We start from the raw sequence: 70396 nt of genomic DNA, 5'->3' as shown, positions 1-70396 counted from the left end.
GGTACCTTTTAACCCCCTTCACCCATTTCACCCACCTCTGCCAACCACAGATGAGCCCCATCGATGCGCTTGGGGTCTTTGTTTGCTTCAGATTCCATGGAAAGTGGGATCATAAGGTATTTGCCTTTCTCTGCCTGATGTTTGGATGTATTTCATCAGCACAGTGCCCTCCAGGTCCATCCGTGTTGTAGCAAATGGCAAGATTCTGTTTTTATGGCTGCGTCATGTTTCTGTGTGTGTGTGTGTGTGTGTGTGTGTGTGTGTGTGTGTGTGGTGGGTCTTCCCCACCCATGCGTCCATCGGTGGACCCTTAGGTTGTGTCTGTATCTTGCCTACTGCAAATGACGCTGCGACGAACATGGGGGTACNTGGGATCATAAGGTATTTGCCTTTCTCTGCCTGATGTTTGGATGTATTTCATCAGCACAGTGCCCTCCGGGTCCATCCGTGTTGTAGCAAATGGCAAGATTCTGTTTTTATGGCTGCATCATGTTTCTCTGTGTGTGTGTGTGTGTGTGTGTGTGTGTGGTGGGTCTTCCCCACCCATGCGTCCATCGGTGGACCCTTAGGTTGTGTCTGTATCTTGCCTACTGCAAATGACGCTGCGACGAACATGGGGGTACGGACATTTTTTCAGGTTAGTGCTTTTGCTTTCTGCAGACAACACCCGGGAGTGGAATTGCTGGACCTCATGGTAGTCAGATTTTAAATTTTTTTGAGGAATCTTCATAATAATTATTTGGTCCTTATACCAAAAAATACTTGAAGTGACCCAATGCTTACCAGAGGTAACTAATCAGATATAAAATACTTTTGAAAATTTCTGAACTGTGGTTCTTAACCAGGGTGATTTTGCCCACGGAGGGACAGTAGGCAAGGTCTGAGAAAGGACAGCACCGCCCCCTCCCCCCTCCACACACACGCAGTGAAGGTATATCTGTCCCAAATGTTCACTGTGCTGAGGTTGAGAAACCCTGTTACTAGGTAAAGAATACATCAGTGATGGAAGGCGTGCTATTTCTCCACCTTTTTAAAAATGTCCACTCACATAGGTATACAGTAAGATTTAACAACAACAACAACAACAACACACACACACACACACACACAAACATTATAAGGATTCCAACTTAGAACGTTCTGAAAAATGTGAAACTTTGGAGAAACAGATCAGTGGCTGCCAGGGGTTGGAGGGAAGAAAGGATGAACAGGTAAAACAAAGAATACTTAGGGCAGTGAAACTACTCTCTGAGAGGCTGCAGCAGTGGATACATTGCCGAGATGCATTGACGCAAACCCATAGAAAGTGCACCCTAATGCAAGTTACGCACCCTGGGTGATGCTGATGTGTCAATATCGGTTCCTCAACTGTAACAAATGTAACTCTCTGCTGGGAGAGTGGATGGGAGAGGCGCACAAGGTACATGGGTGTATGGGAACTCCTTGTACTTTCTGCTCAACTTTGTTGTGAGCCCCAAACTGGTCTAAAAATAGTTTGTTAAAGCTAAGTGGGAAACAAAACAAAGTTTAAGGAACTTGGTGAATTTCCCACTCTGACATGTTATTTGAGAAAAACATTTAAAAAATTCACAACTCTTTTTTTTTTTAAATTCACAACTCTTTATAACTGAAACCTCCCTGTCACTATGAAATTCTGAAAGATGTCATTACTGAAGACAAGAGTCAAAGCCTGGGCCAGACAGTGGTCCCCATTTTATGGTCGAGGGAACCCTAGTTCTGTAGGATGTTAAGAGGATGTTGAAGGAAAATGTTTGGAAAACCCTGAGTTAAAGGAAGTAAAGCAGTTTTTGGTTACTGGTCTCTTTCCCCTTACAAAGAATCCCTCAGAACCCTCCAGATGTTAATGCCACTGTGAACCCCTAAAGCAGTTTGCTATATGCTGTGTTCCCCAAACTGCTCTGACCACAGGACCCTGTTCTGAAGGAACATCCGAAGCCACTATTTTGGACACTAATGGAGAAGCTACAGGGGAGTCACCCTGGCTGGTTAGCAACGTGCGCTTTGCGGCTCCGGTTTGATTCTGTCCCCTTGCTCACTTGGTTTGGTTGCTTCTCTTCATTCCTCCAACTCCATCATCTCCAAACATCACCCATTCCCCTAGAACTCAGACTGCAGTGCCCACTGTGGGCTGTCCCCAACAGAGGGACAGCGCATTGCTCAGTAGTTTCATCGCCTGGCTGGCAAAGAGAGCCTCACTCAGTGGCCTCCTGGCCCCATGCTCCACGGCTGGCTAGTCTTGGCTGAGTCACTTGCGCACTTATCCACTTCCAGCAAGCCCGGGTAGCCACCTTCCAGCCCTGAGCAGGCCTCAATGAGTCTGAGAGGGAGAGGCATCAGATTTCACTCTCTTCCTCTTGTAGGGGAAATTCAAGTCCTTTTTATGGGCTCCGGTGCAGTTTCTCAAGTCAGCTTCCCCAGGTTCCCTCCTGACATTCCACTCTTGATGACAGTGCAGGGGAGTTCCTGTGTTTTCTCGAGTGGGAGTGCTGGTGCTATTCTGGGCCTTTCTTTCCTGCTTGCCAGCAGAACAGGTGTTTTTCGTGGACCTCGAACGCTGCCAGGAGCCACGCCGCCTCCGGTTTTGTGTTCAACACTTGGGTTTTCCGGTGCTGCCAGAACCGGAGTTTAATTTCTCCATCTTTCCTTTCCCGTTGCTTGAAGAGATGGAGCAATCTGTCAGAGCGAGCCACAGCCTTCCATCTGTCTTTATAGGGGAAGAAGAATTTCAGGTCTTCATTTTCTTAGTATTTAACCTGGAATAACCAGTTGACCTGCTCCCAGAAGGATTTCCCCCAAAGACTGAATCATATTTGGATATGGAAGACAATTGCTACACCCACTTCTTCAAGCATATGGGAGCCTCTGTGGGCCAGGCACTGTGCAGGGTGCTGGTGATAAAGAGATAGGGGAGGCACAAGCCACACCTGGAGGCTGAAACAGACAAGGAAACAAGCAATTGCGTTAGAGGGAGAGGCGCCCACGAGGGACCCGGTGCGGGGGCAGGGGGGAGGATGCAGCCCTCCACCTGTGGACCTTGGGTGGGGCCCTAGGAACAGATGCCTTGAGCCGTTTCTAAAGAACTTTTGCCAGAACTCCAAGAAGGGTGCATTTCCTTCAGGTAACGAATTTGTATTTATTTTCAACACATCATATATAACACATTAATTGGGAGCAGTTTATTAATTTTCATCTTGAGATTTTAAGGATTCTTGCGAGATGGACGGCGGCCATTGCTGAAGTGCTCATTTTGTCAAAAGGAGCGAGAGAGGGAAGTTACAACAGAAACATCCATCAAGGTGTCTTAGGAACCAAAAGGTACCAAGCATTTGCAAAGATCGTACTCACTTTTGCATAGATTATTCTATTGGGGACTGACAAAAATCTTACAAAGTTGGTAGAAAGACTGTCAATGAAAGTTAACACAAGTATTAATGATAAACGAACGATACAAGTATTCGTTTCCACTGCTTCCCGAAGGTCTGTGGAATGACCAAAAAAAAAAAAGAGCAGAAACCTATAGGGTCAAAGAGAACAGTGAATCAGAGGCAGCAATGCAGTTTCTGAATATGGAAATTGCTCGAAGCACAGGTGGAGGCTCGGCAGACCCGGAAAGGCTCAGGATTTCAGCACCTGCCGAGTGGAGCTGGGAACAGAGGAGAGACTCCAAAGCCTGTCTAAGCCTCCCCATCGTGCCCCCTGCGCTCCTCCACACCGCCAGGTGGAAACTCCTAGCCCATCCTGGTCCCAGGAGTCCAGAGGCCCAGACTCAGGATCAGCGGACGGACTGAAACGCAGGAGCGAGGCAATGGGCTGAGAGCAACAGGGAGTCATGGGAAAGTGCCTACAGGCCCTGTCCTCACCTGTCCCCAGAGTGCTGTTCCTCAGGTGTGTCACAGCCTCACCCCATCCGAGGAAGACGAATGCTTCTTCCTGGGAGAAAATGTTCAGCTGCGATACCGAATTGCTGGCTGGGAAAGGGTGGCCTTGTCACCCCACAGCAAAGCTCATTTCCAAGCTTCAGTCCTGTTTCCTTTCAGCACTTCAGTTTGTCACTGACTAATGAGAGTGGCCGTGCGAGAATTACTGGGCACTTGAATGAAGACTCCCAGATGAAAAACACGAACTAAACCAAATCAACACACAGGAAAAAATGGGAGAAAACAAAGGCCGTGCAAGAAACGGGAAGCAACCTTCAGAGAATAATTGGTATCCTTAGGTAAAGTGATGACAAATTTCTTAAAGATTTTATTTATTTATCTTTAGAGGGGAAGGGAAGGAGAGAGGGAGAGAAATATCAATGTATGGTTGCCTCTTGTGTGTCCGCTGCCGGGAACTGACCTGCAACCCAGGCATGTGCCCTGACTGGGAACTGAACCTCGATACTTTGGTTCACAGGCCTGAGCTCAATCCACTGAGCTACACCAGCCAGGCCTGATGACAAATTTTTTAATGAGGAGATTTCCCATACTTCAGAAATATGCAGCAATAAGGAAATATTTTTATAACTAAAGGATTAACCCAGGTATTCCAATAGCCAACTAATAAATTTAAGAAATGGAACATAGAGAGGAGAAAGTTATCAAAGAAGTAATAGATGTCCCAGCATAGGAGACTAGATTCCAAGGACTTATCCAGAAAAAATAAATGAAGAAAACGTCTGCACTACATCATATCTTCATAATGTTTCAGAACACTGAAGATAAAGAGCAAGCACTAAAAGTTTCTATAACAGAACAACAAAAACCTAAGTCTCGCATTAAAGATTCAGGATTCAGAACGGCACTGAAGACTAGAAGACAGTGAAGCAATGCCCTCAAATTTTTGACAAAGAGTGTTTTTCAACCTAGAATGCTCTGCCTCACCCAACTATGAATCAAGTGAGAGTATAGAATAAAGACATCTTCATCCATGCAAGATCTCAAAACTTTCGCTTCCAGCTTACCCCTACCTTAGAGGCCCCTAGAAAATGTGCTCCATGGAAATGAGGACGTAACCCAAGAAAGCCTCGGACACCAGAGTCAGGAATGAGGAATCCATCGCAGGAGGCGGACGTAAGGGGCACCTGGAGCGTGCCAGTCTCCGCAGGAACGGGGCCAGGAGGCTCTAGAAGGGTGACGTCCGGGGAGAAAAGGACACCGATAGGTAGCCTACGTGATGTTTGACCAGGTCAAATACATTTTTAAAGATTTTATTTATTTATTTTCAGAGAGAAGGGAAGGGAAGGAGAAAGAGAGGGAGAGAAACATCCATGTGGTCCCCACATCAATGTGGGGACCCGGCCCCTCTACCCAGGCATGTGCCCTGACTGGGAATCGAACTGGTGACCCTTTGGTTCTCAGCCCGAGCTCATGCCACTGCGCCACACCAGCCTGGGCCATGTTGAATATCTTATTCAGGGCTTTTGCAATTCAGTTGGAGTGTGGAAACCGGTAGTGATAGTGATATGGGAAACTGAGCAAATGAGAAATCAAGTCGTTTAAGAAAGGGAATGTAATGATTATGCATACATTGGCTCAACAGAAAATAAGGCTTATGTATCAGTAGTAATAATTATAAGGCAAAAATTAAGTATTGGCTTAGCCAACATTTGGATATAATTATGTCTGGGTGACTGAGGAAGTTAGCAGTGGGAAGGTAGGGTGACATAGGTGTATGATACCTTCATCTTCCAAAATAGGAAGTCAAATTGTAGATGTACGAGATGGATAGCAGTATGAGCATATTAATTCTTAGGGAAGAAAGAGCTAAATAGGAAAAGAAGCAGCTAACGGAATGGGAAGAGGTTGCTCTCAGAAGAACGAGCCTGGAAGATGAGTGAGGGCGAGAAGCGCTCAGGATCTGTTTTTGTGTAACAAATCGCCCCACATAGGATGGCTTTGAACAATGACAATCATTTCGTTGATTATCTCTCATGGTTTCTGTGGATCAGGATTTCAGGAAGGGCTCTGCTGGGCAGTTTGAGTGACGGTCTCTCAAGATGTTGCCCTCAGATGCAGGCAATGGAGCTGGACCTGGGCCAGGCATCTCTCTCCCTCTCTCTCTCTCTCTCTCTTCATGCAGTCTCAGGGCTTCTCTATAACATCTCTCCAGATAAATTAATTTGGCTTTTTTCATGGCATGGTGACATCGAGGTAGTTGGACTGCTAATGCGGCAGCTCACAGTTCCAAAGGCGAGTGTTCCAAAAGAATAAGAAGTCAAATAGCATCGTTGACAGTTAATTTTCTGTGTCAATTTGAATGGGTCATGGACTGTCCAGGTATTCAGTTGAACAAGGTTTCTGCGTGTGTCGGGGGTGCGGGTGTGAGGGGTTTCTGGAAGAGGTTAGGCTTTGCTTCGGTAGAGGGAGTGCTGTAGATTGACCCCTTGACGTGGGCGGGCGTCATGATGTTCACTCAGGGCCTGAGCAGGACCAAGAGGCAGAAGGAGGAGGACTTTGCCCTCTGCCTGACCTCTTGCACTGGGGCATCTATTTTCTCCTGCCCTCCGTGTTCCTGGTCCTCGGGCCTTTAAACTACACTCACAGCACCAGCCTTCCTGAATTCCCAGGTTGCAGAGGGCAGATGTGGAAATTCTCAGTTTCTGCAATTGGGTGAGCCAATGCCTTATAATAAATCTCTCTCTCCATATATGAGTTAAATACATATATACTTATCATATATATAACTTTTTTCGTATAATATATAGAGTAGTATGGAAAAGTTTATACATAACTTTCTCCATGCTACTCCGTCAGTCAAAGGCCAGCAGTCACGAAGGCCACGCGGGTTAGAGGGCAGGAAGTGCAGATGCCGCCACTCCCTGGGAGAATGTCAAGGTCTCCTTAGAAAGAGTATTATGGGATGGGAGAGATCACTGTGGCCATCTTTGGAAAATATAGTCTGTTATAGGTGGGGAATTGCTGTTTTTTCTGATAAGCCATCTCATTATTTGGCTAATTAAACAATGTGCATAGGTTATTTTTATAAAAACACAAATTAAGTGTTGAGGATACTCTCGTTGTCCTTTAGCAAGTGAGTGAAGGAAATGTCCTCAAAGAGGCGAAGAGGATGCTCCAGATGGGGCGGGGACATGAGCCAGAGCTCTTTGCTGCTAACCAGATGACGAAGGAGAGTCACTCTCGTTCATATTAACGACCATAGCCCACCGCAGTTGCAGCGGCTAACCAATGGGCTGGCTCTCCAACCTCAGCATTTATAGCCTGATCTCTTAGCCTGCATACTGGTATGGACGTTGAATGGAAATCATCAGAACTCAACTAAGCAAAATCAAAGCAATGACACCGTGCTGTCTAACATGATCGCGTCAGGCGCCCAAGAAATGATTGTGGTTTTTCAGTTGGTAGACCCTAGAATCAGTTACACTCAGTGTCCTTCGGGGTGGTCGGGCCTTGCACTTGGACTTTTCAATGCCCACCGAACACACACACACTCACACACACACACACACACACACACACACACACACACACACACCTGCCAGGCTAAAACACAGAATGAAAAACAAATTCTTTTAAATAAGGCTCTGCCTGGATTAGTAATGCTACCCTTGCTCATTTACTAAACATCTGCCCTGCACAAACCACCAAATTGTCCAGGACAAGACGTTGAACTTGGGCCTGTGATTGCTCAAGGAGTGAGTTATCAGTCCCCAAATCTGTTCCAGTTCAGGACATTGTGACACTTGATCACTGACTCACTCCTTCTGAGCACTTGCTGCTACTCCCAGACCACAACCAAGGATTAAGACATCACTGCTGGGTGGCCAAGTATATTGGTCAAACTTGAACCTGATCTATGAAACACGAAGTCCAGATGCAGAATATTTATATGGGAAAGCATGTGGATTATTCCAGAGATCCTCACAGTTATACACAGAAGCAGGTGATGTATTGAAAAGGGTGGGACTAGGAGGACAAAGCTGTCACAGGTCAAGTTTTCCGGCTTGGGTCCTGTTTTTGCTTCCCATGGCTGGGATAACAAATACAAACCTCGTGTCTTAACACAACTCCATTACCTTACATTTCTGGAGGTCAGAAACCTGACAGGGGCCCAGAGAGACTACAGTCAAAGTGTTGCAAGGTGGTGCAAGGTGAATCTTCTTTCTGGAGGCTCCAGGAAGGATCTCTTTCTTTCCCTTTTCCAGCTTTCAGAAGTTACCAGCATCACTTGGTTCAGGGCCACCCTCCTCCACGTTCAATGCCAGCAGTGGTAGACTGAGCCTTTCTCACTTACCTCTCTGACCCTTCCATTGCCACATCCCTTTCTCTGAACACAGTCAAGGAAGGTTCTCCAGTTTGTAAAGTCTCATGTGATTTCAGTGACCCACCTGGATAATCTGATACGCTCTTCCCATCCCAAAGTCTGTAACTTTAATCACATCTGCGAAATTCCTTTTGCCACCTAAGGTAACGTAGTCACAGGTTCCAGGAACGAGGGCTTGCTCTTATTCCACCTAAGAGCAGAGTTTATCCAACTGACCCATTGGTGGGCTGTGAAATTAATTTAGTGGAACACTGTCCGTGTTTTTCTTTAAAAGGGAATAGAGCCAGGCCACTGTGGCTCGGTGGTTGGGCATCAACCCATAAACCAAAAGATCGTGGGTTCGATCTCCAGTCGGGACACATACCGAGGCTGCTGGTTTTGTCCCAGTCAGGGCATGTGGGAGAGGCAACAGATCTATATTTCTCGGTCACATCGATGTTTCTCTTCCTTTTTGTCTCCCTCCCTTCCCTTCTCTCTAAAATCAATGAGCATGTCCTCGAGTGAAGATCAAATTAAAAAATTAAATGGAATAGAAATTAATAGAGTATGATGCATTTAGTAAGTATCAATGTTTCATAAAACCTCAATTTAGTTTTTATGCATTAGTGATATAAATATGGATTTTTATGAATTGCGATAGAAAATGTATTTCTTAGTGAAGGTCATGAGCAAAGCGTTTGAAAGCCATTGACTTAGACAAGAGGATGGTGAGAGTGTTAAGCAAAATGGAACACAATGTTAACAGCTAACATTTCCTGAACATTTGCCACAAGCGGTCCTGCTCTAAATGCATACCGTTCATTAACTTGTGGTGTCTTTCCAAGCACCCAACGCGGTGAACACTGCCATTATCTCCGTGTTGTGAATGAGGACATGATGAGGAACTTAAGTCATAGTCTTTCCTGTGTGAACTAAAGTCACACAGCTAGATCAACACCAGGCAGTCCAGCCCCCAGCCCCCGGGACTATATGCTGAACACCCCTCTGCAGTGTCTAGAAGCTCCCAGGGCCCGAGGAGGAAGGTGATCTCGCTATCCCGTTACCCTAAGAACCATTGCTTATGCAGAGTATACTGACTAAAATAGGAAACCCCAGCTACTGCAGAGCAGAAAACCAACTTCCTGCGTAACTCCAGGTGTGGGTGTGTGCTGGGAAAAGAAGGGGAAGGTCTCTCAGCCCGAAGTCTGCAGTGAGCTCCCCGCTACAGGCTGATAGCCCGAATGTCAGCCTGGGAGTTAGTGGGTAAATGGGACATACACCATTAAGACGAATATGCAGGAAAGTAAAGTGATTTCCTTAGAGGGGATGGGAGGGAGAAAGAGAGAGAGGGAGAAGCATGGGCCGGTTGCCTTTTGCATGCCCCCAATTGGGGACCTGGCCTGCAATCCAGCCATGTGCCCTGACTGGGAGTTGAAGCTGTGACCTTTCAGTTTGCAGGCCGATGCCCAATCCACTGAGCCACACCAGCCAGGGCCTAGACAGCCTCATATTTTTGATGTTCCCTTCTCTTTATAGTGCTTCCTAATGTTTTAGTGTACAGTACCTCTTTTTTTATCTGCCTCCATACATTATAAAAAGGCTGAAGTTTATTCCATGGAAAATGGAAGAAGAAGTGAGAAAACATGACCACCTTTCAAACTAGACAGTGGACAAACGGTGTGTGATTCCTTTTTGAAGTGAGGTGTGTAATCCCTATGCTCAAGATGCCCAGAAGGTTTCGAGACGGGCAGCGAGTCCTAGGGATTCTAGGGCACTAAGTGTCATGCATCTTCTGCGAAGCTGGCCTGTCCCCAGTGTCCCACCTCAGACTCAGGTGTAACTCTTTTCTGAGACTTGGATGTTGTCAAGATATAAACATAGCAAAATCCGCCTAGACGTGTGGGACCAAGAGCTAGAAACGAACAGCTGAAAATAGTTGGTAAAACCCAGAAAAGAAATGGAGGAAACTGTTGTCAATTCTGGTGACAGAAAATCGGGAAGAAATGGCTGTTGACAAGAGGAAAGAGAAGAGAGGGTGAGCGTGAAGGAGACTCTCCAATAATAGGAGGCACGGTTTGTGGATGTCTTGTGTAGCACATGGGGAAAGCCCTAAACAAACACTGTATTATTGTCGATGTCTTATTTCGAGTTAGCAAACGTTAACGGAGCACGTAAGTGCTAGCCGCCTGGGATATAGAGATCAGTAAGACCTATCTAGTTAAAGCACGTTTTACACACCAAGGGTAAGTGGGATTGAATATTGAGTGTGTTTCATGTTTTACAAATCCAAGGGCACACAGTTGTGTCTTACCCAGAGTAGGCACTCTATGAATACCTACTGAATTGGAATATTGGAGCTGGATAGGACCTGGTGCAAAAAGTGCTTAACTGTTTGTGCATTCAGCCAACAAAAATTTTTATTGTGCTGAAATATCCATGACATAAAGTTTACCATTGAACCATTTTACGTATGCAGTTCAGTGGCATTAAGTATGTTTACATTGTGTGACCAACCCCCCTCCATCTCCAGAAGTTTTTCATCGTCCCAAACTGCAACTCTGTCCCCATTAAACAGACACTCCCCCGTTCAGCAGATTTTTATGTATTCCTTCATTCAACAACTGTTTAACGAGCACCTACGACTCCGCGTGATCCTCCACGTTGTGGGAGGTCTGGGTTACAGAAGGAATGGACAGGACAGGTGCGCTCCACCCTCCCAAGGGTGCAGTCTGGGGAGGGAGGCTGGCAGACCAGGAGCCACAGGTAGAGAGCTAAGGTTTGCTCACCGATGCCCCGACAGCAGGCCCTTGGCACAGACAACGTTCCTGGAGGTAGGAAGACTCCGTCTGCGGGACAGAGCTGGGCCAGGGCACCACCAAGCTTACCTTGAGACCTGAAGCTTGAGTTGGGGGTGCTGGCCAAGAGTATTTCCAGCACATGGATGGACCCCGAGGCAGGCCCTGGGAACTGATGGGTCCCCCCGCCCCCCCAGCGGGGCTCACAAAGCACAGAGAAACCCGAGGTAAGCCTGCAGAGGCGGCAGGAGCCACCTCCTGGGAGGCCCAGGGTGGGTCTCTATCCCCATGGCAGTGGGAAGCTACTGACCAGCGTTTAGCGGGGCCTTTGAAGCTCTGTCACTCCAGTGTGAGTGTTAAGGACGACGCGCTTCTCGACCCTGATGAGTTTGCAACACTTCTGTTTAAGTGATCTTCCTAAAACTCAGACCTGATCATGCCATCTCTCAGCTTAAAATTCTTTGGTGCCCTAGTCCTCACTGTTTTAAATCAGTGGACGAAGCTCCAACTTCTTCACTCGCTGGGTTCTTTTTAATCTGCCTCTTGGCTTCCTAGAACCATTCTCTACGCTTACCCCAACCCTGGTCCTGCCCCCCAAACTTTATGCTTCAGCCACATTGAATTGCAGCCATGTGAGTAACTCTCATGAATATGCCTTCGCGGAGGCTGTTCCCACTGTCTGGATCGGGCTTCCCTCTCTCTCAGCCCTGCTCACTTGAAGACTCAGCCCAGTGCCTCTTCCCCACAAAGCCCATCGCTCTCTTCCCCACACTGAATATGTGCCTCTATCAAAGCACATATTACTCTGATAATAGAACTGTTGGTTTTCCTGTCTCTTTCTCCTGTGCTGTATTCTATAAAATCTTGCTGGAACAGAGCATGTCGGTTTTGACTTTGAAACTAACGATGCAAATTTATTGGTGCAGGAGAAGGAGCCTGGCAGGGGGGTCAGGCAGCTGTGGTCCGGGATCTCAGCTTTACAACATATTTAGCCTCGTCCAGCTCCTTCACCCCTCTGATCCTCAGTTTCTGTGTTTATAAATCGTGACTAATAACTCCTACATTGTGCGATTGCTATGCAGATTAGAGATGTTCGGTACAAAATGCCTAGCACAGTGGCAGGTCCTTAGCAGGCACTCAATCATTGGCAGTTAAGAGCACAAACAAATGAATCAGGACAAAACACAGCAGTCTTAAAAGACAGTTCATCAAAATGTGCTTGGCTAGAGCAAAGTGAGAGCAGGAAAGAGGAGAGTTCGTGTACACACAGAGCATGCACAGTGCCTAGGCCATTAGGACAACGCAGGAGGTACTTTGTTGGACTTTCTCCCCCTAAACCCCTAACAGCTTTTTAAAACACTGAGATGTAATTGACATATGCTATATTCATTTCAGGTATGTGAGGTAATGATTCGAGATTTGTGTACATTGTGAAATGGTCACCACAATAATTTTTTTTGTGATGAGAACCTTTAAGGTCTACGCTGTTAACAAGTTTCAGACATACAGTGCAGTATTATTTATTGTAGCCACCACGCTGTACGTTACACCCCTGTGATTTATATTCCTGGTGGCTTTTAATGAAGGGCTTGTCAGCTGGCAGAAGTATGCAAATGATTGGCGGTTCTGTATGTAGAATAATGAGTATGATACAAGATCGTCCTAGCTAATTACTGTTTACTGGCAAATGTCACATACTGGCTTCTTAAGTGCGTATGTGAGGCTTTGTTTTGTTCTCTTTTTTTTTTCTGTGTGAGTGTTTGTGGGTGGGCTAGCATGTGTACCAACCTGCACCGTGGGCCCCTACTGACAATGGCTGAGCAGGCGGTCAAAGCAGCCAAGTGGCCAGTTCCCCAGGCAGCTACGCTAATGCCTCAGCAGCCTCTTGGTGGTAGGTTGCTTTTCCTCCAAACTGCAAGCCCCTGCGTGTCTGGGACTGTCATTCATATCTTTTTTCCCTGCACATAGTATTAGTACTTGGTACCTAACAGGTGTTCAATCAAATATTTGTGAAGTAGAGAAATCGATGAATTGGGAATTGACTATGCATGTATATGTCTATAACACACAAATACACACTTTTACTCTCGTTCTTGGGACCAGCTTTCCATTTAATTTGACTAGCTACCTGTGGCTTAGGGGCTACTGTATTGGTCAGCACGGGCCACAGTCTGTTACCTATGTCATCACTATGCATTTTTCCAAATCAGTCAGCTAATAGGTCCTGCATGACACTTTTTGAGGGTGCTTATCTGGAGTTGGAAGACTTTCTTAACAGTTTAATACCACCTTCTAATTAAACTCAAAAGTGTTTATCAAGCATCTGGGACTTAGCAATATTGCTAGGAGTGATGAAGAATGTAAAGTCCCTACCTTTGTGTTCTAACTCTCCAGCAGGGAAATGGATTCGGAGACAAGGAATATGAGAGAAACAGACCATACAGCCTTGGGCATGGCTACTCGTAAGATGAGTATGAAGTTACTTGTTATGTATTTATGTATTTATTTTGCAGGTGTTAGGTCAAGAAGATTCTGGAAATTAAATTTTATTATCACGGCTTCTACTTGATTTTTGGAGTGCTCTCTCTTAGAATGAAGAATTATTCAGTGTGCATCAGGGTTGCGGCACACTTCTCAAGTTTTTAGAGGACCTTTTTCATTACTGAGCATCTTGTTTCCCACACACTGCTGCTGTCTCGGAGAACGTGGATCGAAGACACTGCGCAGGCGCTGGAAGTCTCACGTCTGCCTTGCTCCCTGCTCTCGAGGAACTTAGACCACCTATGAGAGGGCGTGTGGAAGGAGAGAGCTTAGGAGGCCGTGATCACTTCCACCTCATTCTTGTGCAGGATGGTCTTGTATTTTCTTCATGCTTTTCTACCAGGGTCTGGGATACTGGCCAGGCACTGGTAACACGTGATAGTGTAGACTTCATAAACTACTCATCGCTCAACCTGCCTTTGTGTAAGATAACTTTTGGTAAATGCCATCAGTGTTCACCTGGTAAATATTTCAGTTATCAGAAAAGCCTGCCCCGGCTGGTGAGACCCAGTGGATTGAGTGCCGGCCTGTGAACCGAAAGGTCACTGGTTCGATTCCCAGTCAGGGCACATGCCTGGATTGTAGGCCAGGTCTCCAATTGGGGCCGTGCAAGAGGCGACCGATTGATGTATCCCTCCCACATTGATTTTTCTCTCCCTCTCTTTTTCCATCCCTTACCCTCTCTCTAAAAATGAATAGATAAAATCTTTAAAAAAAAAGAAGGAAAGCCCTGATATCATACTATTAACCACAATTCTAGTTTCCCTGAAATTTTCTCATGGGTACATCTTATTCTACAGAAGTTACATAATTTATATGAAAACAGAGAATCATAACATCAAAGATAAGATGATTCAAATTGAAACCATTTACTTCAAAACTTTTAGCCCATTGTGGCACCCAATTTTCATGGAAGTTGGGAGCGTTTCATACCACTTAAAATTCAAAAAGTATGGCATACCGTTCAAATTTCAGGTCTGCTAATTAATTGTAAAATGCTTTGAGACTCTAATGCAAAGTTTTAAATATAACAAGTAAAATCTAAATATGAATAATGATTCTTTAAAATTTTAACAGTGCTCCCCCCTTACCCCCTCATTTACAGCTTGGAGTCATCAAAAAAGAAATTCACAGAAGGTTGTCAGTGAAGGGACCCCCACAAATCTGGTCTGTCAGTCAGTGAAGGGACCCCCCACAAATTGGGTCTGCTCTGCTGGATTTACAGATGTAGACACTGCCCTCCAGAGAGGGCATGCGGTTCACCAAAGGTCGCACAGCTGGCTCAGGAGGACAGCCCTGGGCCTAGAATTAAAAATCTGGACTCTCCTGTGTAGACTTCATATTCACTTTTCCCCCAGACTGGCATCTTACCGCAAACAACTCATTGATCTTACAAAATAGGTAACGATAATTTCCTAAATAAGCTTTTCCTAACAGAATCACAGATTTTCTTATGTTCATGAACTTGCTTCGTGTATCTAATGAAGACTACTATTTATTGAACTCTTCCTGTGTATCCAGCACTGTGCTCCGGTTTATATCCATTACCTGCCTGTATTTTCCCAATAACCTCATGAGGCAGGTTTTATATATACCGTTTTGTATATGTGTAAACTCAGGCAAAGAGAGGTAAGTAGCTCGTGCAAGATCACACAGCTGCTACGTGGTGTACTTGGGACTGCAAAGCAGGTCTGATTTTTAAACTTGTACTTTTAACCTGAACTTGATACATGCTCCCTTCCAACTGGGGCTTTCCTGGTTGTCTCTTTGAAAAGGTACTTTTAATACATAATAATTTGGAGGTTATCTGTACTTCTCGCCTCTTTGCAAGAAGTTTCAAAAATGTACCTCAGCACATTTCTTGCTTCTTTCATTAATTTCTGTTGGGCTTGGTTATATTACACTAAAAAATCTAGTTAAATGGAATAATATCTTGAGTCCTTTGAATTTCGCATTCCTATCAGTTCATGCCTCTTCACTGCTGCTGAGCTTGCTATGTCCCCCTTCTCACGGAGGCAAAGCTGAAGTCCTTACACAACCACCTGCAAGGTAGCTGGCAACCTGTACCTCCCCTCCTTTTGCTCGACACGGTGCTCTCACTTCCCATCTTTCCCCTCAGAATCTATGTTTACTATTCAACCCACTTAGAGATGTTTTGCTCAAATGTTACCTTTTTTCTCAGACTTCCCTGACCACCCCACTTATAGCTGAAAACTCACCCCCCGCCCCACTTCAGGACACCCTACCTCTCTCCTGATTCCCAGTACCCTGCGGTACCTGTTACCAATTCTTTCATTTGTTGACGAACTGCCCCTGCAGAGAGTGAAGGCTTCATTGCCCGTTTCACGGCTGCAGTCCCAACAGACCAGTGCCTGTCTTAAAGAAGGGGCTCAAGAAATATTTGCTGGGTTGGGTGACAAACAATAGCCTTGAGGTAGTGCCTTTGCTTCAGCTTCAAAGTGGAAGAAGCCACACATTCCGCGCACCCTCACTGGGTCATGGCCTCTCATAGACCTGTTACTCACAGGTCAATCCCTTTTTGCTACTGAAAATTAATTTGTCCCCTCTTCCACTCTGTATTTTTGGTAGTCTCTAGGATTTCAAAAAGGGGAAATTCCCAGTTCCTTAAAGGCCTGCTGGCGATGTAGAAGAAGTGATCTATACTCTTAACTGGTCTCTGTCAAACTTGATCCTATCGATAGCACTGGGAGCGTAAGAAGCAGAACAATTAGTAAAATGGTCATTGTATGTACTTTTGAGTGGTGAAATATTAAAATGGCAGATTTCACCCACTGGCAGGAAGAACAAACAGTGAGGCACAGTATTTACAAAAACTGTTTTTCTTTTAAACATCTAAGAGGGAGGAGCCCTGGGGTGGGAGGGAGGGTCTGAGTGCCCGGGGCTGTAAAATGAGCCGGCTGAGATCTCCAAGGCTTCATTAAAACTCAATGGCCGCCAAAGCTCTTGGAGATAAAGCCATGGAGCTTTCTGTATTTCGTGTTTTTTATTGCAACTGATCTAACCTACCAAGAAAGATTTTAAATACTGCATTTTTTGGGACCATAAGACACCACACCTAGGTTTTAAAGGAGGAAAATAGGAAAAAAGTTTTTGAAGCAAAAAATGTGGTAAAATATTTAATAACATAAATAACATAACATTTCACCAATGTAAGTGTACACAGAACTCAACAACAGCATTAACAGCCATTATTCCTCCCAAATTGGGGGGTGGGTGCATCTTATAGTCTGAAAAATACAGTAGTTTTTTTACATATATAAGCTTTATTTTTTTCATAGTTCTGTTTTTTTTCCAGTTAAATGGAAAGTGTTGTTATATAACTAAATATTTTAAAACGTACTTGTATTGCCCTGGCTGGTATAGCTCAGTGGATTGAGCTTGGGCTGTGAACCAAAGGGTTGCCAGTTTGCTTCCCAGTCAGGGCACATGCCTGGGTTGCAGGCCAGGTCCCCAGTGTGGGCCATGTGAGAGGTAACCACACATTGATGTTTCTCTCCCTCTCTTTCTCTCTCCCTTCCCCTCTCTCTAAATAAATAAATAAATAAAATCTTGAAAAAAGAAAATAAAAAATGTATGTAGTATTTAAGAACATAAAAATTTAGAGGACCATCATAATAACTATACTTAACTTTCATTCATTAAGGGGCTAATTACCCATTTTGTGAACATGTTAAGCCCCCTGTAGATCTCTTCCCATTTTTGAACAAGGGCAAAGGGTTTGAAAAATTCAAATTCTAGTTTGTGACTTTTTATAAGCTCCAGGACATTATAACCAAAGGCTAAAATGAGTTTTTGACACTATGTGAAATTTCTAATTTTGGGTGTTATACCACCCACCTCCATTAACTTGAACTGAAAATACTAGTACTGTACACAGTTCATTAATTTCAATTAAAACCACTTCATCTTTATACATGCCTGTATGGTAAAATATATGGTTCTCAAAAGCTATCAAAAAGAAACAGGTGTGTGTGTGTGTGTGTGTGTGTGAGTTAAATCATAATAGCTTATGGGAATAAGTTTACATGTGTATATTTCCAAATCTCAAATTAATATTGGGGCAGCCCTGGCTGATGTGGCTCAGTGGATTGAGTGCTGGCCTGTAAACCAAAGGGTAACTGGTTTGACTCCCAGTCAGGGCACATGCCTGGGTTGTGGGCCAGGTCCTCAGTAGGGGATGCGCCAGAGGCAACCACACATTGATGTTTCTCTCCCTCTCTTTCTCCCTCCCTTCCCCTTCCCTAAAAATAAATAAAATCTTAAAAAAATTAATACTGGGGCAGCATTATTGTGCCAGTTAAGCACCAGTGTACCCAGCATAAATGACCTCCTTAGAGATGGTAGAAGAACACAGGCAGATTCTCTGGGTTTGAAGATGTTCGCCTCTATCACAAATCTAAATTCTGGCACCCCTATCTCAAATCTCAAGACCATAACACACCTTAGTAAAGAGAAAAATTAGTAACTTCTAAGACACCAAAACAAACACAACCCCAAACAGATTTCTACAGCGAGTCTATTTGGTTTTTACAAAATCACAGCCCTTTATTTTTCATGAGCTTTTATTAGAATTTCAGCATGATTTGGTCAAGAATACTCCTATGCGAGTAGGAATAGAATCAAAGGGTAATGATTTAGCCTGTCCCATCCTTGTTAGCTACTGGGGCTTCCTCATAACCTGGATGGCCAGTCAAGGTCCTAAACTGGGCAGTGTGCGTCTTAGAGGAGGTCCGTCTTTTTGGTAGGTAGAGAAAACCCAGAAAGGCAATTGAGGCTTTAGTTTCTTTAGCTGTTAGTACCACTAGAAGGCAGCTGCCAAGACAAGGCCCGAGAAGTGGGCTTTGCAGTGTGGTTAGGGGATCGCGCTCCAGAGGCAAGCTTGTACCTCCCAAGCCCCACAGCAGGGGCTGTGGAAGAGACAAAAGAAAGACTCTGCCCTCGTCCTTCCCCAATTGAAAATCCAAATGGCAAGCAGGACTTAGAAAAATCAAACCGAATATTAATTATAAGAAAACGCCCTCCGTGTAGCAATTGTCCAAGTTGTATTGTGCAAGTCAAAACAGAAATAAAATTTTAATGAGGAATTGAAAAACAAATAGCTGGATGAAGCAAATCTAAGATGGAAGGCGGAGGATTCGAGCTGAAATTGGCAACTTGAGGACTGAAAGCATTTGGATAAAAGAAGCCTTGGGACAGCAAAAGACAACAGCAAAACGAGCATTGCCATCAAAAAACTAGAGAGGCCAATACATGTTGCAGTGGGTCGGTCTGAGCGAAAGGCGGTCTGCTTTTCCTCCATTTCATCGGTCCCAAATGGAAGCGCACTGCGCGGCCCGCGCCGTGCTCCCCGCCCGGAGTGGGGCGTGGGGGCGGGAAGGTAGGTACGGTAAGGGGCGGGGGCAGAGCGCGGGCGCGCTCCGGCTTCCCTACTGCGCAGAGCTCGCGTCACGCAAAGGGCGGGGCAGCTATATTACGTGCGCGGCACCGCCCCTGCGAGAGGACGTTGCGTGCTCGCTCGCGCCAGGCGAGTGTCCGCGTCTCCCTCGCGAACTCCGTGAAAGGAATTGGCGCCGTTCGACACCAGGCGGGTCTGCTCTGCAGCAGGAACCCTCCTCCACCCGCAGCCGCAGCCGCCGCCCGGGCCGAAAAGCAGTCGCAGCAGCCGCGGCCAGTGGCCGAGTGAGCGGAGCCGAGTTTGAGCAAGCGCCTAGCGGTGAACCGAGGCCCTCACCATGAGTTCCTCGCCTGTTAATGTAAAAAAGCTGAAGGTGTCGGAGCTGAAAGAGGAGCTCAAGAAGCGGCGCCTTTCCGACAAGGGCCTCAAGGCCGACCTCATGGAGCGGCTCCAGGCCGCGCTGGACAACGAGGAGGCCGGCCGGCCTGCCATGGAGCCCGGGAACGGCAGCCTAGACCTGGGCGGGGATTCCGCCGGGCGCTCGGGAGCAGGCCTCGAGCAGGAGGCCGCGACTGGCGGCGAGGAAGAGGAGGAGGAGGAAGAGGAGGAGGAAGGGATCGCCGCCCTGGATGGCGACCAGATGGAGTTAGGGGAGGAGAACGGGGCCGCGGGGGCGGCCGACTCGGGCCCGATGGAAGAGGAGGAGGCCGCCTCGGAGGACGAGAACGGCGACGACCAGGGTTTCCAGGAGGGGGAGGATGAGCTCGGAGAGGAGGAGGAAGGCGCGGGCGACGAGAACGGGCACGGGGAACAGCAGGCTCAACCGCCGGCGACGCCGCAGCAACAGCCCCAACAGCAGCGCGGGGCCGCCAAGGAGGCCGCGGGGAAGACCAGCGGCCCCACTTCGCTGCTCGCGGTGACGGTGGCGCCACCCGGGGCCAGCCAGGGCCAGCAGCAGTCGGGAGGTAAGAAGAAGGTGGAAGGTGGCGGAGGCGGCCGTCGCCCCGGGGCTCCGGCGGCGGGTGAGTGCTGCGTCGTACCGTTGCGCACGGCGGGAGGCCTGCGCGGGTGGAGCGGTGCCCTAGGCCTGCCGGAGCCCCGTGGGGGAGGGAGCCCCGGGCGGGGGCCGCGGCGAGGGGGGTTGGAGGAGGGGCGCGGGGAATCCCGGATTAGCCGTGAGGCCTCGGGATCGGTGTGTGTGTGTGCGTGTGTGTGTGACCGTGGTGGTAGCGCCTCCATTATGTGTCTCGAGAGCCAGGGGGAGCTGCAGCTGCCGCTGGAGGGGAGGAGTCGGGGGCGGGGGGGAGCCCCGTCGGCCCGCGGTGGCGCCGCCGCGCTGCGTGCGCGCGGTGCGGGCACATGTCTCGGAGGGGGGGAGGGGAGAAGCCCGAGGGCCCGGGCGGGCGCGCTTTGGCGGCCCCGGGCCGCGGTATTGTGCGAGGAGCTTGGGGGCTCGGTGTGACGTCACTTCCGGCGGGAGGGGCCGGCGCGGGGGAGAACGGGGCGGAAAATAAGTACAATGCGGCCTTCGGGAGCGCGGGCCTGGATGGGGGAGGGGAGGGCTTGGCGCGCGGGCCGAGCGTGTTCCCTCCCCCCTTCCTGAACTCTTTGGGCTGCACGTGGGCTCGGCCTGTGCGGCGCTATTTTTCACTGGGTTTCTCGAATCTTCGAACAGGGTGGTAATATTTGTGATGTCTGTAGACTGCGTCACTAATTCCAATACGATTTCAAGCTGATTGTCCTTTGAATTCGCGTTTGATTCGTCGTTGAAAACGCTTAGGAAAAGGGACAGGGAAATGTTGGGCTTTTTTGAGATTCAAAAGTGTTTTTCGTTGTGTTGTGGCTTGGCCTCTTAAATAGGGGTGTTGTTGTGTTGTAGGAGACGGCAAAACAGAGCAGAAAGGCGGAGATAAAAAGAGAGGTGTTAAACGACCTCGGGAAGACCATGGCCGTGGATATTTTGAGTACATTGAAGAGAACAAGTATAGCAGGTAGATGGTGTTCACCAAGTTTTCCTCGTCGCCCATTCTTTGTTCTTGGTGGGGAAAGCTGTATCAGGAGACACTCCTGTCTTTCAGAGCCAAATCTCCTCAGCCACCTGTGGAAGAAGAAGATGAACACTTCGATGACACAGTGGTTTGTCTTGACACTTGTAAGTGAAGCTGCTTCTTCCCCTTCATCCCTCCATTTCAAATGCGGGTTTCGTTCCAGTGTCAGGAAACTTTTGTAGTACGTTGAACTTAAATGCCGAAAAGTTAGCAGCGAGGAAACAAAAACAGTTTTTTAAAGGCAGGAAGATGATGGCTTATATTCAGATTCCGGTACCTTACTATTTAGTATAGCATCCGTTCGTTGTATTAGTAATTTTACAGGCTCTAGCAGTTTGGTAATGTTTTTATATGACTTGAAAATTCTTTGTAGGAATGTAAAATTAACGCCAATTTTTGACTAGCCAGCTAATTGAAACTTGTAAGGCTACTTATGACTTGTCCTATAGGTTTCTAAGATAAAGTAATTGCATCTTTTTATGGAATTGTGTTAAGTGAGCTATTTGGGTTAAATACTTATTAATGACTTTCCCATTAGCACACAAGTGTATTCCCTATTCTAAAAGATTGTAATATTACTTTCTCAATAACTGCTCTTCTGTTCTCAATTCCAGTTCAGTAGCTGCTGCTTTAACATAAGTTGATTTCTTCCAAAGACCTGGGGCAGCAGCAGTGGGCCATCACTGGGCCACTAGCTTTCTTCACCAGCGAATGGTATCAATGGCAGCGCTGTAAATACGGCTACTTACCCAGTTGGGTTGCAATTGAGTATGAGGAAGTATTGCAAGCCTCTAAACGGGCCGTCAGAGTTGTAGTTTTTACTTACAAAAAAGATCAGTCGGTTTAGTATTTGATTGGAATGCACAGTTCTTTCAGTGATGGAACAAGGTGTGGAAGCAATTGCTTGAGCACTGAGAGGTGCCCTGTAGAGCCTGGGGAGTTGGAACTCAGATTCTGGGTGATTTCAAATGCAAATTTGTTACCTAGGTGTGTAAAGGTGGTCATGTAAAACTCTTTGTCATTGAGTACTTTTTACAGGTAGTTGAGGTAGTGGAGTCTTAAAAAGGAAGAAAGAGTGGAAAATTAGGCAGTTGATTCGAAAGTTTTGTTAAATTTGGTTTTTTAAGTATAAACTATAGGTATTGATTGGCAAGATACTGAAGCAGTGATTCAAGGTAACACTACTATTATGGACAGGCCTGGAGCTCATCGCCTAGGAATATTAATTTGTGAAGTGCAATACTGGGTTTAAACATGATATTGAATTGAAAGCTCTATTCAATGATGGTCAGGAATTTTAAAAGCAAAGCTAATACAAGGGGAATTCCAAAGTACAGATTTAAATTTTTCTCATCCAAAAAACCCGTAAGAAAACAGCTTTATAACTTTTTAGTTTCCCTCTAAAACGCATGCTTATTAGCCACTGACCCAAAGGTAGCTAGGTGAGGACATTTTGGATTTGGATAATCCCGGAAGTGGATAATCCCCCTTGTTGAGTAAGAGCCCAGCCTGAGGAGAGGAGACCTAAAGTGTTGTGATGGTAACAGCATTCCACAGCCAGGTTTGTGTTTTGTAGATCAAGGCTGCCTTCTTCACGAGTTTTAGAAAAGAGTTTAGAATCTAGAGCCCCTGGTGTTCTAAAGTGAGAAAGGACAGGATGGGCAGCTCATACTAGTGTTAGAAACAATTTGGCCATGGCCTCCCTTCAGTGTCGTTGTGGCACTGGTCAGTTCTGCCTGGCTCTGGCCTGCTCCACTTTGATTTCCTGCTGTCCTCTACTGCTTGCCTCTAAGTCAAGGTAAAGAGCAGAGCAGGTATGTATTAATGTCACATTGTCTTTGATTATCTCATACTTAAAATATAGATTAGACNTTTGTGTTTTGTAGATCAAGGCTGCCTTCACGAGTTTTAGAAAAGAGTTTAGAATCTAGAGCCCCTGGTGTTCTAAAGTGAGCAAGGACAGGATGGGCAGCTCGTACTAGTGTTAGAAACGATTTGGCCATGGCCTCCCTTCAGTGTCGTTGTGGCACTGGTCAGTTCTGCCTGGCTCTGGCCTGCTCCACTTTGATTTCCTGCTGTCCTCTACTGCTTGCCTCTAAGTCAAGGTAAAGAGCAGAGCAGGTATGTATTAATGTCACATTGTCTTTGATTATCTCATACTTAAAATATAGATTAGACCTTGGTTTCTCTTGGTTTTATAGGTAGTTTACACTTGATAATTTGGCAAGAGTGACTTGGTGGGAGTGGGGCTTGAACTGGAAATTTCAAACAGCATGGAGAATGTACTGTTCAGCACTTAGAGATACATGCAGAGATTGAATAATCAAGTTTTGTCTGCATAGCAGATATATTTACATTTACTGTCAAAGGAATAATACGGTATTTGATATAATTACAGATAATTGTGATCTGCATTTTAAAATATCGAGAGATCGCCTCAGTGCTTCTTCCCTTACTATGGAGAGTTTTGCTTTTCTTTGGGCTGGAGGAAGGGCTTCTTACGGTGTGTCAAAAGGCAAAGTCTGTTTTGAAATGAAGGTAAATACAATTTCATAGGGCTTTTTTTTAAAGAACCTTTGCAAGTATCCATTCGCCTGACACTTCGGTGTCAGTGGAACTTTCCATTTTTGGAAGTCTGGATTAGAAGAGGGGCTTATAGAAACCTTTTTCTAACAGTTGAACATGTTTGTTATATCAGAATTTGTGGTATACAGCTTGTTTTGTAATTAAGAGTGCTCTTTTTTAAAATCAGACACTTGGAAAAACCCACCAAGGTTTAAAAGTAGGCCCTCGATTTTGTTCCATAGGAAAAAGGTTAGCTATATCCTTCTATTGGTTTTAGGTAAAAGAGTATTGAGAATATGTAGTTTTTAAAAATTAACTGTTCTTTTAAATTGTGAGTCAACCAAGTTAACTTTTTCGTGTTATGACCCCTTATATTTTAAGTTCTTAAGTGGGTGTCTTTTTGTATTAGTAGCCAGGGAAGAGTTAGCCTGTGGCACAAGTGAAGAAGTAAGCCTGGTTTTAAGGATTTATCTTTCGGTCTACAGTTTAACCATTTACTATTTGACTTCCAGGTTACAGAGAAGATCCCAGTAAGGCACTTATATACAAAAGATATTGACATACATGAAGTTCGGATTGGCTGGTCTCTAACCACAAGTGGAATGTTACTTGGTAAAGTTGCCATTTGAGTACTGTGTACTCATGAGTGTTTGGGGTCTGATTTCAGTAGAGAAGGCATGCCAAACATTTCGCTTGCTTTTGGCCAATTCTGTTAATATTTTAAGTGATATGAATAACATTAGCATGTGGTAGGCACAGGCCAAATTTTAGTTTGTTGTTTTTGTTGGTTTTTAAATTTATTTTTATAGAGGGGGAGGGAGGAAGAAAGAGAGGGGCAGAAATATCAACGTGGGGTGCCCTCTCACACGCCCCCTTATTGGGGACCTGGTCCACAACCCAGGTGTATGCCCTGACTGGGAATTGAACCGGTGGCCCTTTGGTTTGCAGGCCTGCGCTCAATCCTCGTGAGTCACACCAGCCAGGGCAGTTTTTTTAAAAATATATTTTATTTATTTATCTTTAGGGGGGGAAGGAGAGAAATATCAATGTATGGTTGCCTTTTGTGCATCCCCTGCTGGGAGTTGGCCTGCAGGGAACTGGCCTGCAACCCAGGCATGTGCCCTGACTGGGAATTGAACCGCGATCATGTGGTTCGCAGGCCTGTGCTCAATCCACTGAGCTATACCAGCCAGGGCTCAGCCAGGGCAGTTTTTGTTCTTTGGTGGAGTTTTCATGTCAGGTGGGTTAAGATAAAGTATTACCCATATTATGCAGTTTGACAACTAGTTATGTAACTCACCTAGCTCTCCTTAATTGTATATCTACTTACAAGGTCAGTGTAAGTGAAAAAGTATTAAATATATACTGAATTCTCTTAAGCTTTACATGTTGCAGATTAAAATATGTGGGTCGTTGAACTGTTCTGAAAAATCACCTTCATGGTTAATTACTTTCTTAGGTGAAGAAGAATTTTCCTACGGGTACTCTCTGAAAGGGATAAAAACATGCAACTGTGAGACTGAAGATTATGGAGAGAAGTTTGACGAAAATGATGTGATTACGTGTTTCGCTGTAAGTTAAAGCTAAGTTTTTATGTATAAGTGGTAAGATACGTGTTAGAAATTACTTCTTTAAAAAGGATTTTATTTATTTTTAGAGAGGGGGAAGGGAGAGAGGGAAACAACCTGGCCTGCAAGCTGGGCATGTCCCCTACCTGGGAATCAAACTGGTGACCCTTTGGTCGCTCAGTGCACTGAGCCACATCAGCCGGGGCTCTTTCTAAAGCTATATCAATATCAACATTCACTACTAAGTCATTTTGGCTAAAATCTACTTAACATCTAGTTGACCTTGCTTTCTGAGGCCATGTTGTTTCCACTTCTGGATATAGGTGTTTTGTTGTTTATAACCATCAGAAACCTCTTAATATTTAATCTAAATGTGTTCAATCTAAACTCCACAGGATAAGTTTTTTACAAGTTGCTCAGGAAACAGGTTGAAACTATTACTTTCCCCCCCAATTGACAGAACTTTGAAAGTGACGAAGTGGAACTCTCCTACGCGAAGAATGGACAGGAGCTCGGTGTGGCCTTCAAAATCAGTAAGGAAGTTCTTGCTGGACGGCCCCTCTTCCCACATGTTCTCTGCCACAACTGCGCTGTCGAGTTCAATTTTGGTCAGAAGGAAAAGCCATATTTTCCAATACCCGAGGACTATACTTTCATCCAGAATGTGCCCTTGGAGGACCGTGTTAGAGGTCCAAAGGGCCCTGAGGAGAAGAAAGATTGTGAAGTAAGTGATCCCCCCACCCCAGAGCACTTGAGCCTTGCTTTTGCTGGGGCACAGACGACATTTAGAAGAGCTGGTGGTTGGTCTCTTCCACTGATTTGGGGCCATTCCTGGTGCGCTCAGTAATTTTTCTCTTAGAAGCTATCTCCTCTCTTTATGTGGGGTGTCAGAATTTTACCAAACACAAAGGACCTTGTTACAGTGCTGTGAAAATTCAGATATTTAAATTGTTTTTGTTTGTTAAGATATTTTTTAATTACTAGGTGAACTATCATTGCTTTGTATTGCAGGTGGTTATGATGATTGGCTTGCCGGGAGCTGGAAAAACTACCTGGGTCACTAAACATGCAGCAGAAAATCCTGGGAAATACAACATTCTTGGGACAAATACCATAATGGATAAAATGATGGTAAGGAGAACGTTGAGAGGGTATAATCTCAGCGTTTAAAAAAGACCAGAAGTGTTTTCGGTAATTTTTTTGCCTGTTGCTCTTACCAGTTTGATAGTATTTTAGAGAGAGGAGTTTAGGCAAAGTGGAATTGGTGACTTTAAGTGTGGGCTCTTTATCTGTAAAGTAAACTGCTTTCCGAATGCTGGGCTTCTTCGTCTTTTCTAAAGAATTTTGTAAATTCTTTTAATCTGGCAGCTACAATGATTGAATAACATAGGGTCTTAGTACATGATAGGGACCCCTTTTTTGTACTAATTGTGGGAAAAGGCCATGTGTAAAATGTTGCCTGCTTTCTATATATAGAGATGTAAGCTGATATTACACTTAGCTCGAGATTCACAAGTTCAAAGGAAATTTTTAACTTAAAAACAGGTGGCAGGTTTTAAGAAGCAGATGGCAGACACTGGAAAACTGAACACGCTGTTGCAGAGAGCGCCACAGTGTCTGGGGAAGTTCATTGAGATTGCTGCCCGCAAGAAGCGGAATTTCATTCTGGATCAGGTAAGCTGTAACTTTGAAGCTGAAAGAGAGTAGCTGAAAATTGGGTTTGGTGTAGAATTAATAAACTTAACTTTTTTTTTTTAAGACTAATGTGTCTGCTGCTGCCCAGAGGAGAAAAATGTGCCTGTTCGTAGGCTTTCAACGAAAAGCTGTTGTAGTTTGCCCAAAGGATGAAGACTATAAGCAGAGAACGCAGAAGAAAGCAGAAGTTGAGGGGAAAGACCTCCCAGAACACGCGGTTCTCAAAATGAAAGGCATGAAATTCAATTCTATTACTCCATTAAGTCTCTTCGTGTGACTCAATACCTAAAATTAACATTTCCTGCTAATAATACTGTTTCAGGGGTGACAGTAATTCTTTGTAAATGTGAGTGTGTTTGGTTTATTTCTACTTTCTAGGAAAATGTTAGTAAACTAGGAATAGATACTCTGTTGTGTGTTGAAAAAGTTACAGGTAGGTTTAAGGGGTGTGAATGTGTGTTAATGTGGCTTCATTCCTTGTAGGAAACTTCACACTGCCAGAGGTAGCTGAGTGCTTTGATGAGATAACCTACGTGGAGCTTCAGAGAGAGGAAGCCCAAAAACTTCTGAAGCAGTATAAGGAAGAGAGCAAGAAGGCTCTTCACCCAGAAAAGAAGCAGAACACTGGCTCGAAGAAGAGCAATAAAAATAAGAGCGGCAAGAACCAGTTTAACAGAGGTGGCGGCCATAGAGGGCGTGGTGGATTCAATATGCGTGGTGGGAATTTCAGAGGAGGAGGCAAGTTAATTTTGAGTACTCTGTTTGTTTGGTTCAAGACTGAAGCAAGCGAAAACCTTCAACATATATTTTCCCCCTAGAATAGAAGAATGGTCCAGGAAAACCCTAACTTGTGTGTAAAGGGGGTACATACAACACTCTATAAACCTAACTGTCTCTTGTTTCTAGCTCCTGGGAACCGTGGTGGATACAACCGGGGCAACATGCCTCAGAGAGGTGGCGGCGGAGGTGGCAGTGGTGGGATTGGCTATCCGTACCCACGCGGCCCTGTTTTTAGCAGCCGAGGAGGTTATTCAAACAGAGGGGGGAACTACAACAGAGGTGGAATGCCCAACAGAGGAAACTACAACCAGGTAATGATCTGTGACCCCTGCAGGCACTGATCCTGTTTATCTGTATAAACCAGTCTGAAAGAGCCTATGTCTCGCGTTCAGAGCCTCAGTAAGAGTCGTGGGCACACAGGGTGAATGCACTGATTGATACAGGAAAAACGTCAGTGATGATAGTAAAATGAGTCGACTTAAGTTTGACTTTAAGGTACATTAATTAGCAGCTGTCCCTTTCTGTGTTGTGCTTGGAGTTCTTAAAATATTTTTCTTCCTTTTACATTTTAGAACTTCAGAGGACGAGGAAACAATCGTGGCTATAAAAATCAATCTCAGGGCTACAACCAGTGGCAGCAGGGTGTAAGTAATTTCTTACGTGGTTATGTGCATTGAGTCGTATATCGAGTTCGTAGGGGTCATTCTTCAGAAGACGTTACCCAGGGATTGGCAGTGTTTCGGGGCAGAGTGTGAGCTGTGTTGCAGTCGTAGCTGAAATCTTTTGAAGGCAAAATAGGTTGGAGTTTGCTGTAACTTAATATTTTTTAAATGAAATAATATTTAATTCATATGGTTGTCTTTGCTACTATTTTTAATTGTATAAACTAACCAAGTCCTGATGTGTTTCCTTCCGTAATGTGTTTATTATTGATAATGGGCTATTAATACTAACAGAATGTGGTTTGATAGAAATCAGAGGTATGACAGGTATAAATTTATTTCCAGCAGTTACTCTGAATTAAATTCATTGTCATTTCCTAAAAGCAATTTGAGTGGCTTATTGATGTTTTTTCTTTAAAAAAAAAATTTTCTCTTACAGCAATTCTGGGGTCAGAAGCCATGGAGTCAGCATTATCACCAAGGATATTATTGAATACCCAAATAAAACGAACTGATACATATTTCTCCAAAACCTTCACAAGAAGTCGACTGTTTTCTTTAGTAGGCTAACTTTTTAAACATTCCACAAGAGGAAGTGCCTGCGGGTTCCTTTTTTAGAAGCTTTGTGGGTTGATTTTTTTTTTCTTTTCTTTTTTGTACATTTTTAATTGCAGTTTTAAAGTGAATCGTAAGAGAACCTCAGCATTGTGCACGATAAGAGAATGTGTCAGTATTTCAGGGTTCTACATTTTATCTGTAAAATGTGACTTTTTTTTTTATCACAACAAAAGTAAAATGTTGCTTTGTACCTGGTGTCTTTTATTAAGAATTTACTCCCCCCATTTCTCAGAGATAACAGTCGGGAGTCATTGTCACAGTATAATAGCAATGTTAGCAGCCAGATTCATGGAAGGCCCACGCGGTCCTCATGGATTGCATAAGACTCTGTATTGCTCCTATTACACTCCATCCTCTCTGTAGTTCGCTGAGTAGTGGAGGGGTATGCTAAACAGTAGTTTCTGACTACACCTGGGAAGGCTGTTTCTTTTTAAGTAACAATGGAATTGGCATAATTGAATGAAGATAAAAGTTGGAACCAAGATAGAGAAGATGGAGTGTATGTAGAAGGGCTGTTAAAAATGTAAAACTTGGTTGTATTATTTGTGGAGGCTCAAACTTGTGAAGGTTAAATACCATAATTTTTCCATTTGTTCTGCATTTTGATTCTGAAGAGAAAGCTGGCTTTGCCCATTTCTTATTAAAAAAAAACTTGTTGTAAATCCAGTTGTCTAATGGGATCTATATGAAGTTAGCTATGTCTGTATGCCCTTCTCCCACGAAACACTGTATGACTAGTGTGCTTGTAGTAGTTAACTCCACCGTCTCTGTAAGCTAATGCGATTGTGAGTCACCCATTTACATCTTAATTTTTAATCATGTCCGTTCCTGAATGGGTATCTCCTTAGCCTGCTGATTGCTTTTTCTTTCTAAAGAAAGTGGGTGGAGAAATTAATTTAGACGTTTGTTTGCAATAAAAAGAATTCATTTTACTCTCGTTTTGGGATTCTCGCCATCAAGGTTCAAAATCCCTTTATAAAACTCCCAAGAGGAGAAAATTTAAGTGTGTGCTTTCTGGACAGCTGCTTATTTACTCTGTACTTGGAACATTTAGGTTTTAAAAACTTAAATGTGTACTGACAATTGATCTTAATTATGAAGTAAAGTTGAATTCTTCCCTTCCCCTCCCCTGCAGATGACTTTAACATTTAAGGAGGGGAAAAGGTAACGGCTGGGAGAAGTTGTTAACACTCAGTTTATCATGTCTGCAAAATGCTACTGGCTGTCCTCAACTGATATCTTATATACATATACGTAAAGTACATGAGACTCTGGGAACAGATGCTCTTGGAAGCCATCAAGCAAGCCAGTGGTTGATTTCACTGCTACACAACACTGCTAACTTAACTGTAGCTATGTGACTACATGAGATCCCCTAACTGTAATTCTATTGGGTTTGCACAGAACACTTAATCTTCTAAAAGGACCCTCACTGATGTGAAGTGAGGAATCAGGAGTCAAACTGTAGAACTAAAACCTCAGTCTAGTGTTTTGTTGCTGTTTTAGGCTGCTTCTGGTAAGTTTAGGTTTGTCTAAATTTGATTGCTTAGATTTTTGTTATAGCCACTTGAAATCAGACTTTTAACCTGAAGATTTTTTTTTTCTCGCAAGCTGAGCTGGAGTTGAGATTCAGATGTTGGTGAAGTTAGCGTTAGTTGAGAAATTTGTGGAACAAGGCTAATCTTAGGATCACCATGAAAATATATGCAAGGCAGTGTCTCAAGGGCTTTTGTCTTTTTAGCAATTAGCTTACTGCCGTCAGTCATTAGCATGAGCTACTTTTGCAGTACACGTTATTGCTAGGACTGCACAGACTTCATTTAAACCCAGAGGGGAAAATTCAGACTTTGTTGCTAGTGAATGTTTAGGTATGCTAAATATTTGGATGCCTTTTAAAAACCTTGTGTGTTCCTTACCTTTGAGTTTAAAATTGCTTACTAAGGATTTTATATTCTGATGATCGCAGTGCAAGGTTAATAGCCACATGGCAGACACTGATATAATAGCCTGCCTCTGTAGCTCAGAAGATTTTGGGAAGAGAGATGGGATAGATTTAAAAAACACTGTCCAGGAAAATGTTAAAATGTTTAAAGAATCTCAAGATCAGAATTGATAGGTTATATGGAATCTTAGAAAGTGTGTAAGAAATTTAGAGCAGAGTGCACCAGATAGTAAGCCAAAGGGAGAGAAATGCCAAGTTTGGCAGAGTAAGATCTGTGAATGAGAAACTTGGATTACTTACTCTCTGCCCCTTACCTACCTCTCCTGGCAAGCAAAACAGAACAAAAGGAACAGGTGTAGTGGTGAACCCATGTCCAGCTGTGCCTAGAGAGACCTCACCTGGGAGATGACTGGTGCTGTGAGGGGCACTTTGTACTATAAAGTTCTGCAGATAATCGGGTCAAGTTGGATCAGGTACACTCGTCAGCTTACGCTCGTATTAAAACGGCTAACAAAAGAGTCTAATCGGGAAAAAAAGGCAAGATAGGAACCGTCAGATAATGTGACCCCACACGACTTAGAAAGTTCCTGCTGGTGGGAGGTGACATCTTGTTGACACAGATCCAGCCTTTGATGGGGCCCTTTGGCTCTGACCTGAAAGGCTGTGGATCAGCTTCTGCCCTGATGCACCCTGACAGCAAGGTGAAACCCGCAATGCACAAGTCAAATTGACTTAATGACAAAATGACAAAAAGAAGCCATACTAAGTCCACAAAACAAACTGGCTCATTTGCCTAGGGTAGGTCCTGTGTGGAAGTAAGTGTGAAACTGGGTGTCCTAAGCACTAAAGTACTTGAAAATGTTCCAGGAAAGGCAACTACGTTTTTCACCTACCTGGGAAGTTCACATTCATGGACAATCTATTCTGTAATACTTGCCTCAGTTGTGGCAATTGAGTTTTTTTAAAAAACAATAAATTGGCTTTTAATCCTGGGGTCATTTTCGTAACATGCATAAATGAAAATGATGAAATACTTGAACAGTTTTTAGACAGTGGTATAGACATCTCTACGTGCAAAGATCTGGCTGTCAATTTACTGAGTATATTTGATAGTAAAAAGCCAAAACTAGAGGAGGCTTACACTACGGATGCATAAACTTCCATCTTTTATAGTTAAGGGTTTCTGGTGTGTGAACATAAACGCACATCTTAAAAACATGGCTTCCCTAATTCCCTTTTTACACATAATTGCATCTTTTTTAAAAATAGATGAAACAGGTAACAATCCTGTACTGTCCCAACCTTCCAAGGTAGTCCCATCAAAGTGCTCTTCTGGAAAGATGAACATGGTACTCTTTCTCCAAAATTCTTGAGATGGTTTGAGTCTTTGTTCTTATTTTGGGGACTCAGAACTGCTTATTTAAGCTTTAACATTTTAGTAACAAAAGCAAGAGTAAGTTTGGCCTGGCAACACATTGAGTTTGAAGGGGCTCAGTGCTTTGAGTAAGTCTTGTCAACCGCCTTGCATCTCTAAAGAGCAATTTGCATTTATTAGTCATGTAAACTGCAGTATCTTCAAGTCATTAATTTCTTAAAAAACCTAAAAATAATCAAGCTATAAATACACTTATGGACAAGAGCCTCTTCCTTGAATAATTCTTAGGCTTGAGCTTTCTTTTTAGTTGTCATTTCTCCATTTCTACATGGAAACACAGGTGGTAGGTAGCTTGAGCCAGGGCGACATTTGAGGTTACGTTTAGGCTGCTTTAACCCCCAGCTTTTTTTTTTAAAGCACTTGATATACTACAGGTTCTCTAAAGACAATACTCTCAAGGGTAGTTGATTGGAAATAGGTGGATAGTCACCATTTTAATGTAGAACTGCTCACAGAATGACTTGTGATTAGGTCGGGAATGTGTCGTCCATGTGGAAAGCTGAAGGAGTAGAATTTGGGGCATCAGGTAGAAAACCAGTGATTTTAGTTTCGACTGTAGATACAGCGTTAGGGGGACAAAAGGTGCTGGTACCTGGGGGGCCAGAACACCAGCAATCACTGACAGCTTGGTTACTGGACAAGGAACTTCACCACGAAGTCTTTGAAGTGATCTGATTATTACCTATGAATATTATAATTTTTTTCCTCCCTTTTCACGCCAGGAGTCAACATTAACTCGCAACTTGACAAGGAGCAGGGGTTTTACTTTTAAACAAAGCTGGATCTGTGGGTATGAGAAACTAGTCAGAAGTGAGGAGGTGAGAACAGTCGCAACAAACAGGTGCACGGACTGGTCCGGCCCCTTCCTGCTGCACCGTGGAAGTCAGTGCTGTGCCAGGGCACAGGTTCCGCCCGAGCATCTGCAGACGAGCATCTGCAGGCCGCAGGAGCATCTGCAGGCCGCAGGACGTGCAGGGGGGTCACAGGCTAGAGAGCTGCCGGCGTCTGTGCAGCAGACACGCCTGTGGCATGCTCTCTCCTTCAGTTCCTTTAACAGGCTGTGATCTCTCAGCAAGTAAGGTTGGTTTTGTCCAGTAAAATCTATGCTTTGCTAAGCGCATGGGAAGCATTGCCACAAATTACCACTAGCCAGAAAAAAATTGTAAGTGAAAACAAAACCAACCGGGAACATTGGAGGGGGTCAGTCTACACATCTAACTCGAGCGATAAAGCTTCAGTGTTGAGACATGCAGATGGTAGGGAAAAAACCAGCACTTCAGAATGATTGGGGCTTATTTAAATGGCAGTTAACAGGTTAATTTTTTAAGGCATCTCTCCAGGTATTTTATATCCGTTAAGGGAGATGAGGGAGATGGGAGTCATGGTCAAGTACAATATAAAAGGTTCCAACTTCACTATTTTTTTAAAGTAATAAAGCAAAAAAAAATGTGCTGATTTAAATTTCGTCTCCTTTTCCTTAGTCTGTCCATGTGAACGCTGTGTGGAAGAGTAAAAGGTCCCAACTAAATGTGTTCCAGTGATTCCAATAGGTATTCCAAATTCATTGCTGCTTGTACATTAACACTTGTTACATTGGGCTTCCAGGAGGTGAATTCAAATTCCCCTTGTTTTAAAAAGATGGGGGGAAGGGAGACATTTGGTAACCAGATGGGTAGGTTCTAATACAGGAAAAAAACCACATTTTTCTGATTTCTCCTTTGCATACCTGGAGTGAAGTGTTTGGTGGTATTTTAGAAATTGGTGGTCCTCTTGGGGAGGATTAAGGCAGTATGCATATGAGGCACAGTCCTCTTATGATTAGAACCTTCCTCTAATTTTCAAATTCATTCTGTTTTTATAAGATACTTGTTACAGTGCCCTTCCTATTGGTGGAGTTTGAATACAGTACCCTAAGGCAAAAACAGAATACCTATAGTCTTAGTTTTCTGAAACTTTCTGCATTCTATACAAAATGCATACATATCTCTAGGAGTGTGGGGAAATTATCCTTTTGGGTAATGAGCTGCTAGTTTAGAAGTAAATTTAAATGATAAAGGATAGCGCTCAGAGTAAGCTTTGCCAATCCAGAGGATGTAATGTTTCCTTGCCCTGAAGTTTAAATTTGGTACGGAGTTCAGAAGGAACTTACTCTCCTACGACATACTCCGTAATAACGTATTTTTGTGAAATGGATGTGGGTTCTGTACTGATGTGAAACGTAGCGGAGGGTTTGCTCAGTGAACTAGAGTTCTAATCTGCCAACTAAAAAAAAAAAAATCTAATGGCTTCTGAAGAGAAGACAACAGTTTCAGAGTAACAGGTAAAAATCTTAACCACTTCTGTTCACCTGAGTTACAAAAAACAAAGCTATACAAACATTTGCTTACAAAATTAGTTTCGGATTTAGATAATAAAGCATTTTCACATGATCCTTCCTCGAAGGAAGAAATGTTTCTATGGAAACGCATTCTTTAGGAAACCGGCCCTTGCATTCAGTTTATTTAGACACCCTAAGGGCAGAAGCTCCTCCTAGGAAGAGGGTGGAACACGTATCTGAATTGATCAAACCTTCCAGCGTGAACAGTGCTTGCTCATAGGGTCACTGATGGCTTTCTCAAGATACAAGTTCTTGGGGAGAACCTCTGTATTCTAGAAAACGAAGAGGAAGGCATATGCAGTGGTTGAAAAGACTTATTTACAACATGTTAATCTGCAGTGCTCATGTTACAAACTTTAAAATGTGATACTTTGAATAACCCCTTCATGAGTTTTTCATCCCTAACACTTCCCTTTTAAGAGAAAATGTAAAGATGGAACTCTACACAAAATAAGTGTAAGATGACAGCGTTGGGGTGGTAGAGGATATTGGTATATTCTACTGACCTGGTTTGATGACCCCTGGACCATATTTTAAGATGTTTCCAAAAATACTTTATTCTAAAGGACCATTACAAAGCAATTATAGCAATCGTCTTAATTTTCTACTTTCCTTACTAAGGTTTCCTGCTTACCCAAAGCCTAGTATATATATTAACAATGACTTTTAAAGGGGTGTCTTGACCCCCATCTGCAGCAGATTTTTATCTAGGAATAGAAGGATTCAAACCCTATTTGATCCCTAGCTCTGTGCTGAAAAGTGCATAAACAGGAGTCCTGAATTTATTATGTAGACCTCGCATTATATAAACGAAGCAAAGGGAAGCCAGCGATGGAGTAGAGGTACGTAGACTAAAGAGATGCTTGCCAATCAAACAGTGGTACTAAGGATAGTCAAATTCTTGCTGCCCAATTTGGTCAATATAAATCAACTCCAGAGAAAAGCTTGTCGTTAAAGTTTAATTCCCCGAGGTCTTGTTACTGAGATAAAAAAGCAAGTAGTCTAGGGAAAGCACTGGGGAGGGGTGAGGGAAGGGGGAGACTCACAAAGCACTAGGAAGTCGACAAAGCAGGTATGACAGATAAGCCACAAGAAACGTTAAAAATCACTAATGACCACAATTCTATTTTAATCAGCTATTGAGCTGGTACCTACTGCTATGTCACCTAGTGTGAGATTTCGGAATTACCTGGACACCGAAGGAAGCGGTGCAGCCAGAGGCTCCAGGTGGGCCTGGAAGGTAGGTTTCTCTTTCCAGTCGGAATTGGGAGTGGGTGTGGGTGAGAAGGGGACCCAGCTCCCGTCCGTCCACTTGCTGGTGCACATTTCAGTGATTCACTTTACAAACAGGACTTGACTGTGTGGTGCCAGACCCTTGGTCTGAGTGTTATCAGTAGAAGTTGACAGGATTTTTAACAAGAAACTTGGGCTCTACTCCTCACACAAGTCAGTGACCCGTGGGTTGTGGTGCTGTCTGCTGTAACAGGCAAATGCAGAAGCAGGAGAACCTGATCACTGATGCCCAGAGCTGGGGGATCCGGAGAATGAAAAACGTTGGAGGAAGTAGAATGGTATTTGAAGTGAGGTGAAAAAGCAGAGGCATGAATTCAGGTCATGGCGGCCTGGGATGCCCTGCAGATGGAATCGATTTGGACTTGAGGTTGGTTGGCAGGGTGGAAACAGACCGGAAAGGCCAGAAGTGGAGGTGTGAGCCTACTGGGAGGCCTTATCAGAGGTGTCCAGCAGCAGTGTGATAAAGGGCCTGGAGAGGGTCGGATGTAGTCTAGTAGTGATTCAGTGATAGATTTTGTAACATCCTTCAAAGTGTTAATGGTCATGTAAACTTGAGGCATTTAAGAAGTAATCCAACTAAATGTGTTACAACTTCCTGTTTTTGTCCAGGTCTCCAATGTATGAGCTCATTCTGCTGTGAAAGTGAAACTAACCTCGTTGGTGAAGGCCTTGGAAGTTTTGACCAGCTGAGAGGCAGGCTTCCCCCTCACCCCGGGTAAGATGGAACCGTAGTCTGCTGGAGCTGGAGGGGCTTTAGTTACTTCACCCACTTGCCTCATTTTGTGAGTTACATACATTTGTAAATGAGCTAAGAACGTGAGTGGCGGGCAGTTGGCTGAGCACATTTGATTAGCACTCAATTCCCCCCCCCCCCACTCCCACAGTCTGCCTCTGAACGTGAGTGGCTCATCGAGGGGTCTGTGTAGCCTGGTATTTATTTGGTTGGGATAACCCGAGTGACGTAGACTGCACTCGGCACTGACTTGTGTCGGTGAGAGTGGGCAGAGGTCCTTGGCGGCTGCATTTCCCTAATAACCTTCCCTAATCAATGCCTTTAAGTCCTTTTGGTGGTGGCCAGGTGATTAGAATCAATTAAAAAAAACCTGTTAGGACAGGTGCTCAACAATGTCTTTTTCTAGTCCGGTAGCTACAGCGCGTAGTGAAGCCACAAGGTGGGCATGGGAGGGGGATGCTTTCTCCAGCTGAGCTGGAGCGAGCCCCATTCACCCTTGGGGAGGGGCTGCAGGACGAAGTGACGTTTCGGGACATCGCTGCCTGCTCTTGCATCCTCAGCTCACCATGCTAATCAGGTGGTAGGACCAGTCAGTGATCACGCCGTAGCGTGTCTGTCCACTGGTGTGTCTTCCCTGTTCGTCACTTCTGAACCAGGAAGACCTCTAGTTTGTATTTTATGTAACAGTTTTTGAAAAGTAATACTGATGTTTATTAAAACATTGCTTCGGAGAAGGAGAATTTTTTCCTGACTGAATGAATGCTGTGGACTTAGATGATGTTGGGTGTTGTTTAAAGTCTATACTACGGCAGCCGACTGGATTAAAAATGTTTTCATGTCCGGTAGTGTTAGTGCCACATGTAACCCTGAAGTCGTTTTCCCTTGCACCAATGAAACAAGTTCTGAAAACATTCCCGCACACCATTTAAATTCCACTTGAAAAATTAAAACCATGCATACTTACAAGAATACTTAGAGCAATTGGATAGAAACACCCTGTATCTGTTGTAAGAAATGGAAGAACACTATCAAGGAATGGGTAGGTTTTTAAAGTAATCTGCAAGGTGATACAACCCATTAGTTTTAAGTCTTATGCTGGCAGTGTCTTGAAACAACCGGGAGGCCCTGGCCGGGTGGCTGAGTCGGCAGAGTGTGGCCCCGTGCGGCAGAGGCTGTGGGTTGGACCCCAGGTGGGGTCCTGCGGGAGGCAAACCGTGTTTCTCACGTCAGCGTGTGTCTCTCTCCCCTTCCTCTCTAAAATCAGTAAGCATATGCTCAGGTGAGGGTTTAAAACAAAACAAAACAGGAAGTAGTCCCTCACTTTTTGGAAGGTACAGTAATTCAATTATTTTTTGTTTCTAAGGTGAGTTTTAAAACTCCAACTGGAAGAGATTCTACTTTAAATGCCATCATTTATACTTAATTAAGTATGACAGGTCCACTGCGTGCTGCACGAGTACAGACTACGGGGCCGGAATAAGTTCACAAAACACTCACACAAGTGTAGAAAAGACTCAGCTTAAACACATACTTTATTTACTTGATTGAAAGCCTCCGTATGGCACATGCGATGGCTACAGCCGGTCCCAGCCTTGCTCACTGACAGCAGTGAGTTGTCCTTGGGTTTCTCCGATTGGCCCTGTTCACTCGCTGCTGTTGCTCTGTTTTCTTTCAGGATCAAGGTGGGTACTTTCATATAAAATCTTATTTTTAATTCCTTCTCTGGCAATTCTTTCCTGGATCCTTTGCTTTGCATAATTATACCTACAGTGGAACCTGGGAAGAAAGGAGTATGAGGAAGTCATTGATGCAGAGTTCCTATAGAAACCCCTGAGGGCTGTAGTAACCGAAGTTAGAGATGCTCATCCATGAGTGCTATTTGGGGGTTTGGTGTCAAAGACAGCTGTGAGTGCACTCTTTCATTTTTATTACGTATGTTTTATAGAAAATGAGTGTGTTTATCACCTTAGCTTAATGTAAGGGGAACCAGGACCTTGGATCTGGCTTTTTGTGCTCAGGAAGGTAGATCTGAGCTGCATCGGCTGTGAACACGTTCTTAAAGTAACAGCAGGTGTGATGCTGTCGGCAGGGATGAATGGGCCTTCCTAATGGGTGTAAATGGTGACTTGGTATTAAGGGCATGTCTCATGTCACGCGGTCATCTGTTCATGTGACAGACATGCTCACTGCAAAGATGGAAGGCATCCCAGCAGTATCAATTTGGTAATAAATGTCTATGAAAAAGTCCTTTAAAAAATTCTGAATCCTTTTTAAACGAGGGTGGGAAACTGCTCTGAAAGGGGCACGTGCTTTGGAATTGGTTGGAGCTGTAGTACAATTGCGCATCTTCCTGAACACTCAGCGCACATACCAGCATCCTAAAGTCACCACGACAAATCCTCCTGCTCCAACGTCGCACGATCTTTTAATTCTACCTGTCAAAAAGCACAGCTGCTATCATACGTGACACATTACCTTATCTAGGAAATAAAACTTCGCCACACTTAAGTGTGTGTTATTTATACACAGAGCAAAATGTACTTACTAGTTAACAAGAAATGTCCAAGGCCAGCCACAACAGATCCTAACGAGCCATATAATATCGAGTCCCGTGCACAAGGGGTGTTCTCAACATCTAAAATTCCCAGGAGCTTGAAGGGCTAGGATAAAATTTTAAAAAGAACCTAGATTGAACAATAAATACTGTACATCAGTGTTTCCGCGAAGATCAGAATCTGCTNAATAAAACTTCACCACACTTAAGTGTGTGTTATTTATACACAGAGCAAAACGTACTTACTAGTTAACAAGAAATGTCCAAGGCCAGCCACAACAGATCCTAACGAGCCATATAATATCGAGTCCCGTGCACAAGGGGTGTTCTCAACATCTAAAATTCCCAGGAGCTTGAAGGGCTAGGATAAAATTTTAAAAAGAACCTAGATTGAACAATAAATACTGTACATCAGTGTTTCCGCGAAGATCAGAATCTGCTGTGACGACCGCGCAGCAACCCATTTGCACTGACTTGCGATGTCCTCTTCTTGCCTCTGTTCGGTCTGAACAGTCCAGACCTCAAGGTGGGAAGCCTGGAGCATCCAGCAGACCAGCAAGTCCCGAGCAATACAGTAACGTGCCCGAGTTCATTAAACTTTGGTATTAGACAGTAATTGGATAATCAGCTAGTTTGGAAATAAAAGCACATTCTATGAGCTCTTTAAACATCTGTGAGGATTTGGGGGGAAACAAATGGGGTGAGTGCAATTTTTCTAGCCATGTTTGCTTATGGTGTGTGTGAGTGGTGCCCTAATACCTTTCTTCGTGTCAGCGAGGTGAAGGGACATCCATTGTAAACAGGAACGTACGTATGTCGTGTGAAGATAAAACGTGGGCAGTATAACTTCTGGTCTGTATCCTTGCCTGGTAGCAAACTGCACTTTTTTATCTTGTGTCCCTCAACTGAGGGCAGAACAGACATTTTAAAAAGCCCAATCTGTTTCATTGTAGTATTTCTACTGGTTAAAGAAAAGAAAACCTATACCATTTCTAAAACCTGATCAAATGCAGCTTTCCAGGGAGGTAGCTTTTAAAGGGAAGCTACTTGACCATTTAAATGGTGGTGCAATGAGGGGAGGGCCTGAACCTAAGGGAGGAGGAGGGTTCCAGAGGCGGTGTGCCATAAAGGGAAAACATGGGAAGAAGGGGAGGGAGGAAGTCAGATTGAAGGTTGAAACATTATTGTATTTGTCTCCTGTGTGTACTTCTTTGGCTCAAGTTTCTGGCAGAAAAAGACAATGTGACCTGGCTCATAATAAAGCAGAAATTGTATGTTCTTTCGGGTCATTCTATTCCATTTTTCTTGGGTCTCTCCCTGCTACCCACCCCCTCCCCACACACCCCTAAAACATCCCTCCCTTCATTAACACAGCAGGTGCTTAATGCAAATCTTCGTATACAAAGGGGTTGGGGGACTTGAACTCTGTGTTTAAAGACAAACACCTTGCAGAAGTTTCATATCCAATTTTCAGTGGTGCCTTTTAGAACCAGTGTGTGGGAAGAGGCCATGAATTCTGTTTAAGGTTCTACAGCACACCAGCCCCACTTCCGACGGCGGTGGGGGGGTGGGGCGGGGGGGCGCGAGTCAGCGGTGCCAAGGCTGGGCAAGCAGCAGGGGTGGCTGTGCGTACCGTGTGCTTCACATCCCTGGTGATTCATTCTCATGACCCGGGTGGCCTGTGGGGTTGCATTTTATTCACTTGTTTTTAGAAAGGGATAGGTGTGTGAGAGAAACAGATTGGTTGCCTCTTGCATGCCCCCACATGGGGACCTGGCCTGCAAGCCAGGAATGTACCCTAGCTGGGGATCAAACCAGCCAACCCTTCAATTCCGAGGCCACCCCTCACTCCACCGAGCCACACCAGCCAGGACATAGATATTTTTTTAAGATGAAAAAACCAAGGCTCACAAAGTAGTCGTTTTCCCAAAGGTTACACATCCAGAGGGTAATTTAAAGACTAAAATACGTAAGTGGGTATCTGCAGCTCGTATTAAAACTGGGTAAGGATGGACCGAACTTCAGGCCACAGTTTCCCTTTACTATAGTAGAGCCTTAAGAGTTCAGACCGGCGTTTACAACCTGCGTGCTGCAAGAGTGTTTGAAGGTGCAACGCCTGACGATTTAGTCGGGCAGTGACCTCTCTTCCCTTAGATTCTCATTAAAAATGACAATACCTGTCTGGGGTGAATGAATGAAAATTATATCTAGGTGTTTTCTTGTTAGATTGGCAAGAAGTATTTTTTTGTATGCCGCAGAACCTGGGTAATGGATGTGTGCCATGAGATGAAAGGTTGAAAAACCGCTGGTTTAGACTGGCTGCTGTTAACTCCCAGGAGCAAGCATGAACCGTAGTGAAGAACTAGTCTTCGGGGTATGAACTTAAGAGTCTCCGAAACAAGTGAACATTTCTGCTCTCTAATAGTCTGCTGGTTTAATGTGACGTTAATGAATTTAAGCCCTTAAACTAAGGACATTTCAGGCTTTTTTTTTTTTTTTTTTGGTAGACATACTTTCAAGCTTAGATACAGAAGAGCAGCTTTTCCAGCTCACCTTGATGGAGCCAAGGAAAGCTCAAGGTTCCTAAGCCAGAACGTCAGTTTAATAATTCATGGGAAACGGATCAGCTCCAATTAAGCCACCTCGCTCCCTGCTGCCAATGCCGCTGCCTCAGTGCCCGTATGGATGAACTGGCTCTATTTAAAACTAATCCTAAGAATTCTCAAGGATGTTTATACAGTTACCCATTCACTTGCATCATTTTTTCCTCTCATTACTCAGCCTAGAAACATACAAAACTCTCCACACCCGTGCCTCCCAAGCCTCCCAAGCCTCCCAAGCCAGCCGCCCCCCCGCCCCCGCCCCCTTCACCACAGAGTGGAAGTTAACGGGTGCTGCCCCAGAGAAACCGCCTGTCCTCACTGCAACTCGCTCCAGTGTGGCATCCACCCACCGCGCACCACCCAGTGGCCCTGTTCTAAGGCATCCATTTCCCCAAATCCATAGTACTCCGCAGCAGCACGTAGCACAGACACATCGTGTTTTGAAAGTTTCTTTACCTGGCTTCAAATACGACAATGTCTCCTGGTTCTCACGGGCTCTTAGCAGGTTTGTTGCTGTCCCTTTCTCTGATGACACCTGAATGTCCAATTGCCACCCCTCCCAGTCTAGTCTCTCTCCCAGGTGACTCACGGGTTTCAGTTAAATGCCACTTACATGGCACAAAGTCAAACTCGGATCCTCCTCAGGCTTTGGTTTCATCTGCTTGTTGACATCCCTTCTACTCCGAGTCAGCAACTTGGACTTCGTATTTCCGTATCATGGTTACTTTTCAGACCTCACTGCTTTACCGACTGTCGACCAAAAACCCAGCAGTCACCCCTGACTCCTCCATGAACCCCATGTCCAGTGTCCTAGCAAGTCTGGATGAACCAAGTGCATCCTGAACCAGTCACGTCACCTTCACTGCTGTTGCTGCCATCCCGCCGTGTGGCACCCTGCTGCCACACGGGTATCCAGCCCACCGGCTGCATGTGGCCCAACACAAAATGGCCCATTATTTAAAACATGACGACTTTGCAATACGTGTCACAGTGTATTGACTGTGTGGCCCAGAGGTGCCAAAAGGCTGGGCACCCCTGGGTGACTGAGGTGACCTGTCATTCTGTATAAACCCTCCGCAGCCTTCGGACGTGCTCAGAATAGTAAATGACTCCTGCTCCGAAGGCCCTACCCGATCAGCACCTACCCTCCTCGCATCACTCTTTCCCTCCTTCCTCCCTACACGCCCACGGGGTTATTGCTTAGCACGCACCACCTTTCTCCCGACTCTTCGCCTGGCTGGTTCAGTAACTGAAATTCTTACTTTTTGCTCGATTTCCCCAGCAGTGTGTGAACTACATAAAAACAGGGATTTTGCCTGTTTCGATCAAAACTATACCTTTAGCACCAGGTTAAGTGCCTAATACTCAGCAGGCAGTCTGTAAATATTTTTCGGAATGGGTGACCTCACAGATTTAGAATCCACCTAGAGCACTTTCCTGGTGAGCATGTACCAAGTTTCGCATTCTAAACTTTCTCAAAGAGCAGAGAGCGAGCAGTCTCTAAAGGCCCGTTCTACCAGGTTTACTAGCTGGGTGCTGTTCCCATTCTCACCTCAGCTTTGCTGATTCTGAAAGTCAGTCCCCGGATCGCAGTGGAAATGATCACTGAAAAAAGTTATTTTTAACTACGGGCCTCCTTTTCTGACATTACCTTGGGCTGCTAATTCAGAGTTAGCTGTATTAATTTTACTATGCTCTCCTTGATGAGATTTGATAGGTACTAGTGTCTCATGAATGATTTATTTACAGGGCTTTTAATAGTATTTTGTTTTGCTGATGATGAACCGATGAAACAGGTCATCGATTTTTTCTTTCATTGAATTCTTTTATCAATTCTCATTGGGTTAAAGCACCCTCGTGACCATTTCATGATAGTTGCCCGTCAAAGCGAACACACAGAAGGGATTAAAGCCCCAGTCAAGATCTCGGTGTTCTCACAGAACAATCTGGAATCTAGTGTTTGGAACCTGGGAGTTTCAAACACGGGTCCATTTTTTACACTAAGTGTATTCCCAAGAGTATACCTACAAGCCACTAAAAACAAAAGGCACCACGAGTTGTATAAATTGGCAAAATCTGTGGCTACGTATGGAAAGATTTTATCCAACATTTGTTCTCATGAAGCATTTGGTGATCTGCTATCTCGGCCCAATGTAAGTGGGAAAGTACCCTGAGAAACAAGAACCTGGAAATGAGCAAAATGTACAAGCTGGTCAGAGAATATTCTAAAATAGACTAGGAGCAATTTGCCACACAGTGGGTCTTTAATATTTGTTCACCATACTTTACCTATTGGGGTCCCGCTCTTAAGGAGCCCAAGACGAAGAGGGGACAGATTACTAACTTCTGGTATAATAAACGGTGTGATGATACAGCTACGGGGAGATGGGGACAGACGCACCTCACACTACTTTGGGGGTTCAGGAGGTCCTTCGGGGGAGACCCGAAGCGTAGCTTAGCTTTAGAACAACTGGAGGACAAGTATGAGACGCCAGACTGGGCAGTCAGGGGCTAGGTGGACGGCTTTACGTTATTACTGGCCAAGGTGACAGATGTGTCCTTAGACTAAATTTTAAGCAGAGAGGTGAAATGACCCAGTTGACAGGTTAGCCCACCCTGACCATCGTGGTCGGCGGACTTCAGAGGGCAGAGCAGGAGGCGCGAGTACCCGCTATGGAAGCTACTGGGCACCTACAGTAATACTGCAGCACTCCACCGGGCCGAGAGGACACAAGGTTAACGGGAAAAATCTGTCTTTTTCCTCCCGCTCTGCGTGTAGGACCACGGGAATCGAACCAAGTTCCCATTCCTAAGCATTTCTGGATCCCTCCACGTTAAGCGTCAAGGACAAGGCACCTGTCCTCGGGGAGCTTACAAAACTCGCCTTTCCTAGTAAATTAAAGGAGCAGCGCAAGGCCCTGGTCAGCAAAGCTTTCCGTCCAAGGATCAGGATGGTTCGCTGTTGTACAGTGACCCGCAGGACACAGGAGTAGCGGCCCCTCCTCCTGCTAGTTTTGGACACTTTTGCCCGGACAACGAAGACAAAAATACCGGCGGGTGTGGCGTACACTAATAGATTCCCCTCCACCTCCACGGTAAGGAAGCCAAGGACACGTGCTCGGGCTCACGTCTCCCAGCTCGAGAGGCCGCGTCCGTAAAAGGCGCCCGCCCGCACCCCGCTCGCCTCCGCCCGCGCGACCCACCGCCCCCGAGTTACCTTCCCCTTCTCGGGCTCCCCGGGCCCGGGCGCAGCGGCCATGGGGACCAGTAGGCACCTCCAGCCCCGCCCCGCCCCGCCCCGGGCCTCGGCCAGCGGAAGCCCCGCCCAGCCGCGCACCGCCCCCTGAGCGCCGGCCGCCATTTTAGGGGACATTTCTGCTTCGAAGTGGCTGCGGCGGCCCGGCCTGTCTCCTTTGTTCATTGTACGGGCCACGCCTTCCCTACTAGCGGCTCCCCCGCCCCGAGGGCCGGGACTGCAGGACGGGGTGGGCTCGGGAAGTGACCCCGCACCCGGGCGGCCGGCGGCGGGGCGCGAGCCGCACGGCGCCCTCGCAGATAGAGACTGCGCATCTTCCCTCCCCAGCCCCCGCCTTCCGCCCCAACCGCCATTTCTAACCGTCGCCCGCGCGCTCGTGCTCGCGTGCACGGCCGGGCGCGCGCCGCGGGGACGAAGGGAGCGGGCGCGCCGCCGCCGCTTTGTCCTGCGCGCGGGCCCCCCTCCCGGAAGTCGGCTGGCTGGGGCTCGCGGCCCGCGTCCCCTACGTGTCCTTTGTCCTTCCGGCCCGGGGCCGAGCCCCGGGTGCCCTGGGCCGCCCCACCCAGCAGCAGCGGCAGCCGTGTGGTCCCCGGCGCCAGCTACAGCAGATTGTGCCCCCGCCTCCTCCCCTGTTTATTTACTTCCAATACTTAGGAGCTTTAAAATAGCATCACTCGGTTCGCCTAAAGGAGACTGGGGACAAAATGGAGGGAGCGGCTTGTTACTGAACGTGCGTCAGGACGTTTGTCAGCCCCATAAGTCGCTGCAGGACTTGGAGGTTAAAGTAGAAAAAAGCCTGCAGGGTGCATATTTAATGTTAGGTGGTGGCCCCTGATGTGCCCGCTCCCTACGACCGCGAATTAACTTGAAACCTGAAATCCCGCGGGTTGGCGAGATCAGTCGAGGACGGGGGCGTGCGGGTCTGGTGTGAGGTAGGGTCAAGCCAGTTTCTCAGCACGCTACACACAATGCAATTACGTTTTCAGTGGGTTTCCTGTCCCTGTCCACCCTCACGTAAATGTCTTTGTGATGACCGTATCCCTCCTTCGCATCTCACGCTTAGTCTTTGAATATCTCAAAGTGTACTCCCGAGAAAATGAGGCTTTAGAGCCTGTCATTGTGCAAAGTCATGCTGCTTCTGAATAAGCCGCTGTGCCTGGCGCACACATAGTGCTGGATAAGATTGGCGATGATTCTGTATTAGCTCCCGTTAACTGAACGTTTTCTTTTTCCGTGTAATGACCTTGCTTCCATAATCATTTAATACCGTTCTAAATTCCAATAAAATAGACAATTTATGACATTTCTAAATTACTACTTTTTAATGATTAACTTTTGGGGAAATTGGACAGCTGCAGACAAATTGTATACTGCTCTAACACTTATTGGGAAACAGAAAAAAATGTCACCCCACCCTGCCAGTGGTATCCTGCCAGTTTGAGGGTCTGGGCTGAAATTCTTGAACTAACTACTTTGAACTCTGGGTTGGAAGGTGATGTTTAAGGTAGTAATATTTCATAAAGAAGTGAGGAATTCTTTAGAAGTATTTTCTAATTATGTTGTAAGTGAAGGAGAACTGGAAAACTACGAGGCAAGACAACGTAAAGGCATTCTATTTTATTTTTTATTGTGACTTTGAAAATTGCTAGGGTAAACTTGGTTGAGGTCCATTTCATTTGTCTTTAAAAATATTCTCATGTTATTTTTTATATTTTAACTTCACAAAAATTGCAGAATACTTGCATGTTTGGTTTTTTTTTTTTTTCATTCCCACAGTTCATAGAGTGAAAGTAAAAATCTCTCACTCTTGGCCCGGGCTGGTGTAGCTCAGTGGGTTGAGCTGGGGCCTCCTGCGAACCACACAATCACAGTTTGATTCCCAGTCAGGGCACATACCTAGGTTGCAGGCCAGTTCCCGGCAGGGGACACACCAGAGGCAACCATACATTGATATTTCTCTCTCTCTCTCCTTCCTTTCCCCTCTAAAAATAAATAAATAAATAAAATCTTTAAAAAAATATCTCTCACTCTCACCCTTTTTCTCCCCTCTTTAAGGTAAACACAACCAATAGTTTGATGTGTCTCTAAACCTTTCTTCTTTTTCTTAGTTAAAACACTGGAATGTAGAGTAAAAGTAGAAGTCTCTATGCCATGCCTGCCCCATACTTATGTATACACTTATCTGTATGTAATACACACATATCAAAATGAATGTAATAACACACATATCAAAATCACTGCACTATGCAATTTGCATCCAATAATTCACTTTTTACCGTTCAACACCATATCTTGAAAATGTTTTCACGAAAGTACCTATAGATTTGCTCATTCATTTTAAAGGCTGCTCAGAAGCTCTTTAATCATTTTCTTTCTGGCACAAAAAATGTCAATTTTTTCATTAATACAAAAGATGTCCCTGGAACATCTTGAACATTTTCCGACACGGACCTGGACTCAGCTGTTTCTCCAAAGAGCTGTCCCTCCCTCCCTCCTTCCTTCTCTCTCTCTCTCTTTCTCTCTCTCTCTTCTGTTCTTTGTAGGCATAATATCTGGAAATTAAGAACTAGTCGCTAGGGGAGCTCACCGTTCCTGGGGTGCCCCTGCTCCTAGGCTCTTTCACTACACAGAGGTGGAAAGAAAAGTTTTGTTAAACCATGAATTTGTATTGCTATTCAAATTAGAACATTTACAGTCTGGGTCCCAGCGATGCCCATTGCTATGAGGTCCCGTTGCTCCTTGGCTTTTTCAGGGGATAGTTACTGCCTGCTCTACAGCAGCACATATAAGATGGGTGACAGGACTTCTAGTGTCCCGGATTTTATACTTGGCTCTCTTTCATGCTGAGAACCTGGTTCCTAGGATATTTAAACAATTATTTGTCCTCTCTCTCTCTCTCTCTCTCTTACTTTTTCTGCTTCGAGTGTTTCCCACCAGGGTTGTCTAGTCAGGCTGTCTTTTAGCTTCTCTCTCTGGCTGTACCAACTGGATATGCACTTAGACGCATTCGTTGCAGTTGGCCGAACACTTTGAAAATATAAAAAGCTCTCTGCCCTTTGTTGATTTTTGTAATAAAAATATTTTCAGGAGACGTGTTTGAGTAAATCCCTTGAGGAAATGCATCCCGGAGAGAAAGGGCTCCTCCCTTCAAACCAGCCCTCCTCCTGTCTCTTCAGTGTGGTTGGGGCCTGTGCACACTCTCTCCAGTGTGGTCGGGGTGTGTGCACACTCGCTGTTGTGTGTCTTGGGCTCCCTGCCAGGCTCTTTGCGGACCTGTCCCAAGGAACCACCTCTACCACCAAATGAGTAAGATATTTTTACTACAGTTCCACAGATGAAAAAATTGACTCTCAAAAAGATCAAGTAACTGCCTAAGTCACACTATAAGGAAGTGAAAAGTTCAGAAATCAATGACAAATATGTCTTGTCTCAAACCCTACATTCTTTTCCATTCCACCATGATACCTGTCATAACTTTATACCATGTGTAATATTTAAGTCTAGAACTCTGTTGCACCCCAGTTTGGGGGAGATTTAGCGTGTTTATTTTTTACAGCTTCACAGTGCATCGGCCTGTTCCTATCAGCTGTCTTAGTAATAGCCCAGACTGGAAATGCCCCAAGGGCGGGAGAACCACAAATTGTTGCTAATGTGACAACTTGGGTGGACCTCGGGAACAGAAGGTTAAGTGGAAAAACCCAGATGTGAAGGTGTATATGCTGTGTGTTACTACTTATATAAAGTTCAAAAACAGATAAAATAAATCCATGCTTCAGAAGTTGGGTGGTGGGGCCAGTGAATGGGAGACAGCAGCAGAGCTGGGTTCTGGCTGTTGTGTTTCTCTGTGTGGCTGTTGGCTACAGGGGAGTGTTTGCTTCTAAAACATCAACATCAGGTTAATATTATCATTCTTCTTCAGTAGAAAAGGAAACTGCGGCATAGAGAGGTTAAAAAACTTGCCCAAGGTCACATAAAAGAGGCTGAACTGGGATTGTACCTCAGTTCTCTCCAAGGCCCACGTAACCACCACCTCTGCCTAGAGGGAGAAGAGGCGCGGGGAGAAGGCATTCTGGGTGCGGGAGGGCCCCGCTGGGGTGCGAGGTTGGGGGGGGGGCGGGGGGGCGGGGTGAGGGGCGCAGTCCAGAACAGCGTGTTCCTGAGGCACCTGGGAATGTCCTAGAATGAGGGAGGCTGGCTGGGTTTGGGCTCCGGAGGGAGGCGTGGGATCCTTACAGTCTTCGGGGATAAAGGAAAAGCCTGGTGTCGCCATCAGTCAGCATCCAGCTCTCTACCTCGGAGATGCTGCCACCACCGCGGGCGGGATGCCTGACCCCACCCACCATGTCGCTAATGAATCAACGTGAAACCCCAAAATGCAACCAGAACAAGTCATTCTTACTATAGATGAATACGGTATAAATTTAGTCACACATGTACACCCGTGGGCACTATCACACTGTCGGGATGGCCGGAGAGCCGTGGCAAAATGACATAGTAACAATTAAGGTCAAAGGTTAAGACCTACTTTTTTACTATCTATTGCAGCTTGCAGTAAAATTCTAAAACTCAAGATATCTTTTTTCTCAGCTTATGCTTTTCGCAGCATAAGCTTTTAAAGCTTGTGAACAATTCATAAGCTTTAAAAGAAAAATTTCTCCTCCAAGCATATGTTTATTGATTTTAGAGAGTGAGGAAGGGAGAGGGAAGCATCCATGTGAGAGAGAAACATTGATTGATTGCCCTCCAAGGCCGATCGGGGATCGAACCCGTAACACAGGTATGCGCTTTGACCGGGGGTCGAACTCACAACCTCTTGGAGTGAGGACATCACTCCAATCAACGGGGCCACCCAGCCAGGGCTCAGCCTCAGGACAATTTATATGCTTTTTATCTCCTTCACAATGCAAAGCATCTGAGGCCCAGGATTTGCTGGGAGAAGGAGGTTGCGTCGCCTGTGCCCCCACTTTGAAAAAAGAGAAGCAGCCGTTACAGGCGAGCCCCTCTTTCCAACCAAGGTGCAGGCCGGTCCAGCGCAGCCGGAGCTCGTGTGGATACAATTCTGGGAATGGCAGCCCTTCCCGCGTGCACGTAAGGGGAGAGGGCTCAGGGGTTGGCAGTCACCACGGGCCTCACCCCGCTGTAAAACTTTGGCCCTTCAAAAGCCACCTGTCACTCTCCGCGGGCCCTGGAGGCTGCCCTGCGCTGTGCGGTTGTGGAGGGGCGGGGGTGTGAATGGCCTTTACGCGTCTCCATGTCCAGCGGGCTGTCATCTCACTAGAAAACTTTTAGAAAACGTTCCGCCTTTTATTCTCCATATGTTAGGTCCTAACGTTTCGTTGTAATGGTTTGTGAGGCTTTACCATAGTAACTTATTAAATAAATTAAGACATTTTAAAGGAGGAGAAAGCTACAGTATTGCCAGTAAGTATGCTGTGTTTACAGGTGGCATCTAACTTCCCAAATAAAAATTGCCAGCGCTGCTGTGGCTCAGTGGACTGAGTGCTGGCCTGCCAACCTAAATGTCGCGGGTTCGATCTCTGGTCAGGGCACATGCCTGGGTTGTGGGCCGGGTCCCCAGTTGGAGTGGGGGTGTGAGAGGCAACCGATTGATGTTTCTGTCACACATAGGTGTTTCTCTCCCTTCCCCTCTCTAAAAATAAATAAAGTCTTTTAAAAAGTTGCAGTGCTGACACTCATGTAGATTATGACTGAAGGACAATGAATAATCGCTTGTTTTATCCTAATACCCAAGTGGCACTGCGTGAACATTTAAAATCCCGCTTTTATCAATATAGGACAGACGCTGTGGCAACAAAGAGTGCACTCTAGTGGCCAATCCAGTAACTCATTACGTTACCGACTATAAAGGTCAAGTGTAAGAACAGTTCCAAAAACTCAGCATGTAATTTGTGTTGATATGAAAAGATTCCACAAATTTTGGCCATGCAGTTTATTTATATTATTTAAAAGCTTTTTGTTGGAAAACAAAACATACAGAAAGTCACACCAAAATGAAGGCATAACAGTGAATTATAAGGCATATATTAATATTCAATATTAAGTTATTAAATTAACATTTAACTTAACTACCACTAAGGCCAAGAAACAGAATTTCCTTGCCACTGAAAAGGCCCTTTATTGCACACAAAACCATTAAGGTAACTTTATGCTTGTGTTTCTTTGTAGTTTTTTTAAAATTTATTTAATTATTTTTCAAGTACCATTTTCTATTACTCCCATCTCATTCTTTGTAGTTTTTTTTTTTCACCCGACTGAATACTCTGGGACTTGACAGTTGTTCATTTATAATTTTTGATATGATTTTAAGCCTCTAAATCTTCCAGTTTCCCCTTGATGCCTTTCTCAGCCTTCCAATTTATTTCTTGAAAAACCTGAATCCTTTGACTCGTGAAATTTCCCACTGTGTAAAAGTGGGGGGAACACACTCCTGGTGCAGTTTGACACGGGCAGGGTGTCCCTCCCCTCAGCTGGGGCTGAGGCTGGCGAGACAGGCTTGGTGCCTTTGGCAGGGTCACAGGTGGGGACTCGATCTTGAATCGGGGTCTTGAACAAGGGGGCAACTCCTTTTCGTTGTGTAAGGAACTGCCGAGACTTAGTCCCTAAGTCCGAAATGGTCATATTCTATTTCTATCTGATTCTTTTCCACTTATCAGCTGTAATAGTTTCATGGAGAGATGCCCCCCCCCCTTATCATTTGGTTTCCTGGGGTAGGAAAGGCAAGAAAAACGCTCGATTCTTTCACTTTATGTACCAGTTTGCCAAGTTGCTTCCTTACCTCCTCCCAATGTGGCAATTTCAGTTTTTTAAAAAATATAATTATGAATTTATGGATTTAACAGGTTCTACCCCTTGGACTGACTGAGGCAGAAAGTGCCCCGTCTCTGGCAAGTGGCCGCCTCTCGCAGTTGGCTCCTGTGTCCTCTTTACAAAACCTGGGGGTCTTCTGTGGCTTCCCTGCCGTCTGATAGGACAAGAAATGTGACAGTGGTCAACGTGTCATCTCCTGCCCAAACAAGGAATTGTCCAACTGTTCAAGAAGCCTTCAAAATAACGGTTTGTAGTGAGAATGCTCCTTATTACTGTGGCGACCATTGTGTGGCTGCTGGGTCTTTTCAGTTAATGTAATGTAATGTAATATACTGTGATAATATAATATAATATAATATAGTATAATATAATATAATATATAAATACTCCACAAGTTCATACTGATACTTCAAGTTTAGGTCTACAAGGTTTTTACTTAACCTCTTCTACCTTACCCTTGTACAACTACTATTCCGAAGAGAAGATGTTAACCACAGATGAGTCAGTATTCCATACTGACTCATCTGCTTTACCTTTATTACTCACAACAGTCAAGGCAACAAGAGTGATACTACCACTGCCAATAGGATGACTAAAAAGTGATTTCATTTATTTTTAAATTTTATGTATTGATTTTAGAAGGAGCGGGAGAGAAACATCAATTTGTTGTTCTGCTTATGTGTGCATTTACTGGTTGATTCTTGTATGCGCCCTGACCAGGGATTGAACCCACAACCTGGGCGTATCAGGACACCCCTCTAACCAACTGAGGTACCCAGCCGGGGCTAAAAACTGTTTTAAAAACCCCTTTCTTTGTGTGCTCCCTCGCCCTATTCCTGCCCCATTTAAAAAGACAGCTCTCCTGTACCATATCTGCATTGTCAGAGTATATGGCCATTATAAATAAGACCCACTTTCCTAACTCTCATTGGGAGTTAATTCCACAAGCAATCAATTGTACATTTAGTGATCACCACTGGTCTACACCAATGTCTCTCCAGCAAAAGCTTTATACCCTTCAGGTTCACTTTCCCTATAAAAAGAAGAGGATGCCTACTTGATAAAATTCAGCCTGCAAACTGTGTGACCTCGCTTGCACATACATGCTGGAGAATTTCTCATTTATAACCCCTCATCCAGTCCTTGCAGGTGAGGGGCGGGGGGGGGGGGTGGCGTGGAGAGAAGGCCAAGCTTACACCTTCCCACTTCCCTAGACCAGGATTTCTCAACCTCAGCACTGCCTACATTTTGGGCGGATGGTTCTTTATTCTGTGGGGGCTGTCCCGTGCCTTGTAGGGTGCTGAGCAGCATCTCTGGCCTCTGCCGACTACATGCCGCTAACACCACCCCCACCCCCATGTGTTGTGACAACCTAAAACATCTCCCGACATCCCAGAGGACACACTGACCCCTGGCTGAGAACCCCTCCCCCAATGGCTGTATTGACCCTTATGAACTGGGCACATTGTAATTGTAAGCACCTAGCCCCTCAGCGAAATGCACTGATGCTATCTCAACTGTAAGCAATATTATCATCCTTTGAAAGGAAAAGCCGAGGCTGCATGCTAGCTATGTAATAATTACCTCTGTTACAGTAATAGTTGCCCTTTGTATAGCACGATATTTATGCACTTTACAAACAACGTTTCACTTAGGGGCACTCGTTAGTGAACCCAGCAGGGATTATCGAATCTCCCTACCCTGTAGGTGAGAAAGCAAGCCCACGCTGGCCGAGTGTCAGTACTAGGGGAGGAGGACCGGAAGCAGCGCAACAAAGGACGAGTCCCCCGACCCAGCGCCCATCTTCTTTGACTCTATGTGGATCATCTGTCTGTGATGCACAGCGAGGAATGCCCACATGCACGTATGTTCAGCCATTCACCCTCCTCTGGTCTCGAACTCTAGGGAATGGTTCTTCAAGTTTCCATTTTATTTAATTTTCTTTGGGAACAAACCTCCTGGAAGCCGCCATTAGAGGAGGCTCACGGGGTTACTGCACATCTCACCACCAGGTGTCGCCCTAGTACACCTACACTTGTTTTCTTTCATTGGTGAATTCCTAATTGACTCAATTTCTCCAAGGATCGCTATTTCTGCTCATTGTAAATAAGTGTATCGTGCAACTCCAAAGAGCCCCCTCCCCAAACCCCCACAAAAGCATAGGACTATGCTTGTTGTTTTAAAAAGCACAAAGCATAAGAGGATTAAAAGAGTGGATAGGAACTGTGGTAAGAAGGGATTTTACCGTTCCACTCTGCCGTTGACTTTACGTGCAATAGGGAAGCAGATGTTTGACCTTCGCTGGGATAATTCTTTTTACAAAAAGGGTTGTTGTGGACTGAATATTTGTGTCGTCCTCCCCCACCCCCCAAATTCATTTGTTGAAGCCCTGATCCTCAAAGGGGGTGGGGGGGGGGGCTTCGTAGGTAACACAGATTTAAATGAGTTAGTTCGTGAGGGTGGGGCCCTCAGGAGGGAATTGGTGCCCTTATAAGAAGAGGAAGAGGCCAGCGGTGTCGCTAGCTCATGAGAACATAGTAAAAGGTCAGCTATCAGTAAGGGAGCTTTGCCAGGGACCTAATGGGCTGGCATCTGGACCCTGGACTTCGCGGAGTGTGAGAAACAAGTGTCTGTTGTGCGAACAGCCCAGTCTCTGGTATTTTGTTTTATCAGCCTAAGCAGAGTACCAAAAGTGTCTTAGCTGGTGGCGGCAGACATGCAGTGGTTTCCAAAAGAGCAGTGTTGCACCAGAGGGGTTCTGATGTGGAACTCAAATGTTGGAAAATTTTAGTTTCGGGTAACAGCTAATAAGCTTAGTAATCCATGCCTGTAAAAAGCTATTGCCTCAGGAACTGAAGGCATGACCCACCCTGACTCCAGGAGACCACAAGCAGTCCCGCCTTTGGGCCCCAGGGGGACTGCAGGCAGTTGAAGATGGCCTCGGAGCCACTGTGCTCCAGGGTGAGACGCCCTCAGCCCAGGACACAGACGGAGACTGCTGCAGCTTTTTACCTGATTAACTTTTCCCTGAATTCCAATCCCCTGACCTACACTTTTCGTTTCTCTACAGAAGGGTCAGCTGGAAATGGAATTGAAGATGGCCTGTTAGTTTTCAAACCCACCGCCTTCTCAGATCACTGGCCATCTGAACAAGGTGCCCACGAAGTGGGTCTGGTGGCGACAGGCAGCACGGACGCCGGCTCTTCCCGTTGCAGTGCCACGTGCCCCCAGCCCAGGCTGGTGCAGCAGAAGTCGGTGGGGATGCCGCAGCGGCCAAGGGTGGATTGGTTACCATTCATGTCTGTTATACATGAATGAAAATGTGAACATTAACTCTCTCAGAGCACTGCCCTTGATTCAGAAATAAGTGAAAAAGACAGTCATGTTTAAAGAAATGGAAACCTAAGTTACGTACATCATCTCAACTGTTACCAAGTCCTGGCTCACTTCAGATTTTGTTTCCTGAGTCTGACTCTTGGTGCCTCTCAAACTTTAGGGGCCCAGTGATTCACCTGGCGTGCTTGGCTGGGCAGCTTCGGTAGGTCGTTGGGCTTTACTGGGCATGGGACTCGGGAGCTGCTCTGGGCCCAAGCCCCGCCTTTGAAGAGGGAGAGTCTAGTCCTAGTGGTTGCCGACAGTCATCCCACGCTCCCAGGTGTGGCCTCACCAGACTGGCTTTTGGTTTTTTAACTGCTGTGCTGAGATTTGAGTGCAGACCATGCAATTCACCCAGTTAAAGTGCATACACTCAGTGGCGTCAGTGTATTATTCACAGACCTGTGCACTCATCGCCATCGTCAGCTCCGGCATATTTTCATCACCCCAAAGACCTCTCTGTGTAAAGTAGCAGTCACTCCTCCCCCACCCCCAAAACCGGCCCCATGGGGGTTTGCACAGGACCCAGCCCCTTGCCCCTGCGCGTTTAGCACAGGTGAACAGCTTTTACACTTCGCAGCAGGGGAGGGGGGTGTAGTCCCCCTGTTAACCACAGGAAAGGTGGATGCTGATATAACCACAGGCATTAACACACATGTGCACGCACATGCGTGCAGACCTGGAGTTTCTGTCCGCAAGGCGGGAACCCTCCTTACTTGGGATGGGAGGAGGAGGGGAGATTATCTTCTCCCATTTCCCTTCTGCTCGGAGCTTCTGCTCAGGACACCTGCAGGCGGCAGGCCCAGGCCAGGAGGACAGAGTCCCCAGGAGTGGACTGACAGCCGGTGACCCTGCCCTTCCAGGCCGCTTGAGAGCAGGCAGGTAGGCACAGGGCCACGTTGCACCGTGAGGAAAACTGGGATCAGAGCAGATGGCCACCTTCCTTTTGTGAGTGGGAGCCCTGCCCTCCGGCACAGCCCTGAGGAATGAACACGGCGCCCCCTCTTACCCGCGGTTCCGATTTTTTTATGGCTTCAGTTACCCGAGGTCAACTGTGGCCTGAAAATATTAACTGGAAAATGCCAGGAATAAACAACGGGCACATTCAAAATTGGGTGCCCTTTGAACAGTGATGAGATCTAGCGAGTCCTGCTCTGCCCGCCCCACGCGTGGACCGTCCCCTCTCCGCAGCTCCACGCTGCAGATGTGCCCGTTAGTCGCTCCGTGGCCGTCTGGGGCACTGGCCCGAGGGACCATCCAGGTGTCACAGTGCGTGCGTTCAGCCCCCATTATTTTACTTACTCATGGCCCCGAGCGCCTCTGTGACCACAGAGAAGCCGCCACGTGCTGGCTGGCAGTTCAGAGGTGGGCGCAGCACAGTGAGGGGCTTTGAGAGCCCACATTCACAGAGCTTTTATGACGGCACATCATTATTACCACGGTTCTACCGTATTATTATCCTTCATCTCTTACTGTGCCCAGTTTGTAAGTTAAACTTATCACAGGTGTTATGTGTCAGTATGTATAGAATTCAGTACTGACTGTAGTTTCAGGAGTCCCCGGGGTTGGGGGGGCTTGGATTGTGTTCCCCACAGATGCGGCAGGACGGCTGTATTCATCCCTCCTCCAGTCGGAGCTCAGGTCGCCGTCTCCGAGGGGCCGACCCAGCGCCCAGGGGTCCCAGGGAAACATTCACCACGTGCCCTGCGCCAGGTTTTTCTGCATCGGGCTCAGCTGCGTCCAGTTACTTGGCGGCGTGAACAGCGAGTTGGCTGATGTATTTGTTCTCCTGTTCGGCCTTTGCAGCTAAGCGGGCACGTGGCAATCAAGGTTCCGTCCAGTTTGCACATGTAATAACGTGGCTAGGCCTGATGGACAGCCTAGTCTCCGTCACCATCTCACTTACCCCTCCGGCCCACAGAGGAGGCAGCCGCCCACGCCGGTCCCTCCCTGCCAAGACCCCGGCCTCTGCAGGAGGACCTTCCCCAGGGAGGGTGGTGGGCCGCTGGGACGCAGGGAAGCCCAGGCCTCACACCGCCGCGATCGTAGAGACTGCGGTAAGTCATGCGCTCGCACCCCGCGCCGCCCGGCAGTGAGGGGAACAGCCCAGGCCCACCCAACTGAACCCAGTCGCCTCTGGCCACAGGCCCTTGAACCCGTGGCTAGTCCCACCGAAGAGCTGAGTTTCCGATTTGAATTGATTTAAATGAATTTAAATGGAAAGAAGCACATGGGGCTGTTGTTGGCTACAGTGTCAGTGTGGCTCCAAGTAGACCAGACACACGGACACCGAAGGTGCCCCACGTCACAGACGCCTCGGCTTCTCAGACTGAGGTGCAATAAGGGGGAAAAAAGGTGCTGTCCTGAATGTGGCCCTCCCTGCCAGGGGCCCCAGCCCTGGCAGCACTGCAGAGCCCCCCAGGTGGCACTTACTCCAGCACAGGGCCTGCACCCCACCCCCAGAAACCCCGACTTGATTCTAACCGTCCCACGCGTGGGGGCTGGAGCCAACTTGGTAGGTGGTTCTACTCGTTGGTCGCTAATCTAGCCACCCCACCCCCCACCACCACCACGAGGTGATTGCTTCAAATGCAGTCAGGGCCGAGAACCCAGGCATCGCCCTGATCCCCAGGTGTTGTTAGTTCAGGGAAAACACGGACTCAGACTCATTGTTTGAATAAACATTCGGGAGTCCTGCGTTTCATTTTACCTCCGTGCAGGTGGGAGGGGAGGGACACATTGTCTTCGGCTTAAAGCAAGACAACTCACATGTGCTCAGAGCACAGAGGAGTCCATTTTAATAGAATTACTACGACCAAGGAAGAAATGACAGACCCCCAGTGTTGTAGAGATTCCAAAGGTTGGAGGCTGTTTCTAAAGCAGGCTCTGCGGCCCCAGGGCCCTACCGGGTCTCTTGCTCGCAGGAATATTTGCCAGGGCGGTTTGGGAGGTCCAAGAGCTTCTGTGTTCCTCCGGAAAAGAGCCGGCCTTTCTCCTTCTCTTCTTGATTAGATGTCTTTCACCTGCTGTTAGAGGGGCTTGCCATTTTCAAGGCTAAATGCTTCAATTCCATCAATGAGCACTGAGAGAATGCAAACTTGAATACGGAGAGAACAGGAGGGCGAGGCCCGTGAGCGAAGGGACTGTGGTGCTGGCCATGCGTTGCGATGGCAGCGTAGCCCAGTCGGCTTCCGGAGCTCTGGTCAGCTGCCCCCCTTCACGGTTCGGGGTCACGGCATTTCTGGGGAAGCCCCGTGTCTGTGGCTCTTTTCCGATCCCAGACTTCTCTCCCAGGAAGACCCAGGGAGCCTGTGCCTGGCTACCCCGAATACTCTTGTCTTTTAGAGACCTGTATCAGTGAGACATCACCACCTTCTCCAGATAAGCCTGTTTCCATAGTTACCGCCCCTTAAAACCGGACACATTTTCCATAGATTGAACTTGACCCTGCCCTGCTGTCGCTAAAGCATGTTTCCTCTGTGATGACCGCGATCGACCCCTCTGGGTCCTTTTGAGAACAGACAAACCCCTTTTACATCCTCCGGGCCAACCAAGTACCTGCAACTCCCGTAACTTCTCCCACGGGCAAAAATACCTCCCATCCTCCAAGTAACTAGTTCGCGTCCAGGCTCTTTACACAAATTTCTGTTTACCTCTCCCACAGGCCTAGGAAGTAGGCACCTTCATTCCCATTTTACTGATTAGAAAACTAAGGCTGGGAGAGGTAACGTGCTTTTTCCAAGGTCAAACTCCAAAGTGGCAGGCTGGAATCAGCCCGGGGCCCCTGCCTCGTGGGGCTCCCGTGGGTCCCCAGAGGGGAGGTCAGCAAGGGGCCCTTCTGAGCCATTTCCCTGCGGTACTCCAGGGTATAGGCCCTGAAAACCACGTCTCACGTGCAGCTGCTCAGGTGGGCTAAGGAACGGCCCCTTTTCTGGGCAGAGGCCTTCCCCCATCTACGGAAAACTCACATTTGTGAGCATCTGGCCCGTGGCTGCCTTGACCCCCCTAGTCACTGGGACACAGCAGGGATGTATAAGCAAAAACTCCCTGCTCCCAGTGAACGCTTTAGGGGGAGGCAGGCGATTGATAAGATACGTAAGTGAAACACACAGTATGTGCGGTGGTGACAGGTGCTGAGGAGGAAAGAGAACACCTGGCTTGTGGCTGGAGCAGCAGGGCAGGGGTGGGGTGGGGCTGAGGGCTGAGAGATTAGGGGCAAGGTCAGGGGCACCCTACATCCAGTCTAAGGTCTACGGCTTTTCTCTACACGAAATGGAAATGCACTGGGGGTTTTGGGGCAGTGGCGTGATGGGATTTAACCCCATCACTCTGGGGGCTGTACTGAGAAGAGACTACGGGGGCAAGAGACTGCGGCGTTCCTCCAGGTGAGGGGGTGCTGCCTGTTTGACAGGGGTGGAGGCCATGGGGGAGGTGACAGCGGTTGGATTTTGGATGTGCTTTGAAAGTAGAGCCGAGGACTCTTGCTAACAAACGGGATGTGTGGGGGGAAGGAAGGAAACCCAGAACTGCAGCGATGTGTTCAGTCTGAGCGACTGGAAGAATGGAGGTGCCTGAGGGGCTGGCGAGTGGAGAACCAGGGGCTTGGTGCAGGGCCCGGCCAGAGGCCTGTGGGATATCCCAGGGCATTTCAAGGAGCAGTTGGATGCGTGGGTCTGGAGCTCACGGGAAAGGTTCTTGCTGAAGTTGAAACTTTGAGAATCCTCATCATATATACAACATTTAGAGCCATTAGACGAGATGAGATTTCCATAGAACAGATTATAGGTGTGAGAAAGAATATATCCTAAGCCTGAGGTCTGGAGCACACTGACATTTAAGGATCATGCATGTGAAAATGAACCAGCAAGCCCCAGTAGGTGTGGCTCTGTGGATTGAGCTCCGGCCTGCGAACCAAAGGGTTGCCAGTTCAATTCCTGGTCGGGGCGCGTGGCTGGGCTGCAGGCCAGGTCCCCAGTAGGGGGCGCACGAGAGGCCACTGGTCAGTGTCTCTCGCACATTGATGTTCCTCTCCAGCTCTTCCCCCTTCCCTCCCTTCCCCTCTCTCTAACAAATAAATAAAAAATCTAAACATTGGAACCAGCAAGAGGACCTGAGGACAGTGGCTGGGAGGCAGGAGGAGAGCGGGGAGGGGGTGAGTATCTGGGACGCCCAGAGGGGGAGAGAGTCCAGAGGCGAGAACAGCAGCTGTGTGAGACGTCTCGGGTGGGCGCGGCAAGAGCAGGGCTGAGAGGTGATGGGCAGTTTCACCGGCGGCCTTGAGGACTGAGTGGAGGGAGGGGTGGGGGTGAAGGCCTGTTTGCAGTGGATTCAAGAGAGAAAAGAGGAGGGAAATTGGGGGTGGGAGAAGGGTGGTCTATGCAGTTCTTTCAAGGAGTTTTGTGGTAAAGGCAGAAAGAGAAATTGGGTGGGATATGGTGGGGGGAGAGGGGAAGAGACCTGTTTTTTCTTTTTCTTTTTTTAAAAAAATATTTTATTTCTAGAGAGAGGGGAAGGGAAGGAGAAAGAGTGGGAGAGAAACATCAATGTGTGGTTGCCTCTCATGTGTCCCCTACTAGGGACCTGGCCTGCGACCCAGATGTGCCCTGACTGGGAATCGAACCGGCGACCCTTTGCTTCACAGGCCCGTGCTCAATCCACTGAGCTACACCAGCTAAGACAGGAGAAAGGGAGTGTGTTTATGTGCTGATGGGGTCACTCAGTAGAGGGAGATGGCAGCGGCGCTGGAGCCCCACCCTCGAGGAGGCGAGAAGGAGGGACCCCATCCAGATGGGCGGGCTTGGCCAGGGCCAGGCGGCTCGCCTCAGTGACGAGGAGAAGGTCACTACACAGACGCAGGTGCAGAGGCGGGTGGAGATGGCGGCGGGAGTTCTTTTCGGATGGCTTCGATTTTCTTGGTGCAGGAGGAAGCTAGGCTGCTGAGAGGGAGGCTTGGAGGAGGCGTTGAAGGTTTGGAGAGAGAAGAGCAGGTATGAAATCACTGTCCAGGTGGGTGGGAGAGATGGTAGCCAAGATGAGCACGATGAGTGTGGGGGCGTCAGGCAGAGCCCACCTGACAACTGTCACGAATTTAGGGTGAGTGGGATGGGACCCTGTGTTTCCCCCAGCCCTTGGGCCAGGGTACAGGGCCAGAGCCGGGACAGTGCCCTTTAGCCGTCATGACCGTTTCATCAGAAGCTGATCAAGAGGGAGGGGAGCGATGGTACTCATTAGTCACGGACGCAGGTGGAGGGGGCCAGAGGAGAAAACCCAAGGAAGACTGGGGACAGCGGTGAGGTGTCCAGATTGTGTGACTGAGGGTCTCAGTGGAGTCATGGGGACTGTTGGAACTGGGGTACCGAGGGAGTTAGCTGGACAGACGGGGGAGGCGGCCCGAGCGTGAGTCATAGAGGGGCTGCAGGTATGGGTAGGGGCAAGGTTAAGGCATGACCGGGGGCTGGTGGACACGGGAGGAGGGGGGATCCAGGTCCAGGGAAGCAAGCTGGGCTTGCCGAGGCCGAGCTGACCAGTGCTCCTCTCTGGCTCCAGCACGCATTATGCAAGGTGCCAACAGCTTTGCTTGGGGAAGGGACCCCAAATGTGACCCTTAGGGAAGGGCGGGGAGGAGAGGCGAGCGGGACACAGCAACCCTGCTTTTGCACCGAGCCCTGATCTGTAGTTGTGATCGCACACCTTTCTCCCCCACTGCACACGCCCAGGCAGTAGTGATAGGTGGATGCCCCTCTAGGGAACGGCCGATCAGCTCAGTGAGGTATTGTCTCTAACTGTGCAGCCTGGAGGCCAAGATGGGCCTGCTGCCTGGGGAGCCAACTTGCACTTTATAACATTCGGCCTAAGAGGAGCTGCTTTCCCACCAGTAACTTACAGCTAGGGAGCAGGAGGGCCGTGGCACGGGGCAGGCACGTGTCCAGTTGTGTGTTGCAGGGGCAGGTAAATAGGCAGAAGCCCACGCCACCCTGCACGGTGAGACTAGCAGAGGTGAGCTTCCCGCGTCCCCTGGAATCCTCACTTTGCTCAGGTGCCCTCCACGGCTCTTGATCTTTGGGGACCTTGGCCCTGGGCAGCCCCGCCCTTGGCCCAAGGGTGTGTGGTGGTGAATTCTGCACGGGGCAGCCATCCCTGTCGGTTCCTGTGCTCTCGGTCGTAAAAGAAATGTCCCGTGTGCTCTCCCTGTGCGTCAGTGGCTCACCGCCCACCGTGGCAACCACCCAGGCAGGTGCCCACCAAGCTGACCAGGGTCTTGATTGTCTCGACCTGGTACAGCAAGTGCCGGACCCAGAAAAGTCACTTAACCTGTGTCATGCCTACGTTTCCTGACCTGTGGAAATGAGTGGTAACTTACTGTTCCCTATAAAGCTGCTAAGATGCTCCCATGAGATCATCATGAAAGTGCTTTGTAAACCTTAAACATTACCGGTTAATGTTTTGTTATCTTTGTGGAAGTAACAGCAAATGTGAGGGGGGGGGAAGAGAGCCGGAGAGAATGACATCCGTGTGGAAGGAAGCCCTCCCAGCCCAGATACCCACGCAAGTCAAACTGGGAACAAATAAAGAAAAGAAGTTCAAGTTCATTGCTGCAAGCCCACGCTTTTCGTTCAGCCTCCGTGGGAGGGAAGGTTTTTATGCGAGTGTGGGAGCAGGAATGGCGTTGTTTTTCCCAGTCAGGGCCTTTCGACGCTTCCCCACCACCCACAGGCTGTGACTCAGAGACTGAAGTCCTCACAGCGTGTTCCTGGTGCTTCACATCCCTTTAAAAGGAGACAAAATGCAGCAGAGGGGTTGCAGAATTATTTTCTCTTCGGTTTAGACCTTGGATGTATCTCACCCAAGAACTTCAGGAAGAAAAACTCTCCCCTCAGCAAAGAAAAAAAAAATCCCATTACGGTCTTCAGTAATCACATTTTCAAAGAGCTTGTTAAAATCCACTTTAGGCCTGTTCTGGTCACACTTTGTAAAGGACTCCGCAATCTTGGTTACTTGAGAACGCCCCGAGAGGCCTCGAGGGGCTTGTCAGAGTCTGTCTTCCACATACAATCCATGCTTTCCCAAAGAGACTGAACACAACACAGGTTTCCCGGTCTCATTACACCTGGACCCGTGCCCTGGATTTTCTATATGCTCAGCGTTACCCCAGGCCCAGGGAGAAATAACGGGGCACACAAGGTGTGGTTCCCTACCCTCAGGGCCTGCAGAGAGCAGTTGGAGACCCAAGGTACGTGGAACAGTCGGGGACGCATCAATACCAAGGCGTGGAGGCTGAGAGACTCCGATGAGTGGTCAGCGGGGGAAAGGGTGTCAGGAGGGTCTCGAGGGTGGGCAGGACTCAGCGTGGCTGAGAGGGAGGCGAGAGGACCGGAGAATGGGCACAGCAGCCGCACTGCTGTGGCTGTGGCAAGCGGAGTGCGTGTGTGCGTACCAGTGTGCGGGGATGCCGGGCACGGCCGAGTCGTGATAAGGAAGACACTTGGCTGGCAGGGTGGGCTGGAATCATGAAGGGCCCTGAAAACCAGAAAGAGATGTGGATCTTGGGACCAGGGGTAACGGAGATGCCAGCAGGTTCCTGGGGCAGGGAGGAAAGCCGCTGAAGATGCCTCGTTTGATGGCGGTGAACAGGACACCCTGGAGGGGTGAGGAAGCCCCTTTGTCGCCTAAGTGTTGAGTGTTTGGGTTAGGAGGGGCGGTGGGGAGGCGGAAGAAAAGGCAAATCTGAGCGTAAAGCAGCACTGGAAGCTTTGGTTCTGGGAACTGAAGGGGTCGCTGGTTCAATTCCCGGTGGGGGCACATGCCTAGGTTGTAGGTTTCATCACTAGCCTGGGGCATGTGCGGGACTCGACTGATGGATGTTTCTTTGTCGGATCAGTGTTCCTCTCTCTCCACCCACTCCTCTCTCTCCCTCTGTAAGTCAGTGGAGGCTTGTTCTCAGGTGAGGATTAAAGGAGAAGCAGCATTGTCAGACTCGGGCTCCAGTTGACTGTGGGAATGAAGGAGGGGGGTGTGACCCTCTCTGAGCACCCTATTTGGAGTGCGTCGGGCCCTGGGGTGGGCTAAGGCTGAGACGTTGATCTTCCCCCCTGCATTCCCGTCCTCTGTCCTGTTGTCTGCACTCATCTTCTGTGTTAACTCTGGCCGTGACACCGCCACCCCCATCACTAGGATGGCTCCCCGAGGCTCTGCTGCTTCGAGGCTCCTGACGGCCCAGAGAATAAATCACACATGGGTTCATCCCGTGTCACACAGGGAGGGAAACCCTCTCTAAGTTAATGAGGACCTTGACTTGTTGGCTCTGAGGAAGGGATTCGTAACCTGGGAACTGTGGATGGATTTCAGAAGGTCCCTGGGCTTAGAAGTGCACCAGCATCCCCCCGAGACCCAGCGCCTCCTTCATCTGTATAAATGCAGCCCACAAAGCCCAGCGGCGTGGGTGGTCCCTGGGACTGCCACCTGGAACTCACTTCCATATCCCATTGCCGCTGTTGCAGGTACCACGAGCTGTGGTCTGCATCCACCACTCCCACAGTCCAGATAGTCTGTTCGACCTGCTGCTTGATCTTGCTACTGAGCAGGCTTGTAGTGAAGCAAATAGGCCATCACACATTTAAAACGCATTTGATTCGTTCTCTTTATAATCCTATGTATTTTACTTTTAATGCAATGAAACATCATTCTTAGAAGAGGTCCGCAGAGTTCACCAGACTGCCATACGAGTCCGTGGCTCAAAGAGGTTAAGCAATCCCTCCAAGTTGTCACCGGTTTGGGTGTGAGCTGCGCTCTTTGCGTGGGGGCGCCGAAGTTTGCGGCGAGTATGATTCACGCATCAAAGAAATGCCACAACGTGGGACTCCACGAACGTGGTTGCCTGGAAACTAAGGCCTGATTAGATTTTCACTTTTTTTTTTTTTTTTAAGGAAAGAAAGCATCAGATGACTGTCCAAGGCTGACACGCGGTCCCTGGTCCCTTCACTTCCACACATCTCAAAAGACCACCCCGAATCTCCAGCCCCCACTAGAGGTCAGAGGCCGCTCTTCCTCCCTTTGCACTTTATGACTTTCATTTTCTTTCACTTCGCGCTCTGCTGCCGGTGGTGGGGCGGGGAAGGTGAGGGGCAGCATATTTGGAAATAATCATACACCTCCTCCTTTCAAGTACTTCCTACGTAAATGACCACGTGCTGGCTGCTACTCTAGTACCGTGAGCCTCCGTTTCCTCATGATGCACGGGACGAAGCGCTTTCATACTTCCCACCTAATTCTCACGCTTCGGAAGAGGATGTTACAGTCCCCTGTTTTACAGAGGAGGAAACCCAGGCCCAGGGAACCTCTGCCTGGTCGGCGGGGACCCGGCCTTGAAAACAAGCCCCTTGTTCCTCCGAGGCTGCTTCTGCGGATTCCAGGCTCTGCGCCGGGCCTTGGTTTGGGGACAGCCCCTCCGACCCACTGTTGGGGGTCAGTTTCTCCAAGGTCCCTGGGGACCAGTGGCCGGGGGCGGGGTGGGATCGGGACCCTGATCTCCCTAATTAGACCCAGGAGAGTGCCCCAGGGTTAGAAATGATGGTGACGAGGGCCAGCTGGCTGCTTGGAGAAGCCCCCGGGTGTGTTCTCTGCCTCTGAGCTGGCTCCCTTTGTCACCTCCAAGGACACAAGTCTTCAGTAGGTGGTGTAAAGCCATTATCCTAGACGAGTGGCCATGGGGAAGTAGCCCTGGCCTGCAGGAAGGCGCGTTATCTGGGAAGAGCCGCACGGCTCAGGCCCTACCTGGCCAGGGCAAACATCCCATAGCACCCCGCCCCCTCTAATCCTTTGGCTCCTCAGGTAGCCTCCTCATCGCAGTTTTCGTTTCCCTGAATCTTGACTCCGAAAGGGTTGACTTCTGTGGATGGATGGTCTCCCTCCATTGTGTTCACGTTGTGGGCATGGAAGGTGACAGGGGCAGGCTGGGCCACACTGAGTTTAAGGGGGACTCCAGATGACCTGCCCGCTTGTGAGATGGCCCTGTCACATCGCGTGGAGATACGCTTCAAGTGCACTCCTTGCAGACATCAAAGCCACCGGCTTGGTACTCTGCTGTGAACGCCCTTCTGGCCACAAACCTTAAATTACGGTATTGAGGAGCAAACAGCAAATTCTGTTTTTTTATACTTCTCCACAAGAGAAGTGCCTGGAAAAAAAAAAAACAGTGTTAATGATTCCACTGGTAGACCTTGAGGAATGTTCCAGTTACCAAGTGTTAAGTATTCCACTAGGAAGAAGTAAAAATTTAAAAATCTATTTGTGTCCCCCTCCCCCAAAAGGTACAACCTGAGAAATTGCAGCGTTTCCGTCTCAGAGGTGCTAGGTGAGCAGTTCACACTTGATGGAGTTTGTCACAGAGCCGTTCTCTGTCTTGACGAATGCTTGTATAGAACTGGAAAGCTAAAAAGAGAGAGCTGAAAATAACATTCACCACCTAAAATACACATAGTGTGGAAGGGCTTCTAGGTGCAGCGGGCTCAGGGGCTGGCAGCGCTCTCCCGAATGCTGGCTGCTCTGATAACCCCCCTAGATTTCCAGGTTATCGTCCCGCCTGGCGCCGAGCACGGTCAGGCATTTTAAATTCACGTTATCTGGGTAATCGAAGCAGAACGCGGTCTTCCTGGGGAGACTGCACGTCCCGTTCTCGGGGTGTGAGCTGACTTTGGATTTGAAAAATTCAAATTCCAGCCTGGTTTTCTAGTGAGTTACTGTCTGTCTGACCTTGGGAAAGTATGTCGCATGTTCTGAAAGCTCTTTGCCTGTCCTGTCCAGCGGAATGAATATTTCTTGCTTGAAAGGGTTTTGAGTACCTTGATGAGCTAGATCCCTCCACGTTTATACCCATGTTCTCACACGCATGATGGTGCCCACACCCCCAAATCCACGTGGCTTTCCAGGCCCCGCACCCACACACCCTGCCTGTGAAGCCCTTTCCCAATTCCAGTCCCTGGGTGAGCCCTTTTCTCGGACGCACTTTGGGTCCCAGCCCGTGTGGCCCGGGAGGAGTCAGGTCATGTAATACCAGGGCCGGGGGCTGAAGCAGTTATTACAGAAGGGGCGGTGAGTGGGACAAGCACCCAGTCCCAGCTCCCTGAGCCTTGGACTGAAGGAGACGTGGTGACAACGGAGCAACTTCAGGACTCGCTCCTCCCAAGCTGGGTGGATCCGTCACCACGTGCAAAAGAGGGAGAGGACCCCTCCCAGGAGCCGCCATCTCCTCACGCCTGCACAGGCCGGGGAAGTCTCAGAGACACAGGCTACCTGGCCCTCACATTGCAGCGGCCATTGTCTAAGCCATGGGGATTTCAGCCTGTTTCTTTTCAGAATCAACACTAACCGCCCACCCAAACATTTTCTTTCAAGGCTGCACTGGGGGTTGGGCGTCAAATGAGAAATTTGTTGGCTGACACAAATTTGGGGGTTTTCCTTAAGTAAGACAAAATTGCCAAAATAAACACGACCCTTGGCCAGCTCGCTTCCAACCAAGCAGAGATGGGAGTGAAGCGGTTTAAACAACGTTATTGGTTGTTTACCTGAAATTTGGATTTAACTGGGTGTCCCATATTTTATCTGGCCACCCTGGACCCAGGGTCCTCTAGGACGGAACAGCTGTTTGGTGGCAGCAGTCTGAAAACTAATCTGCGAGCCAGGCTGAGGTGTGTCTGAGGACTGGGGACAGTGGCAGCTGAGAGCAGGTGCATGGGCCTTGCGGGGGTTGCAGTAAGGGGACCTCTGCACAGAGGAGACTGCACACTGGGAGGCCAGGGAAGCGCCCCCTTGTGTTTTGAGAAGGGCGTGAGCGGGGAATCCGAGGGCTTTGAGGCAAAATCAAACAGGAGGCAAGGCCAGTCGGCCCCTGGGTTTGTCCGCCAGGGCTGCTGTGATAATACACCAGACCGGGGCATACACACCAGTAACGGACCTTCTCACAGTTCTGGAGGCTGAAAGTCCAAGATCAAGGGTGTCAGCAGGTTGGCTGTTTCCGAGGCCCCTCTCTTTGGCGGCTTTTCACCTGTATCTTCATACGATCTTCCTTCTGTGCCTGGGTACTGATCTCTCCCCAGGGCACCAGTCACGTTGGACTAGTGCCTACCCTTGTGACCTCATTTCCGCTGCATTGCCTTTTTGGATCCTGTCTTCAAATACAGTTCCATCCTGAGGTTCTAGGGGTTCGATCTTCAAGTTGTGGAATTTAGGGGGTGGGTGGGACACAGCGCAGCTCACAAGAGCCAGACAACGGCTCAGGGAGCACGTGAGCTGGTTTGTGCAGCGAAGGGGCCCTGTCCCGGCGGCCCAGTGACCTTGATCACATCACACAGGCCACCTGGGCCAGGCTCGCAGTGTGTGGCTGAATCTAAATCTGGGCAGAGCACCCTGGAAGGCTCCCGGAACACGAGGGCTGGGAGGCGCGCGAGGAGCTCCAGACCTTCTCCACTGGCCTCCTGTCATCCTGGGCAGCTTGTGGTGACATGGTTTCTCATCACCCGTCGGGTTCTGATGACGCATGAGACTCTCTGCCTTGTCCTCCTCCCACGGAGGGCACCATGGCAGGTTGTCACCTAGCCGCACGAGCTCCTCCGCAACAGGGTGTCCCTCCCATTCGGTGGCAGTCACCTGGCCCCTTTTGTCTCTGTGCACAGGCTGCAGGGAGCTGGCATTGTCCCTGTGAATAATGCCCCACTGGGGGCTTGCTGTTCCTTTCCTGGCCGAGTCTGCCAGTCAGGACTTACCTTGCCCTTGACGCTTTGGCACCAGAGGCAGGATGCACAGATAGCCTGAGTCCGAGGAGGACGCAGCAGTGGGGAGAAGGGTGGGACAAATACGACCAAAAGCTGTTCTCAAAGGGGGACGGCCTGGCAGGGGAATCAGCTCTGTGCAGTCAGGCCAGGGCGGGGGCAGATGAAGGACACCTAGGGTGTGCTCGGGGTGACAAAGACGGAAGGGCTTGCACCCGGATTATTAGAAATTGAAGAAGTTGCTAGAAACGAGGACTGGGTAGCTGGCTTTTTATGTCCTAGTTTTTTCCACCCAGAGGCTACACAGATATCAAATGTGGACCCCTAACTACTGACCAGGGGCATTTTGGAGGCTGGTCCAGAAGAAGGGACACGGCAGTGGTCGTGGGGATAGTTGAAAGCTCAGCAGCCGCGTCGTCATTCAATATCCCGGGATTCAGAGATTTGGGGGTTCAAATCACACGTCCTTAACTTGCAGGCTACGCCATCTCAGGCCAACGATTTTACCTCTTCAGGCTTCAGTTTCTTATTCTGCAAAATGGGAATTTTTCTTCACGTGAGTTGTGAGGGTTGCGTTATAACAATTTACTGTGTACTTTGTGTCCAGTAAGGGATGTTTTATATGTATTATCTCGTGTAATTCTCAGAACAACCCCCAGAGGTAGGGTTGTTGTTATCTCTTACACAGAATAATACACTGAGGTACTGAGAGGTTAAGCAACTTGCCCACGGGTAAAGCTGGTGGACGTGAGAGCCGCAATTCAAATGCGGACAGACTCCCTTGTCAGTGGGGCTGCAAAAAAAATTACGCAAAATGTTAGGTGGAGGGCTTAGCCCATAAATAAGCATGATACATGGCAGCTGTTGTGATTTTTAACTTTTCCTTACTTGAATTTGAGAAAGTTGATGGGTGCAAAAAAGTATACAAACAAGCGGGACAAAAAATGACTTGTTTCTCTTTTGTACTTTAAAAAATGATTTTCCCCACAAAAATCTAATGTTTGTGATTAGAAAAAAAATTATTGGGAAAAAAGTCGATTATAATCCTACAAGGAGGAAGCCTTGGGGTGAGGCCAGATGCGGAGAGTCCTTGGAGATCTTTCTAGAAACTCCCCGCTGGTAGAAAAATACAAGTACCTGAAGCCAGTCCATAAAGCAGAGCCTCCAGGGCCCAAAGCCCGAACCAACCGGAAGCCCTGACCCCACCGGAAGCCCTGACCCCGGGTTCGCAGACGCAGGGGGCAGATGCTTCGTGTAAGAGTCAACGCCGGGTTGGGACCGAGCCAC

The 70396-nt window shown here is 47.3% G+C and overlaps 2 protein-coding genes across 6 annotated transcripts; one reads left to right on the top strand and one right to left on the bottom strand.

Moving 5' to 3' along the window:
- Nucleotides 1-19118: 19118 nt before the first annotated feature.
- Nucleotides 19119-37451, top strand: HNRNPU (heterogeneous nuclear ribonucleoprotein U). 5 transcript variants are annotated; one of them, XR_005069895.1, is made up of 16 exons: nt 19119-20036; nt 20894-21005; nt 21093-21166; nt 23461-23600; nt 24140-24239; nt 25087-25199; nt 25656-25919; nt 26207-26326; nt 26741-26869; nt 26955-27123; nt 27374-27628; nt 27797-27981; nt 28243-28314; nt 33809-33877; nt 35841-35944; nt 36607-37451. XR_005069895.1 is itself a non-coding variant. In XM_037069423.1 (14 exons), the coding sequence occupies exons 1-14, from the start codon at nt 19352-19354 to the stop codon at nt 33866-33868; spliced, it is 2421 nt and encodes an 806-aa protein (XP_036925318.1). In that variant the 5' UTR covers nt 19120-19351; the 3' UTR covers nt 33869-34682. The 5 variants fall into 5 exon arrangements, 3 of the variants coding, with proteins under 3 accessions (XP_036925318.1, XP_036925319.1, XP_036925316.1); XR_005069894.1 differs by having other exon boundaries at nt 33809-35944; XM_037069423.1 differs by lacking the exons at nt 35841-35944; nt 36607-37451 and having other exon boundaries at nt 19120-19979; nt 33809-34682.
- Nucleotides 37452-38275: 824 nt separating this feature from the next.
- COX20 (cytochrome c oxidase assembly factor COX20) lies at nt 38276-45218 on the bottom strand. Its single transcript, XM_037069425.1, has 4 exons — nt 45105-45218; nt 39531-39645; nt 39102-39165; nt 38276-38506 (listed from the first exon to the last, which is right to left on the bottom strand). The coding sequence occupies exons 1-4, from the start codon at nt 45144-45146 to the stop codon at nt 38374-38376; spliced, it is 354 nt and encodes a 117-aa protein (XP_036925320.1). The 5' UTR covers nt 45147-45218; the 3' UTR covers nt 38276-38373.
- Nucleotides 45219-70396: the final 25178 nt, after the last annotated feature.

Source organism: Sturnira hondurensis, unplaced genomic scaffold (genome assembly GCF_014824575.4).
Source record: "Sturnira hondurensis isolate 20B ecotype Veracruz unplaced genomic scaffold, ASM1482457v3 Scaffold0018525, whole genome shotgun sequence".
Classification (NCBI taxonomy): domain Eukaryota; kingdom Metazoa; phylum Chordata; class Mammalia; order Chiroptera; family Phyllostomidae; genus Sturnira; species Sturnira hondurensis.
The sequence above is the reverse complement of the archived record's forward strand: the minus strand, read 5'-3'. Positions and strand labels throughout refer to the sequence as shown.

What these genes read in the sequence shown, in the direction of transcription:
- COX20 (XM_037069425.1), bottom strand. Translation starts at nt 45,146, where the DNA reads ATGGCCGCTGCGCCCGGGCCCGGGGAGCCCGAGAAGGGGAAG. An exon ending in GGGAGCCCGAGAAGGGGAAG is followed by an intron (nt 39,646 to 45,104) that starts GTAACTCGGGGG and finishes ATTTTATCCTAG; the next exon opens with CCCTTCAAGCTCCTGGGAAT. An exon ending in TGGACATTTCTTGTTAACTA is followed by an intron (nt 39,166 to 39,530) that starts GTAAGTACGTTT and finishes GCTTTTTGACAG; the next exon opens with GTAGAATTAAAAGATCGTGC.
- HNRNPU (XM_037069421.1), top strand. Translation starts at nt 19,352, where the DNA reads ATGAGTTCCTCGCCTGTTAATGTAAAAAAGCTGAAGGTGTCGGAGCTG. An exon ending in AGTGGTTTGTCTTGACACTT is followed by an intron (nt 21,167 to 23,460) that starts GTAAGTGAAGCT and finishes ATATAATTACAG; the next exon opens with ATAATTGTGATCTGCATTTT. An exon ending in CACAAGTGGAATGTTACTTG is followed by an intron (nt 24,240 to 25,086) that starts GTAAAGTTGCCA and finishes TTACTTTCTTAG; the next exon opens with GTGAAGAAGAATTTTCCTAC.